Source organism: Telopea speciosissima, chromosome 11 (genome assembly GCF_018873765.1).
Source record: "Telopea speciosissima isolate NSW1024214 ecotype Mountain lineage chromosome 11, Tspe_v1, whole genome shotgun sequence".
NCBI lineage: Eukaryota > Viridiplantae > Streptophyta > Magnoliopsida > Proteales > Proteaceae > Telopea > Telopea speciosissima.
This window is the reverse complement of record NC_057926.1, coordinates 11466302-11538390: the sequence shown is the minus strand read 5'-3', so window position 1 is coordinate 11538390 and position 72089 is coordinate 11466302. Positions and strand designations below refer to the sequence as shown.

General features: G+C 41.6%; 3 protein-coding genes across 4 annotated transcripts; all 3 read left to right on the top strand.

Moving 5' to 3' along the window:
• Nucleotides 1-1365: 1365 nt before the first annotated feature.
• Nucleotides 1366-5399, top strand: LOC122645575 (protein POLAR LOCALIZATION DURING ASYMMETRIC DIVISION AND REDISTRIBUTION-like). Its single transcript, XM_043838880.1, has 3 exons — nucleotides 1366-1872; nucleotides 3462-3931; nucleotides 4863-5399. The coding sequence occupies exons 1-3, from the start codon at nucleotides 1446-1448 to the stop codon at nucleotides 5085-5087; spliced, it is 1122 nt and encodes a 373-aa protein (XP_043694815.1). The 5' UTR covers nucleotides 1366-1445; the 3' UTR covers nucleotides 5088-5399.
• A 14963-nt stretch (nucleotides 5400-20362) lies between these two features.
• Nucleotides 20363-23414, top strand: LOC122646785 (probable LRR receptor-like serine/threonine-protein kinase At2g24230). 2 transcript variants are annotated; one of them, XM_043840389.1, is made up of 2 exons: nucleotides 20363-21411; nucleotides 21496-23414. In XM_043840389.1, exons 1-2 carry the CDS (start codon nucleotides 20590-20592, stop codon nucleotides 23146-23148), a joined length of 2475 nt encoding a protein of 824 aa, XP_043696324.1. In that variant the 5' UTR covers nucleotides 20363-20589; the 3' UTR covers nucleotides 23149-23414. The 2 variants fall into 2 exon arrangements, with proteins under 2 accessions (XP_043696324.1, XP_043696323.1); XM_043840388.1 differs by having other exon boundaries at nucleotides 20363-23414.
• A 25486-nt stretch (nucleotides 23415-48900) lies between these two features.
• LOC122646453 (eukaryotic translation initiation factor 5A-2-like) lies at nucleotides 48901-59252 on the top strand. Its single transcript, XM_043840010.1, has 5 exons — nucleotides 48901-49149; nucleotides 58373-58495; nucleotides 58628-58684; nucleotides 58767-58841; nucleotides 58991-59252. The coding sequence occupies exons 1-5, from the start codon at nucleotides 49027-49029 to the stop codon at nucleotides 59093-59095; spliced, it is 483 nt and encodes a 160-aa protein (XP_043695945.1). The 5' UTR covers nucleotides 48901-49026; the 3' UTR covers nucleotides 59096-59252.
• The last annotated feature ends 12837 nt before the right edge of the window (nucleotides 59253-72089 follow it).

Below are 72089 nucleotides of genomic sequence, written 5' to 3'. Positions count from 1 at the left end.
TCTCACATTGGTGAACTACCTGGTGCTTTGACTCCTCATCAAACAGAAATCTACATCGCTGCTCGTCATGGCCTATCCTTCCACAGTAGTAACAAAATAGTGGCAGTCCTTCATATCTGAGTTCAACCAGTTGATCCACACCACTCCTTTTAATCTTCAAAGATTTCTTCAGAGGTTTTGTGATAGTCACCTTGATACGAGCACTGTAGTAGCAGATTCGTTGGCCTCCTCTAACACCATTTATGAAGTAGAGCTTTGTCACCTCGCCCACTTTCTCTGCCAGTTTTGAGACTAGACCATGATCATGCAACTCCTCTGGAAAGTCATGGAATTGCACCCACATACAAGTAGACGAGAAAGACCAGTCCTTTGTTGCTCTCCACCGGTCGAGCACGATAAGATTTCCAGCCACCGACCATAGCGTTTCGTTAAGGACGTTATGAAGGTCCATGGCATGCTCAAATTTAAAGAGGTAGGTATCAGCCCGGAGGGGAGACACAATCACTGGGGAAGAAGTATTCCAGGCACTAATGAGGGCCTCCGTCACAGACTATTTTCGATAGCGCCTCCCCGCGAGAATGTGTCCTGCTAGTGTGAGAGATTCACAGTGAATGATCCTATCTTCAAATTCATCGTCAACCGTGAATACATCATCTTCCTCGGAAGTATCATCCTCTGGGGTCGTTGCTCGCAAACTATTAGGGTCATTTTGTACCAGAGGGATAGCAGGAGGTCGTAGGGGTAACGGAGTTGAATCCATGGTATGGCGGAGCAAGGCAGAAGAACAGGGAGGAGGAGGAGCAAGGCACACCAGAGAACGGTGGAAAGAAGATTTAGCTTAGACTTCTGAGTCTGTTCAGTGTACTGGGGTTTTGGTGAGAGAGAGAGAGAGGAGGGAAAGTTGTATAGATATATCTAACTATGATAAAAAAGTTTAAATAGTTTATACAATCGCATGGGTAATTACAAAAGTTCCTTTTTAAGTTTGAAAATTTTTCGTTCCCTTCTCTTTGATTCCACTTGCAACCAAAACGGAGCCTTAAATATAAGTCTCGTCCCCCGTGATTTGTGTAAAATTGTAGGAGGATACAATAATATATCCTCTCGTTGGTGGAAGCACATAGGCAAATTTCCTTTTAAATACTTCTTGCGCGCACGAAATTCGATTTCTGAAGAATTTGCAGGAGCCAGAGCAATAACGTCTTCTCAATCTCGACTCGAACTTCTCATTGAAGAAGAACAGCTGGTTTTGTTGGCTCTCTCATCTGACATTATTAGAATTATAAATGCAATATGATAGAGAGGGATTTCCTGAAGCCTTCGGAAATGGGTCTGAGACGCCGGTTTCTTAATCTTTCCCTCCTTCGTGCCTCTGATTTTAAATATGGACCATCTGGCTCTCTTCTTTTGGGTCTATAAGATTGAAAAAGGAAGAAATCAAGAAAATGAAGATTGGGTCTTTGTCTCTTGTGAGGATTTTTCGCTTCCGCGGAGAACGGAAGCAGGAGATGCGAATCGCCGATTTCCTCGAGGATTGCGACAACGAAGACTACAACAAGATGGATGGGAAAAGACGACGAAAAGTGTGTTCTGGTGGTTCTTCGTGTTCTTCTCCGAGGTGGGTTTTGTCTCGTTGCCTCTCTTATCTCAAGCCGAGGTCAAGGGAGCCAAGCAACTGCAGAACCAGGGTAGTGTTGGCGAAGACAGAGGAGAGGAGAACAAACGAATCGGAAAGAAGAAGAAGAGAGAAGGAGAGCAAATCAACTGATGGGTCTTTCTTATTAGGGTGTCAGAGGGATGGAGCGAAAGACAAGTCATCATCTTCTCTGGTAGAAGATTCTACAAGAAATTCTGAAATTGTTAATTCATCAGGTAATGTTTTGATCCTTCATCTTTTATCTTCTATTTCGCCAATTGTTTGTGGAGCTTTCTATTCAAATATAGCTTTTGATTTGGTAGTTGTTCATTGTGATTCTGAATTTGTTCGGCTTATGATCTCGTTTGTTCTGCATTGTGCTTCTAGAAAGCACGTATTTGTCTCTTTCTTTCCTTTTCTTAGGGGGCTTGAGGTTATCGCAATTTTGTTGTTGGTTATGTTGTCTAAGATGAAACCAGCACCAAATCATCCAAAAGAGAAAAGGAAAAGGGGTGGCGTGGGGGTGGGGGGAGGAAAGAAAGATGAGCGGAAATGGATTAGTAAGGAGAGTTTCAGATTTGAGTTAAACCGATCAACTTGGACCCTATTAGTTGACTCGAGTCAAAATCATATAGACAATTTGCTATCCAAGGTGCTTATGAGATTTACAATCGTAAAAGTGTGATATTCTCATGGGTAATTAGATTGATTCAAGGAATTACATGTGCCACTTTAAGTGCATGATGAGACGCAGGGTTTCTTCTCTTTCCTTTGCATTGATAGGGAACCCAGAAAGATCATATTTAGATTTCTTGGCTTGTTCAGAAGGAGCTGTTGCAAAAAAATGGGCTGGATTTTGTGATTATTCTACCCAAGGGCTGGGGAAGTTTTTAGGCATGCAAGCAGAAAAAGAATAATGCTTGGAAGGTCATAACTGAATGAAGCTGTATTGGTGACTACATTAACTCAAAAATAGCTGCACAAACACTGCAGTAAATTAGATGCAGAGCTCCACCGGAGCAGTTGATAACGATTTCTGGATCTGCATTTGCTGATATGAAGTGTTATGCAGTAGTAATTTGAGACCAGTTTTTATGTTTCCAAGCAGGTCTAGGTCAAAATATAGAAGACCAACTAATGCCTGCTACATAGTGTCGAGCAGTTTGAAGGATCTTTTAACTTTTCAATTTTTGTTGCTTCAGAGAAGCATACCACTACGTATTTTTGGGTGCACATGTTCATCCTAATTAATGATTCTTGTCATGACATGCATGGGTTTTGATTGTGTTTATAATTTTTACTATGTTCAATCCTAAAACCAGTTGAATTATTTGATATTTTCATTGAATGAGTTGTTCTCAGTTAGACAAAAATTGAGTGAACTTCTGCGACTGCAAACCTGAACTCACCTTGCGTCATAACTTCACCACCAATTAAGTGTATGGGCAGTGATTATATAACAGTGGTGTAGACATTGCTTAATGTGTCTGTATGTATGTATACGGTCATTTTTCTTCTTTTAGAAGTAGATTAAACAACCCTTGAACAGTGTCACAAAGCAGGATGTCAACCTACTCAAGCTCAAGGTTTCAATATATTTGGTGGCTCAGGACTTATTTATCTTTATAACAGATTAACAGTGCCCTTCCCATCAGTATCTCATAATCATTCACCAACCAGATTTCTTCGAGATAGTAGTGTAATATGTGTGGAATTTTTTTTCTTTCATATATCATTTTTGCATGCAACATGGAACTGTAAAGTAGAAATTGATTCTGCATTTTTCAGCAGCCACATCTTAGCTTTTCCTATTTCTTTTCCTTGTTTGAATCTTCAGGAAGATATACGAAGGAACTGTCTTTCAACTTGGGTCTTGGTGTTGGTCTGGGTTTTCTTATTGCTGAAAGTAAAAATGAGTTCAAGAAGATGATGGAGCTACGGACACAAATGGAAATGCTTCTCAAAGAAATTAAAGGTGGAATGCAAAGGAAAGATCTATACTTTGTTGAATCTGAGGCAAAAAATGATCTCTCTTCTTCCTCAGGAGACTTCAATGAAGTTGGTAGGACAAACTACCATCTTGCCATTCAAAATCATCAATCATCCAACCATTTGGCAGAGACTGAAATCACAAGGGACTGCAATCAGTTACCAAAATGTGATACACACAGAAAAGAGGGATGCCCAGTGGCAATTAGTCAACTGGAAGCAGAACTTGAAGCAGAACTAGAACGTTTGCAGTTCAACTTGTATACTCAAGATTCACCAAGGAATCTGCAGCAGGAAAATGGGGAGGTATGCAGCATGCCGAGCGTTTATTTCATGAGCGTTTATTTCATTAGTTGTATGTACAAGTCATTGGTTAGCTCTTTGTTGTTGCTTTTCCATGCATGTATATTAATATCGTTTTCTTCTTTCTTTTATCACACAGCCTTTGTGTCCATTTCGAAATCAACTGGGAACATGATCACTGCAATCAATTTGATGTTTATCATTGACCTCTATTAGTTTGTAGTTGAGGGACCATGTGAACGTGGATGTGCTGCCCCTTCATGTGCACCATCTATTGCAGTAGTTTATTATAGTTTCCTTCTTACAGTTTTTGTCTATCTTGTTTCTGGATAACTGCACGTTTGATGCCAACCAGCAGTTAAGTGGTTTTCCAGTTTAACTATCTGAGTTCTGTCTGGAGTTGAGCTCAGGTGTTTGGTTTCTTGATTGATGGGTTTATTCCTTGTTTTAGAACTTTCTAAATTTTTCTAAGTTGTTTAGATATTTCACTTTTTCAAATACATCCTTTAGGCTTTATTGAACTGCCATGATTGGTAAGGCATTTACTTTAAAACTTATGAAAGTTAATGTTCCAAATGCAAATTTCGTACTGCAATGTTGCTGTTCAACTGCTATCCATAGTTTTCTAAATACTAGAAAATGACTTCCAAATCTGTGCCCATCATGGATTCATCTAAATGTAAAGGGGTGGATTCTTAAATATTTCAAAGTGAATGCTTGTTAAAGATGGAAGGAATGTTACCAGTTTTCTTTCTTGTGCAAAACTGCTTGTTATGATCTTCAAGGCTCTTGATTTTATATCATGCATGTTTCAGGCAGTCAAGTTCTTGGTGAAGGCTTGGGCTTAGCAGTCATTTTTTCCACTTACCCTTTCATTAGTAATTGACATCTCACTAATTAAATCTTCCAAACTGCTAAATGTTGATAAAAACAGATGGTAGTTGAGAACAATGCCCAGGCCAGAAGCTGTTTGGAAGAAGTGGATGACTCTTATGATTCAGATACCACTGAGCACAATGGAATTTGTCCATTGGAGCTTGAGAGGAGATTGCATGAGCTACTGGAAGCAAGACAGCAAGAGCGGATAGCAGAGCTTGAGTTTGCTTTGGATTGTTCCCAGCACAAACTCCTTGAGAAAGAAATGGAGATCTCTTGGTGAGAGGACACTACAAAACTCATTTCTCATCACGTTCCAGAAACATGCTTGTCAAGGTAAGATCTGCAAATCCCAAAATCATTGCACCTTGGGAAGTTCTAGGTTGCACCTTTATGTATTGAAATGAATGTTGGTCTCAATTGACTTTTTTATTCTTTTGCTTTTGACAACCTACATTGTGGATTATAATAGGCACAAATAAAGAATGGAAAATGAGAAGTACCCATACTGTGAAGTTGAGAATTAGGAATTGGCCTTAATTTGGAAATATTGTAGCTTGTTGACATACTAATATCAAATGATATATGTTGTCATGTACATGTCATTGTTTTTTTGCACTCTGCATCACTTGTTATCTTTTTTCAGTAATTCTATTTGTGAAAGCTGCATAATGTATCAGATAGTTGGGGTGTCTGAATAGAGAAAACTTTTGGATGTACCAACCCAGGAAATGCTAATTTGAGTGAGCCTTAAAACTTAATGCGATACTTCATGACTCCATCAAGAGTTGGACCAGAGCCTAGCTGATCTAGATATTATTAAACTGAAATTCATGGACTTTTTGCCTTTTCTTTCCCCTACAAGAACCAGATTTGATAATGGGCCCATCGCATCATCTAGCACAACATGTAGGCATCCAAGGGACAATGGAAGCCTTACAATTCTCTTCTAAATTTTTCATCGGGAGGCATCATGTTCCTTCAGTGACCTAGGAATCACTGCTTAAGCTGGTACTTCCCAATGGTAGTATGCTTAGAAGGAAGTCTTGTGTTGGTGTGAAAAATAAAAGGCTCCGCGCTTATTACTCTACTTGATAAACTCACTAATTATTTCTGTTTAAAGATTTGTATCCGATAATGGATGATGTTAGGTTATTGCATGGTTTCATATATCTTTATCAAGTCATGAAATTCATTTATCAGAAAAAAAAAAATCAAGCCAAGAAATTCTAGGACTTCATAAATAACACCTAACAAGGGAAAAGTTTCACTGTGCTGCCAATGTGGGCTATGCTAGCAGCTTCTCTCACTATTTCCCTAATCTCTCCTCCCCCCCCCCCCCCCTAATTGATGAACCACTTAGTGCACCCCAATTGGTGTGGTGGCCTATACCACCTAGCTCAGAGAACCCTTTCCCAACAAATAAATATTTTTAGTAATATATTGTGTCATTTCATGTGCAAACTGATCCTTTGCCCCCATGCTACAGGTTCCAGTGCTGAGGTGAGATCTACTACTTTGATTGGTTTAGTCCAATACACTAGGTTGTTTCATAGATAAAATTTACTGGCTTGAGTACTGATGTAATCCTCAGGTAACATTTTTTTCTCGTGAGCCATTACCATGCATGTAATGCACACCTCGGTACCTTTTGTGAACTGCAGTGGTAAGATTGGACTGGGTTTGATTTTGTAATGTATCAACGTCGCTATTTGATTTGTCTGCAAATGATTCTAGTTGTATCATAATCCCTTTGAATGATTCAGCAAAGATAAAGATTGTCAAATATCATCCCCCTGGCATGAATTACATAAAATTGTGTTGGTCAATATTGTTTATGTAATCCCTTAAGTGGTTAGAAATGGACAGATGCCCTGTACTTGAAAATTTTCTGTCATGAACGGTTTCCATGAAAGTAGGTAAAGATTTTCTGCATATTTAGTTGGCACAAGGTCCCGTTTGATTAGAATAGAGAGTAGTAAAATCAAAATTAAAAAAAAATAAAATTTTTTTGAGAACTGACATACTAAATATGAAAACTAAATTTTACTTAACTTACATTCAAAATATTGCTGATTTTTTTTTTATAAATTATATGGTATAATTTAGTTTTCATATTTATTATATTGTTGAGTTTGTTACATAATTATTCTTGGTAATAATTGCAAAACTTCTGTTTTTCTTAGTTCTAATTTTTTTTTTCACTTCATTTCACTTAGCCGGCAATATTTTTGTATAACTCTAATATTGTTAAAATTACAATAAGATTTTTCATTAAAAAAAAGGGAAATTTACGTCTACCACTCCTAAAATTTTTAAAATTACTTCTGTACCCCTGAGTACTAAATCTGTTAGTTTTGAAAGAAAATGACAATTTTACCCTTTCTCCTCCATCAAAGGTAAATTCCTCTCTCCTCATTCTCTCCATCAAAGGAAACAATTCCCAACAAAAAACAAAAAAAATTTAAAAATTGCAGACCCTTCTCCCTTGCTTTAACTAAACCCAATTGGAATCTGTTGCTAGATGTCAGGAAGCATCGTCGTTCTTAAGGGTTGAAGACACTGCAAGAATACAAGGCCAGAGGTGAAATGCACGAGGTATGCCCAAAATACCCTTCTTTCTTCTTCGGAACCCATCTGCCCACCTCCACCGTTCACTTTGGTCCACCATAACCACCCTTGCTGCCGAGACAAACAACTGGGACCTGATGAAGTGCCTTTCAGGTATCCATTTTCAACCTTTTCCAGCAAATCAGTCACAACTCCCTAGGGTTTTGACTGTTTGGATTTTAATTTCTTCATCCCAAAGATCGACTATTGTGCTTTGATCCACCTTATTCAACAACAAAACCAGTCTGAAGTCTTATTGCTTTCCCATTGTTTCCATTGAAATGATAAAAGATGGAGAAGAAAATCGGAGAGGAAAAAATGGAAAAAACCAAGGAAACGTAATCTTTTATTTTCTGGTTTTAAAACCTTTGAAATAGGGGAAAATTGACGAAGATGTACCGTGGATCCTATTGTATCTAATTTCACAACAATATGAAGAGAATCATAAAGGAAACCAAAGCACATTGCTCTGCAACGAAATTCTGCCAGAGAAAAATAAATATAACACGACTCAGACGATTCCATTCTAATTTGTCTTCTTCTGTTATAGAGAATCATAGATACATGTGGAGAGAGATCAGGCCATTCAAATTGTTCAAAAACCTGAGAGATAACGAGAAAAAAGATAAGAGGAGCAAGGACAATGATAGAGGATTGTTAGGAATTTTGCCACTGAATTTGTTGTTCACAAAAATTGCATCCAATTTAACGTAAGAAATTCAAAAGAAATTTTCAATGAATCAATTGAGTTCTTAGATTCAGCATCACAACCTGGGTTTGAAGTTGAATTACCTTTCGATATCCGTTGCACTTGAAGGGGGGAGGAAATCAAGTTGATCGTAGTCTGTGTGCTGACAGTGTTTACACTTACCTTTGCCGAGACGCAAACCTTCGTTTCAACCGGAGTTTGCAGGAAATACCTTGGAGATTTATGGGTTTGGCCTTAAAATCTACCCACAGTCCGAAGAAGAAGAAGAAGAAGAAGATTACCTTATGCTAGAAACAGGTCGCTGGAGCTGCAATGGTCGCCGGAGATGCAAGGGGATGTCAGTCGGAGCTGTAATGATCGCCGGAGGTGCAAGGGACTTGACGGTAATAGGGATGAGGTATGAGTGTACCCAGGGTTAGTTTGGGGATTAAAAAAATTACTACGGTAAGGCTATGTTTGTAAGAATATTATGGGTATTTAGATAATATTTGGGTGATGATATCATCACTTAACTGTTCCTATCTAACCGGTATGGTTAGGTTTGTAAGAATCTTTCAAAATACAGGGGAGGTTTATGAAATAGATGAAATATCTAACCGGTATGGCTAGGTTTGTAAGAATCTTTCAAAATACAGGAGATGTTTATGAAATAGATGAAATTCCAAAGATAGTAGATGTAATTGTTTGAAACTCCAGGGATAGTAACATAAATTTTCCTTAAAAAAAATATCATTAGACTTGGATTGGATGGAAATTATCTTCCCCAAAGCATTTCAATGGCTCCTAGTTATTATTATTATTAATTTTTTTTTTAATTGTCAATTCAGTAGCTGCAAGACCAGTTCCCCTTCTTTTTTATATGAATTTGTGTCTTTCATTTGACCTTTGATCACCCTGTTCTATTCTGTGATAATCATTGAAGTAAAATTATACAGGGATATATGTTTCTTTCAGAAGGGGTGTGCCTTGTGTATGAGAGACTTCGTTTTCTTGAATCACTAATGAAAATTTGGTTGTTTGGTCTTCTGTATTTATGTCTTCAGTCCCCTGACTTCTTAATAATCTTAGTCCCTGAGCGAAAATATGTACATAGGAACTCAGCATATCATCAATGAGAAATCAGTAGCCCTATTGTGGTACAACAAAAACAGCTCAACCATTTTGATAACTTTCTCACGATTTGATCAAATGATTGGTAAACGTATGATCAAATTGATGTTTTTTTCTCATCTAAATCTCTTATTGAGCAAGGTTTGCAGCTAAGAACTGATGTTTCTAGGTAAAATTGAAGATACATCATCCCTACAACTATGCTGACACAAAAATGTATTTACCACTTTTCCTTCACCCATTATGAAAGAGAGAATCCTCCTCCATTGTCATCAGTTCAGGCTGATTGGACTAAGGAGGGGTGTTTTTGATCCCGTATAATAGGGGGTGGGAGTAGTGGAGAAGGGAAAACTAGCTTGACAATTGAGACAGAGTTTTCTACGATTGGCTTGGCCGACCAGAGAGAGAGAGAGAGAGAGAGGTTTACGGTCAATACGCTGAGCCGTTGCTAGTACCTAGGGTTTTAATGAGCCGGGTTTTTTTAAAATCCCAGCCCAATCTCAAGGGGCTGGGATATCTCAGCCCAGGCCCAGTCCTACTGGGCTCAACCCAACCCAACCTGGACCTAATTGACATTGATTGGGTTGGGTCAGGCCGAGTTGGCCCTGATTGACTCTTTTGGATGGCTTTAATTATTTAAAAAAATGTAAAAAGCTAAATAAAATAGTGAATGGGTGGTGTGTCATTGATTAAAAAACAAAAAATGCGTAGAGTGGTGTATGTCATTGATTTAAAAACAAAGAATATGAGGATGAAGTAGTTTTCTGTCTGAGAGTGTGGCCTACACCAGCACTCTCATGTGTCTATCTCTCTCCCCCCTCAAAATAAGGGGGCAGAGGTGTCTTTTCAAATGAGGAGGAGAGAGATAGACTCAAGGGAGTGCCGGCATAGGCTACACTCTTGGACAAAGAACTTTCTCCAATATAATGGGAAGTAGTTTTTTATCCGGGAGTGTGGCCTACACTAGCACTCCCATGTGTCTCTCTCTCTCCTCAAAACAAGGGAGTTGAGGTGTCTTTTCAAATGAGGAGAGAGATAGAATCATGGGAGTGCTGGCATAATATATAATTCTAGCCAGAGAACTTTCTCCCATAATTTATATTTAGGGTTTTTTTACAAAAGCCCCCCTAAAAATGCCCATTTGTCCAAATGCCCTCCTACAACTTTTCTAATTGTAAACTCCCCCCTACTTTCAAAACAGTGTAGCACCTTGGTCCAATCCGTTAGCCTGGGACGTTAGAGGTTAGTTTCAGAGAATCTAATGACCAAAATGCCCTTATAATAAAACCAACCAAAACTAAAAAGTAAAGTGACCAAATTACCCTCATTTCCCCAAATCCTTTAGGGTTTGAAACTGAAAATCGAAACAACCCCTAAACGATAGGAGAAGCCATGGGGACCTTTATTCGATGTCAGAATCGGAGAGTCATGCAGTGCGCATCGTGCAATGCAGCAGTGGCCATGTGTGCACAGTGGGGCCCGTTGTGCACACATGGCCGGTGCTGAGCCACACGATGTGCACAGCCGCGCTCCAGTTACAACAGCAGATAAAAATTCGAAGCCATGGTCACATGGATTGAAGCTTAGAATCCAATCTTCTTCAACAATTAGGTTGTGTTTGGTTGAAAGTGTCAACGAGTCGGATTCTTAAATTGGATCAGCTTCTTAAGAATCTGGTTCATGTGGATTTGGATTTGGATAAAAAACCTGTTTGGTTACCCTGGGTCTGTCAGGTGGACTCCAGCTGAAAAACTGTTTGGTTGCCCTGGGTCTATCAGGTGGAATCCTTCGGAATCCTTCTGAATCCATATGTAAGACTGTTTGGTTATCCTGAGTCTGTCAGTTGGATTCTATTTGAATTTTGTCTGAAAAAATATTTTAACCTTGTTTTGTTATACAACATTTGCATACATTTAATATAACTTTATAAAAAATAAGATAATCAAAAAATTGGATTAAAATTCTCAAAAGAAAGTCTTTCCCAAATTTTCATGTGTCCATAAAAACTACAAAATTAGCACTAAGTTGTGTTATGTTACTTCAACAAAGCAAAACTCATAGTACGGGCATTTTCAAACAATAGAGATTTCTACATATGGTAAAAAATCCATATCCATTTAATTTAAGTACATACATATAAAATTTTTGTCAAATTTCAAAGATGCCATTAAATTTGGGTTCTTGAGTGGATTAGTGTCATAACTAACTATGCTATGAACAGTTGAATAAAAAGGGCCTTGGTGGATTTGAACCACCATCCTTGGAACATGCTCATGTTCCGAGTGCTCTACCAATTTGAGCTAAAGACCCATCAAGTGGAGCTTGGAATTTAATCAACAACAAATAGAACCACTAACTAAGAGGACATGACATTCCAAGACTGATAGTATATTGCTTTCTAGTCTAATGAGCTCTCAAGACTGATAGGAATGGATCACGAGGACAATGAATGTAAGATAAAGAACTACCATACCTGAGCTCCCCATCCAACACCAAATGAGGAAATTGTAGAGGGTGGAGACCATGACCCATCTTCCCTACGAGCAACTACAAGCCCTGTTCCAACGTTATAGGTAACCATCATGCCAACTTTCACAACAGTAAGTATTGCAAAGCCTTTTGCTTGCCTCAAAATTGAATTTGGAATTGACCTTTCAGGTTTGAGTACACCCACCTGCAAAAACGAAAGAACTAGAGTGAGACCGAGATAGATAAATGTGAGAGAGAGAGAGAGAGAGATGTTTCTTGTGAGAGAGTTGCAGTCTTCAATTGAGTTGCAGAGAGGGTTAAAGATGTTAGGGCTGCAAAAACGAAAGAACTAGAGTGAGACCGAGAGAGAGAGAGAGAGAGAGAGAGAGAGAGAGAGAGAGATTTTACCGATGAGAGAGTTGCAGTCTTTGATTGAGTTGCAGAGAGGGTTGAAGATGTTAGGGCTTCAAAAATGAAGGAACGAGAGTTCAAGCCGAGAGAGAGAGAGAGAGAGAGAGAGAGAGAGAGAGAGAGAGAGAGAGGTTACCTGTAAGAGAGAGTTGCAGATATGGTAACAAAGATGATCGTAAGAGTTGCAGTCTTTGATTTAGGTTGAGTGAAGTAGTCTCGATTTTTTGAGTCCACTAGAATCCAGGGTATATATACTAGGGTTCAGAATCCTGGATTCGTTTTAGAATTCGCCCTCAGGGGTGAATTCTTGTGGATTCCAAAATTACACTGTAAAATGGATTTTTTTTGTGGGTTCTTAAAATCCAACACGGAACCGGGTTCTGAGAAACCAAACACGACCTTAGGGTGCGTGTCCGGTTTGGCTAGAATCAACTATTCTAGTAAACCTGAGTTTAGTAGGGAAATATGTAAGGCACTACAGCAGTACAACCTCAAAAACAAATTTCAAATAATTCTAGTTCTGTGGATTCAGACCAAACTCTTGCGGATTCAAGAGAGTATTTCGGGTGGGTTCTGCTTAAAGAGTTCTTACGATATTAATCTTTGTGTTTGGTTAAAAGGAATCAATGGGTTGTGATCCCTTGCTGAATCTAAGATTGATAAAGTGGCAGCTTTAGTGTTTATTAATGGGGATATTGTAGAGATATAGAAATTGAAGTGGCTTTTGTAGCTTTGAACTTTGGAATACTGGTTTGTAACCTCTGATTAACTTCTCGTAATGACAACATCATCGTCATTCTCCCTTGAGGGATTCATGTGATACGTTAGGGAAAATAATGAGAGAGGAAGAAGATTTTTTTTTCTTGCTTTCAGAGAACCTACATGGTTGATTGAAACCAAATTAAGTATATAAAGGTACAAATAAGCTATAGCAGAGAAGGAAATCATCAAAGAAGAAAATAATGTCTTATATAGTCTTCCATAGAAGAATTCGAATTTTTGAATTTTAAGAATGAAGAAACCGCCAAGAATGAACATCCTCACCGTTCAAAGGCTGCCACCAATTGGAGAATCGTTAAACAAAAGCATAAAACTCTGAATTTGCTAATCCTGACTCCTGTTCACTGCTAATCATTAATTGATTTCAGTCCAGAACCCTAAATCGTTTAGGGTTTTTTTTTTAAAGTTTCAAACCTTTAACATTCGGGGAAGATGAGGGCAATTTGGTCATTTTAGTTTTTAATTTTGGTTGATTTTTATCATAAGGGCATTTTGATCATTAGATTCCCTGAAACTAACCTTTAACGTCCCAAACTAACGGATTGGATCAAAATGCTACACTATTTTGAAAGTAGGGGAGAGTTTATAATTAGAAAAGTTGTAGGGGGCATTTGGACAAATGGGCATTTTCAAGCTGGCATTTGTAAAAAACCCTTATATTTATAATTTACTTGTATACATATTACATTGGGTTGGGTTGCACCGGACAGGGTCGGCTCAGCCCAAGACATGTACACACTTCCATCAAATTAGTTGTGGGGACCGCAACAATGAGGTCTCCAAACCGTTAGATGACCGGCTTTCTCCAAATATTATAGCCATTGGAATCAGAACGAAATCTTGTACTCCTATTGGCGGAAAAAATTCAACACTCACACTTAAGGGCACACACTTGCAGTGACGATAGCGCGGGTGTGCCAGAGCCTTTACACAGGCTCAAACGGGGTATGAATAACCCAGTCTGACTTCTAACAAGGAGGTCGGTCTCCCTCTTGCCTAAGTTAGCTCTAAGATCTTTTATGTTAAGCCAAGAAAAGAAGTCAAAGTAGAAGCTCGCCGGAACAGATTGAAATGGAAAATAAACACAGAACAACTAATAAAGAATTAAAGATGCTAATGAACGGAAAAGGAAAATAGCATTCAATCATACCATGTACAAGTGGGGATCCCAAGCTACACGCTATACCTCTCCACGAATGACATAACCGTACATGCTTGAAATAAAAGTACAAAAGAAAAGAAAAGAAAAGAATAAAATGCAATCTGTAGGCTTTTAACTGTTTTTGAGTGTCCTTTCTGAGTGGAGTTGTTTGTCTTATATAGGAGAGATCTTTCTCCTAAGGTTTTTGTGCGCAGCACTCTCACGTCTCCCATTTTCCAGAGCCATCTCTCCTTGATCCCCTACCTGCCTGCCATGTGTCCCTAGGCAGTTGCCACTTTCCCATATCCACTAGTGTGGTGGTCCCCATGCAACCACAAGCGCTAAAGTTTCTCGTTGGTGCGCTGTGGATACCACCAATGATTGTTTGACTCGGTTGTGCCCTGGCTAGCCTCGATACTGGTCTTGCGGCCTAGTTCTCCATTCTGGTCTACCTTTGGCCTTCCTGGGCTAATTGCAGCCCAAACTCCTTGGCCCCTGCTTATTAATCCGGTCTGGCTCTTTACCGCTGATTTTAGGGAGTAAACAATGCCCCTCACAAATTCACTCCCCCTGGCCGTGGTATCTAATTAAAGACTTCCTATATATCAACTATTTGGGTCCGGACATTACTTATAAATCTATAGTGGACCAGGTTTGTTTTGAAATAGCTCTTAATCTGGCCAAATATGGTCAATCTAAAAACAATGTACATCTCTCTTTTGCCTAATATAACTTTTCTTTTTGTCACAAAAAAAATAAAAAATGCCCCTCACAACCCCTCTGGAAAAGCCATGTGACCTAAGTTCACTTAGGGGTTATGCCCTTGCTAACTCGACAGTTGGCTTTTCCAAAGCTGTCTCACTTGGCTGACAGGTCGGCCTTCTTCCCAAACACGATGCCGCCAAAGCGCCTCGCCCAAGGCGATTTCCATCCCCCTTTCCCTCTCTTTGAAATTTTTTGAAACTCGAAAAGGGCTTTGGGTTTCTTATGATATGATTGACGAGTGATGTACGGGCGTCAATTGCCTTTATTTAAATCCACGGATTCCCTTTCCTTTCCCTATTCATCTTCTTCTTGCACCTTCTTTTGCACAAACACCTCTTACTTCAACAAGGTCTTTCTCTGTTGCTACCATGGCTGAACCTCCTCAAGCTTCCGATACCGAGCATGATATCGAGGAGCTCCTCCGGAAGAAGCGAGCTTTGCTTCCTCCTTCAACCCAAGTTCAGGTACAGATCCCCTTCCTAAGTCCTCATTCCTTCAAAATAGGCCCTGCTTTCCCCTCTTTCCCTGCCTCTGTCCCCAACTTCCCAAGATAGGAGAAGGAGAAGATCCTTTTCGCTCGCGCTAGCCCCTAGAGCTCAAGGAGAAGGCTTATGGTCGCCTTCGACCTTCCTATTATCCCTATTGGAAGTTATGGGTTGATCATATGATTAGTTTTAAAGCCCCACTTCTGTCTAATTGTGGGATTTTACACGCCGTGGAACTTTCCAGCACCTCCATTCCCCGGGACCGTGCTCTTCTTCAAGCGGCTCTCCGCTTTTGGTCACAGTCCACAAACACATTCCACTTAAGTTGTGGCATGATGACCCCTACCCTTCTTGGTGTAGGGGATCTAACCAGCCTCAAGGCTGAGGGGGAAGATTTCAGTGGCACCTCCATGGGGCATACTGATGAGTATGAAGCTAAGATCGATCATGGTCTTGACCTTTCCAAAAGGTCCAGCTTCAGCTTCTACCTTAACCATTACAGGCGGCATTTTGGCCCAGTCTCAGCCCTCGAATTGCCTACATTTCTCCTTACTTGGATCTGCCGCTACTTAGCATGCATCCGATTCAATAAAATTTCCAAGGCCTATCTTCGTCTGGCCAATGCCCTGCTGACGGGCCATCCTGTTGACCTAGCTTCCTTTGCCTTGGTCGCCCTCTATCGGGGTTGTAATGAAATCGTCCAGTCTGATTTTCTCCATGGAGGTGGCCCCTTCTGGCTTCTTCAACTATGGCTCAGGGCTTACTTTCCAGATTTATACACTATCCCGGGCCCCTTACAAAGCCACACGGTGGCTGATTTCCTTTATGCCTCCTCTCCCCTCCATGACCAGAGGACGTTGAGCCAGTATCACAACATCTTCCGGTTTCTTGAATCCCACAGATACTGTGAATCATTCATCCCCTTCCATTATATAGAGGACATCCTCCACTGGCTTTCTCTAGCCATTGAGCACCCCATTTCTGCCCCCGCCTTGTGGGGGCGTTACCTAGTTTGTTGTGATCTTCACTTCGGTGTCATACTTGAGCCTTCAGGCAACAATATGTGCAGCATTGAGATGTACAATCCTTACTTCTGCGCTCGTCAGTTTGGCCTATGCCAACCCATACCTTGTCCTAACTATTATTCTACTGGAGATTGCAAGCTTGAACGCTCAGTCTTTTAGGATGCAATGCGCATCCAATTCACCTCACTCGTCAATAAGCACGTCCTGTCCGAGTTCCAGCTACAATGCTTCAAAACGAATCCCGCGGTCTCCGAAAAATTCTCAGCCTAGTGGGTGAACTACTTCTTCTCTTCCATCGTTGATTCAGACGAAGATCAGGCTTCCTCTACATCTTCCCCCAATAGAGCCACTAGAGACCGGCCTCCCTTCAGCGCACCAAGACAGGCCAAGAAAATCCAACCTCCCTGGAAATATAAAACAAGTCTTTAATAAGTTCCCAAGGCCATGGGGATGTGGTTGGAGATGGAAGAACCTCAGTGGTCGTACACTAGAGTTGTAGATATCTAATGTACTCTGTCTTTTGGTGTGTCCTTTCTTACTACATATATAGATGTCTTTTCATGATGTAATTATTTTGTGTTATTATACTATCTTTTTTGGTTGGATTAATTCATATACAATTACCTCCCCACATTCTCTCTTCCCCAAAACAATATGTATATATTTACTCAACTAAACTTTTCCAGGCCCAAGTTCATTTCATTATATGAAGGTATACACTAAAAACTTCTAAGGAGAATTTGATTTCCACATTGTCTTGGAATTTTAGTTAGAAGTTATTGATTTGATCTCCAAGAAGAAGCTAAAGAACATTTTGTTTTTTAATATTTTTTATGTATATAGGAGCTACTTTAGGTGCACACACAGGCATGATCAAGGTTGTCAAGCAACAAAACAACTTGTCATGGATGATATTCCCAGAGAAGCTTTTCTATTCAGCTTTGACTCAACAAACACAACAACAACAACAACCAAACAAGACCTTACTCATGGCTTCTCACCTCTCCCCTCCATCAAAGTTGAATACAATTAAGACGAAGCAACAACCCCTCTCCAATGACCCATGACAATCAATCCTCATTTGATGACTGTTTCTTATTGCCTGATCTAAAGCCATGGATTCATTTGGACCCACATCAGTTCGTCCACCTGGGTCTGATTATGGGGATTTTTTTGTATTTATTCATGTACTACCAGTTCTCACTATAGCTTTGACATGGGTATGGACTCTATTTTGGGTTCTGTTGATTTTGATGATGTATTGCTCAACTTTGATGATGAAGAGGTTTTGTTTGAGGTTTAGCCCTTTTTTTACCCTTTTAGCTTATGTTAAGGTTACTTAGGAAATCATGACAAAAGTTGAAACCCATGATTATCCCTTTTAGAGAAAGATTTTCTTGTAAAAATTACAGTAATCCATGAACTTGTATAGTTGTACTGTCACTGATTTCATTTTCAATGGAAATGACTTGGAAGCAACTTCATCAAGAGTAAATCAATGACATCATCTTCCGTGAATATATTAAACCCAATACAAATTTTGCGGACATGTGAGACTCATTCACTTCGAGAAACCCATCATCAAATCAATTACAATGACACAATCTACAACAATAACTGATGGTTTTTTTTATCTTCCAATGCGATGTGTATGATTGCTCAATCATCTATGGTACTGACAAATTTAATTCTCTTTGACTCCATGAAATGTGTTTGTCAAAGGCCTAAGAGAAGTGTGAGTAAGGTTGGGGGATGAGGATGACCAGGAATCCTTTGTTCAAATATTTTATAGATTCTAATAAAAGTTTTAGGGTTATATAATATATGGGAGAGGGTTCCCTAAAAGGTATTGAGACCCTATATTAGTGCAGGGGCAAATGGGAGTGCTCGTGGAAGCATCAACGAGGTGGATTTTCACCTTTCATAGGGGATAGGATGGTAATTTTGTGCCCCAATGTGTCTGGACGCAAGGGCTACGCTGCCTTTCAAAGTTCTTTTTCACATTATATATATTATACACATAGGCATACCAATTCTTTTTCCCATAATATATTATGCACATAGGCATACCAAACCTATTTATAATTATATAATAATTTGTACAAATAGCAACCAAACGATTATAATTTGTAGATCATAATTTATTGTCACAAATGATTTATCAAAAATAGATAATAAATACAAATACAAATCATACTAAAGAGATCCTTAATCTTCTAGTAAATCTCTTAAACATCATTGGAAAAGCAGACAGATTCGTCCTATGCTGATTCCATTGGGAACAAAAACCAATATGAAGAACCCACCACATTAGATCATCATCAAATGGCTCAGAATGCACCATCCATCATAAAGATGAAAGACCCACTTGATATAATCGAATTAGAGCACTGAATTTCATTTATGATTGTCAACCAGTAGATCGATCATTTTTGTTTTTCATTTTAGAGATTGATCTGTTCAACAACATCTTCTTTGTTTGAAGTATAAGTTTTGCTAGGAATTGGATGGGCATCATCATCTACACTTTAAGATGATGATTAGTTATGTCTACTGTTGATTCCTCATTACTCCACTCCTCCACCTCAGTCTTCAATCTCAATGAATTCATTAAAATCATGAAAGCTATTCACTTCCTTCTTGTTGGTCTGTATTGGCGTGCACAAATATTGTCTCCCCTTAAATCCATCACCATAATTATTCTCCAGCAAAGCACTAAACCAAGGATCTAAAATGAAAGAGTGTGATGGAATCAGTCATTGGAGATGCCGATCTGGATCGGATTGGAATTGGCCTGAATTGGTTCTAAGAACTCTAAAATTGGTCCTCAGATTCAAAAACAAGAAATTTTTAAGTTTTTTTTTTAAATTTTTAATGTGAATCGATTGTATCGGATCGGTGAGAATCAAAATTAATCATGATCGATTCTGATCCAAATAGACTGATTCACCAATCCGATTCCCGATTCGAAAAACCCTGGATGGAACTGGTGGCTGGAGCATATGGATGGACATTGGAACCAAACTAGCCCCTCCGCTCCCCTCTCAGATTGATTGTTGGACCCATATCATTCTCAATATTCTTCTGATTGATAATTGAGATGGTCCAATTGGAAGACTCACCATTAAAGGTAGATTTGATAGCTCAAGACCTTTTGTTACATGGAGTTGAAACTAGTAAGTTATTTCTTCAACATCACAGTTAAAAGAATACCAAACTTGCTCATTAGAGTCATTTTAAACCAAGGGAAATGGTGATAAAGAAAGCTTGGAATTGGAGGGTGTGAACTCAAAGTCAACAAGTACAACAACTACCCATTAAACCAGGAAGAAAGAAATTTGCCCTCTAGTAACTCACTCATAGGATAAAATTAGGTTGGCAGAAGTCCACCTTAGTTATTGTCTGAAACCACTGGCTGATTCATGATTTTCCCATGGTTTTCCAAGAAAAGAGAACGGAGTTGAAAATTTTGAAATCATATACTCAATTGATTGACTATAATACCATTTTCCATAGGTTGTTACTGCTCACTCATATTTTCGTAACATATCTTCTTTGTTGCAGGTTGAAGCACATGACCAGTAACTCACACCAAGAACTAAAAGAAATTAAATGGTCTGATTTTTATTTTCTGTAAAAGTTTCTTATCCCACTTTCCTTTGTGTCCCAACTACCTAACCCCCTTATATATGTGATGTCTTTAACTATGATTCTTAATTATTTCAAGTAAGCTTTGAGCCATACTATTCTATAAAAGTTCTTCCCATTTTTGCTCTTCTTTGCTTAGCCTCTCTCCGTCCTCCCTCTTTCCCTGCAACTCTCCTTATGGTGTTTGGTAGTTTAAAATACAGAAGTTAAAAAATTACTGAATAATTGTAAAAGCTTCTCATGTTACCCAATACAGAGACAAAACTGCATCAATCAGGCGTCTTTGTTGTTTTTCATGGACCTGCAAAATCTGACAAGGTAAGCTCACGTTCTGTCATCCAGACCCAATAAGCAAAAGCTTTCCATATCAGGAAACATTTTTTTCACTCCCTTAGTTGTAGGTTTTACTCTTCTTTTTCCCAATTTACAGATTTGCTTGAAGTCAATATTGGGTGTTTCTGGCTATAACATGGACTGCATGGAAGCTTCTGAGAATTGTTTGAATCCACTCAGATCGATGACAATTTATCTCAAACAAGTGGGTTTGAGACTCTGGTGTGGCTTTTGAGGTAGTTGGAGGTTCTGCTTCATTTTTTTTTCAGTTGCTGCTGAGTTGCAGGCTTTTTACCCAGATGGGTCTTGGTTTATTCGGTTCCATTCTGGTTTTTGCCCTCTTCTGCAGGCAAATTGTTTGTCAGAAACCCAATACAGATGGGTTCTACATCTACGATTTCTTGCAGAAAACGGGTGTAATATCTTCAGAAGCTAACAATATCTCTGCTTCTGTTTGTTCATGGCAATGGGTCTTCTGTGATTACCATCAAGAAAATGTCATTGGGTTAGTGGCCTCTGATTTGGGCATCTCTGGTTTCATCCCTGATAACACTATTGGAAAGCTCAGCAAGCTTGAATCTTTGGATCTGAGCAACAACAAAATCACTGGATTGTCTTCTGATTTCTGGGGTTTAGGGAGTAATCTGAAGACTCTTAACCTCTCGTATAACCAGATTTCTGGGTCCATTCCTAGTAATGTCGGCAACTTCGGGGCACTACAAAGCCTCGACCTTTCCTTCAACAGCTTCTCCGGCGAGCTGCCTGCATCTGTCAGCTCTCTATTGAGCCTTCAGGTTCTCAAAATTGATCGAAATCAGTTCATTGGTAGCATTCCTTCTGGGTTTCTGAACTGCCAATCGCTGGTCTCTATTGACCTTTCATTCAATCTGCTGAATGGAACTCTTCCATATGGTTTTGGTTCTGCTTTTCCAAAGCTCAAAACTTTGAACCTTGCTGGAAATGAGATTCATGGCAGGTCTGAGGATTTTGTTGGGCTCCAATCAATCACTTATCTTAATATTTCTGGGAACCTGTTTCAGGGTTCTGTGATGAATGTGTTTCACGAGCCACTAAAAGTTATCGACCTTAGTCAGAATCAATTTGAAGGACAAATCTCCCAGGTACACTCCAATTCCAGCTTCAACTGGTCTCGTTTGGTTTTTCTTGACATGTCTGCAAATAAATTCAGCGGAACCTTCTTCCAGGATTTGAATAAAGCCCAAAATCTCAGGCACCTTAATCTTGCATACAATAGGTTTTCCAACCAAGAATTCCCACAAATTGAAAAGTTACCTGCTCTAGAGTATCTTAATCTGTCCCAAACTGGTCTGACAGGGAGCATTCCCCCTGCAATCTCACAATTGGGTAGCTTACGTACCCTAGATCTTTCTGGAAACCATCTCACTGGTCGAATTACTTATCTTGACATCTACAATCTGCAAGTTCTTGATGTCTCACAGAACAATTTAACTGGGGAAATCCCATATTCTATACTGCTGAAACTACCCAAGATGCAAAATTTCAACTTCTCTTACAACAACTTTACCCTCTGCGCTTCGCAATTCTCTCCTGAGACCCTTGAGTCTGCATTCATTGGATCACTAAACAGCTGCCCCATTGCTGCAAACCCAAATCTCTTCAGAAGAAAAACCACCACACATAATGGACTTAAGCTTGCTCTAGCTATATCCCTTGCCCTTGTCTGTTTGCTGGTAGGGTTGCTCTGCCTAGCCTTCGGGTGTAGAAGGAAATCTAGAATGTGGGTAGTTAAGCAACAGTCATACAAAGAAGATCAGAACATCTCCGGTCCATTCTCGTTTCAGACTGATTCAACTACTTGGGTTGCTGATGTAAAGGTTGCGACATCAGTCCCCGTAGTAATTTTTGAGAAACCTTTGCTGAACTTCACCTTTGCAGACCTCTTATCCGCAACTTCAAATTTTGATAGGGGAACTCTGTTGGCAGAAGGGAGATTTGGGCCTGTTTATAGAGGACTCCTACCTGGAGGTATCCATGTAGCTGTAAAGGTTTTGGTACATGGATCCACCATGACTGACCAAGAAACTGCAAGGGAGTTCGAATACCTTGGTCAGATAAGACATCCAAATCTTGTTCCCTTGACAGGATATTGTTTAGCTGGAGATCAGAGGATCGCAATCTATGATTACATGGAGACTGGAAATTTACAGAATTTACTTCATGATCTACCGCTTGGGGTTCAAACAACAGAGGATTGGAGCACAGATACATGGGATGAAGATAATAATAATGCAATTCAAAATGTTGGTTCTGAAGGGATACAGACAACTTGGAGAATTAGGCACAAGATTGCACTAGGAACAGCACGAGCTCTGGCCTTCCTTCACCATGGTTGCTCCCCTCCAATAATCCACAGAGATGTTAAAGCTAGCAGTGTTTATCTTGATTCAAATTGGGAACCGAGGCTATCGGACTTCGGATTGGCTAAGATTTTTGGAAATGGTCTAGAGCATGAGATGGTTCTTGGTTCACAGAGGTATGCACCTCCAGAATTTTCTCAGCCAGAAGCAGGTTCTCCAACACCAAAATCAGATGTATATGGATTTGGAGTTGTTCTATTTGAATTGATTACAAGGAAACAACCTATAGGAGATGATTACCCTGATGGACAAGATTCAAATTTGGTTAGCTGGGTGAGAACACTGGTCAGAAAGAATCAAGGTTTAATTGCAATTGATCCAAAAATTCGAGGCATGGGGCCAGAAACCCAAATGGAAGAGGCTCTAAGAATTGGGTATTTGTGTACAGCTGACCTTCCATCAAAGAGGCCAAGTATGCATCAGATTGTAGGGCTCCTTAAAGACATTGAGCCTGTCTAGCATTGATGATGGAGAAACAAAAGAAAGCTGCTGGATGTATTTCTTTCCTTTTCATGTTTTCCTCTGCTCTTTTACAAGAGTTTCCTTATGCTTAGCATGGGAGGATATGTACAGTATCCCTGAGATTCTGCTTTGAACTTGGATTCCCCCCCCCCCCCCGTGTCTCCCCCTTTTTCTTTGCTTTTTCATGTTTTTGCCCACACATTGATGTTAGGATGAAAACTTAAAATTTCACAGTATACACAGAGTTTGATCCTTAAGATGTCGTTTGAGCTTATATTCTTACTTTGCTGGCTTTCTTTTCTTCTTTCCATGGATAGAAAGAAACACTAAATGCAACCATCGTTAGGATCTACATATAATGAATGAATATGAACCGTTTTGATGCGTCTTCCCAGCAGTGTGGAAATAAGATTTCAAGCCTTTGATAGAAGTTATGGTGCTCTCTCCCTCCCTCTTCCCCCCCCCCCCTTCCTTGTGTGTGAGGGTGTGTGATTTTGCTTATGCTTTTGCATATAAAGGGAATTATGTAGTGGTGGTGGTGGTGGTGATAAATAACCATAATATATATAATATGAACCACCACTGCATTTCTTCGCACACTTAGGCTGTGTCTGGTATGTATTCTTGGAATGCATTCTAGGTCGATTTCACATTCTTGGACGATAAAAACAACTATTTTTACAATCCGAGAATGTGAAATCGACCTAGAATGCATTCCAAGAATACATACCAGACACAGTCTAAGTGTGCGAAGAAATGCAGTGGTGGTCCATATTATATATACTACGGTTATTTAAATGTACAAAGTCTGCAGGGGTAGTTGCAGTCAAGCATTATAACAACCACCAATTTTCTCTTCCCTTCACATGTGCAGGTACTAAAAACTAAAATTTCTTTTGATGTTTGTTCAATCCTTTGACTTTAACAATCAAAATTGTTATCAAGCAACCTCATACCTATATCAAAATCCCAAGCATTAAGAAAAAATGATCACATGAAGCTGGTATGAATGGTATTTGTAGACCATAAAACCTTACAGTGTATGTCAATCCAAACAACTTATTGTTTCAATCTGGTTGCCATGCATGTTGGATGTCTTTGATTATAGAAATCGAAACAAAGGTAATTTCTATTAGTCATTCTCTTGGCACCAAAATAATGGATCTTTAGGATAATTATGATTAATAAGGAAAGAATGTAGGAATTCATCATTTGTTGTTCCTTTACCACTTTTCAGCGTTAAATTTTACATGTTGAAAAAATTCCTTATTTTTTTTTAGAAGGTAAAATATGTTGTAAAATGTCACCGTAAAATTTTCCAATATTTGTTTGTCATTTATTTTTCATAGTAAAACTATTTAAAACAACTATATAAAATGAAATTAAAACAAATTTGTGTTTCTACCCAAAAAAAAAAAAAATTATAACAATTTTGAATTATAAAAACCCATATTCTGTGCTTGTAGAATTCAGAATTGAAATCATGTTTGGGTGGCCACAAGTTTGAGAATTATAATATATAGATCAAACAATGGTTAGATTATTTGATGGTTGCTGAAGTCAAGTGGGTTGACCACTTCAATCTACTTATCACTTGATGAACCCAAATTCACACCAACCAATCGGAGATCGCCACGTGGCACGACCCAGAAGAGTGGGCCAAGACAGAGCCAGTGAAGCACCATCCACCAACACCCATGGGCGTGGCCACCCTTGGGGGCTTGGACCTCCCTGGGCGCCAACCCCCTTGGGGTGCGGACCCCTTCTCCGTACACGTCATCCCCGGGCACGGCTTCCCCGAACACGTCATCCCCGGGCATGGCTTCCCAAGACACGTCATTCCCCGGGCACAGTCTCCCTCGAACACGGCAGTCATCACCGCCATCAACAAGACACGGATTGCATCACCAAGGACTCTAGGCCACCGCCTATCGAGTCACGTAGTCTGAACGGACTCATTTACTAGGAACCTCATCTACCACGTAGATGAGGTCTATCCACCAAGGATGCCAAGTCTACCATGACACTACTTCTTATGGGAAGACAACTACCAAGTCTATCAAGGACACTACGTCTTACAGAAAGACGACTACCAAGTCTATCATGACACCACGTCTCCCGAGAAGACAACCTATCAAGGAGGAGCCCTGCTACTCAGGGACTCTATCACCTACGGCAAATACTCTACATCAACTAGGACTCTCCACACCGCCATACACTACTATAAAAGGCAAGGTACACAACCCCATCAGGGGTCATCTTAACTCATATTGAATACTACTATTCATCTGTTTGCTCAGAGAGATCTAATTTAGGCATCGGAGAGTCCTAGGCCGGAACCACACCGGTTCTCTTTTGTCACCCCAGGATCTTTTGTAGGTTACGGCACTCGAAGGACCGCTGAGCGATTTCTTGACGCAACAGATTGGGGTCGTCTGTGGGAACGACGCTAGCCATAGTATCTACTAGCTTGTTTCCATACCTGATCAACCATGGCACGCAGGAAAACCGCTCCCTCCACCAACAATGCCCTGAGAGAGGGGAACAGATCACCTCCTCCAGAGAGTTCACGTCGCAGGGTCAATGATCTTGTCTCTCATGAGGAGGAGATCCCAGAGAACCAACAAGTGGGGGTGGACAACCTTAACCCGGAAGCAGCCATTGAAGCCCCTGTGGAGCTAGTACCTGATCCTAATGCACCAGCCACTGTGGGTCAGATTAACGACCTGCAGCGTTAGATCCTCGATGACCAACGACTCTTCCGTGAATACCTCAAGCAGGAGGCGGTCACCCATCGCCGTAGGTAGGAGCAGAGGGGGAGCAAAGCCCTAGGAGATTACCTCCCAGGGGTGATAGGTCCAAGAGGCACACTAGGCAACCGGGAGAACTCTCCCAACATCCAAGGAGAATGGCAGACCTCCCAGCACAGTCGGACCGGGGGAGAACACCATCACACCGATCCATGGTAGCTAACCCTGAAGGGTCCATTCAGAGGTCGGTGTTTGATGGTCGATTAGAAGGAAGTCATGTTCAGAGCGAAGCCAGACTTACCGTGAAGGAAGCCCCTCGCGGTCAAAACAAGATTCGTCATGACGTGACCCTTCACCATCTCGCCAACAGTCGAGATGGGAGGGGACTTCTAGGAGAGGATGTGAACGAGCTCGTAGCGAACGACCAGTCAGACATGAAAGACAAACACAAGATGACGAGCTAGACAAGAGACTCCGAGAGTTTGACGAAAAGCTGGAAGGGTTGAAGAAGCAAACCAAGGGTGAGACACACTCTATCCCTGGACAACACCCCTTCTCAGAAGAGATCATGTTAGCCTCACTGCCATCCAGGTTCAGGTTACCTACCTTTGAACTCTACAGTGGTACCACCGACCTTAACGACCACATCAACTACTTCAATGGCATAATGGCACTATATAGTGGATCGGATGTGGTGTCCTGTCGAGCATTCCCTGCATCCCTCAAGAGTGCAGCGACCTCATGGTTTTCTAGACTACGACCACGGTTGATCGGATCATTTGCAGAGCTATGTGAACAGTTTGTGATCCGCTTCCAGAGCAACATCAAATAGAAGAAGACCACGGTCAATTTGCTGAACGTGATCCAAAACCCTGGGGAGTCCCTTAGGGAGTATGTTAGCAGGTTCACCAAGGAATCCTTGGAAGTCAGAGACTTGGATGACTAGACCCAGCATGCAGCCCTAGTAGGGGGCATCAGAGACATGAAACTAATCAAGGACTTGGCACATCAAGAGACCAAGACCATGAAAGAGCTCCTAGAACGATGTAATGAGTTCGCCAACATGGTCAAGATAGTACAATCACGGACAAAGGCAATTAAAGGCAAGACCCAAGACAACAAGAGGTCAGCACCAGATGACCGCAAGGAAAATAAAAGATCAAGGACTGAGCGACGATAGGAGAAGGGTGATCGCCCATCGGGAAGAAGTGATCTTTAATCAGAGAGAGGTGAGAGGGCAAGCAGCCCAGAGTTCACACCCCTCAATACCACCAGGTCACAGATCCTCATACAAATCCAAGACCGTGACCTAGTCAAATGGCCATGACCTATGTTGGCAGGACCTAAGAAGTGCAACCCTAACAAGTACTGCTTCTTCCACAAGGACTATGGGCGTAACACAGAGGAATGCTATCAACTCAAGAGAGAGATAAAAAACCTTGTGAGAGCAGGGAGTCTGAACAAGTACGTGAAGAGGAGATGTGATGGTCGTTCGGGCCAAGGAGATCGAGGATGTGACCGAGAAAGAGAACTAAGGAGGGAAGAAAGGAGAGCGGACCAAGATAGAGAAAGAGATCGCGTTGACGAGAGAAGAGATGCAGCAGAGCCAAATGGCACTAAGGGAGCCCCCATCCTCACCATACTTGGAGGACCAGGGCAAGAGTCTACCAGAAAGGCCAAAGCCCATGCCAGGTTCGTGGGAGTAGCAGAGAAGCCAAGCAAGATGGCAAAGATCGAGACGGTGATCTCCTTCTCGGATGACGACTTGGAAGGTGTGAGCTTTCCACATGAGGATGCCCTGGTAGTACATGTGGAGATAGCCAACCGACCCATGCATAGGGTACTGATAGATACAGGGGCATCCGTGGATGTACTCTCACTGGACGCCTACCATCAGTTCGGATTTGGAGACGATTAACTCAAGCCAGAGCCCACCTACCTCCATGGATTCTCGAGCGCCACCGTCTCCATCAGAGGCACTATAGAGCTACCCGTCACCTTCGAAGAACACCCTCGCCAGGTGACCATCATGGTGAACTTCATGGTGGTCAGGTCCGTGGTGTCATTCAATGGCCTCCTAGGGCGACCATCACTGACGGCCCTCAGAGGCATCGTATCTCCAATCCACTTGAAGATGAAGTTCCCCACCGACAATGGTGTGGGAGAAGTTCGAGGTGATCAGAAGAAGGCCAGAGAATACTATGCCACCTTTGTGAAGAAGAACAATGGCAACACACGAGGGATGGCACTATGCATAGAGAACCTGGTCAGTGACCAGAGAGACGAGCTGACAAAGAAGAGAGGAAGACCGGTGGAGCACCTCATCCCCTAGCCACTCAGCAAAGACGACCCTTCCAAGGTCGTACAGATGGGCTCACTATTGAGCAACAAGCAGAAAGAAGAATTGGGGTACCTCCTCCAGACTAACATGGATGTCTTCGCATGGTTGACTGCAGACATGCCCGGCATTCCAAGATCCATAGCAGAGCACAAACTGCATGTAGACCCAACCAGGAATCCCGTCCAGCAGAAGAGAAGAAATTTTGCCCTCGACCGACAGGCAGCCATTAAAGAAGAGGTCGAGAAGTTGAGCTGAGCAGGGTTCATCAGAGAAGAAAAGTTCCCTCCCTGGCTCGAAACGTGGTCATGGTACCCAAGCCTAACGGGAAGTGGAGGATGTGCGTCAACTACACTGACTTAAACAAGGCATGCCCCAAAGATGAGTACCCACTACCCAGGATCGATTTCCTGATCGACGCTACTGCAGGACATGAGATGCTAAGTTTCATGGATGCCTACTCCGGTTACAATCAGATCCTCATGCATGAGGATAATGAGTCTTACACCGCCTTCCGAACGGACAAAGAGAATTACTACAACCGTGTCATGCCATTCGGACTGAAGAATGCAGGGGCCACCTACTAGAGGATGGTCAACAAATGTTCGAGGAACAGATTGGGCGCAACATGGAGGTGTACGTGGATGGCATGCTCATGAAAAGAGTCCAAGCTCATCAACATCTCACCGACCTGGAAGAGGTATTCGTCGTACTGAGAAGGAACCAGATGAAACTCAACCCTACGAAGTGTGCTTTTAGGGTGACGTCCGAAAAATTCCTAGGGTTCATGGTCTCAGTACGGGGAATAGAAGCCAACCCATCCAAGATCAAGGCCATCCAAGAGATGGCACCACCTCGGACAGTCAGAGAAGTACAGAGGTTGAATGGAAGGATCGCCGCCCTATCAAGGTTCGTGTCACGGTCCGAAGACAAGTGTCTGCCATTCTTTAAGACGCTGAAGAACCTCCGAAGTCCTAAATACTTTGCATGGACGGAGGAGTGCCAGAAAGCGTTTGAAGAATTGAAGGTATACCTCCAGAACCCACCATTGCTTGGGTACCCAGAGCCCAATGAAGAATTACAGATCTACTTGGCAGCGACCCCCGTCGTAGTGAGCGCAGTGCTACTAAAAGAAGAGGGTAAAATACAGAGGCCCATCTACTATGTGAGTCATGTCTTAATTGATGCAGAAACCAGGTACACAAGAATAGAGAAGGTAACATACGCCCTGGTAATCACAGCAAGGAAACTCAGACCATACTTCTAAGCCCATACCATCACAATCCTCACCAACCTACCACTGAAGAAGGTGTTGCACAAGCCTGACGTCTCCAGACGGTTGATCGCCTGGGCCGTTGAGTTGAGTGAGCACGACATCAGGTTCCAACCCAAAATGGCCATCAAAGGCCAAGCCCTGGCGGACTTTGTAGCTGAGTGCACTCTGCCTGAGAACGGGATAGAAACACAAGAACCAGAGGAGCAGGATCGAGGATCGTGGGAGATGTTCGTGGATGATTCGAATAATGCCACAGGGAGCAAAGCTTTTTTCATGCTTACCAGCCCCGAAGGATTTCGAATACAATATGCTCTCCGGTTCGCCTTCCTAGCATCTAACAACGAACCAGAGTACGAAGCACTATTGGTTGGACTCCGAGTGGCCAAAGCCATCCAAGTCACACATCTATCCATCCAGAGTGACTCAGGAACGGAGAGTATGAGGCGAAGGATGAGCGTATGGCATCATATCTAGCGCATGCTCAGGAATTGATGGGCAGTTCATGAAGTTCGAGATGGTTCGAGTACCTAGGATCGAGAATGCTACTGCAGATGCATTGTTTAGGCTAGCCAATGATAAACTCAAGAACCTAGCCAGTGCAGTGTATGTGGAAATATTGCATAAACCAACATATCAGGAGAAGCTGGTCAATGAGATCGAGGAAGGGCCTAGCTGGATGGACCCTATACTCGACTACCTGCAGAACGACGTCTTACCAGAAGACAAGATCGAGGCAAGGAAGATAAGGATGAGAGCTACAAAGTACACCGTCCTGGACGGAGTACTGTACAAGAGGGGGGCCACAGCACCACTGCTTCGGTGCCTAGGACCCAAGGGAGCTCAATATGCCCTAGCAGAAGTACATGAGGGGATCTGTGGAAGCCACATGGGAGGATGACATCTAGCCTATAAAATCCTTCGACAAGGACTCTACTAGCCAAGAATGCAAGAAGAAGCCATCTAGTATGTCAAAGCCTGCGAGCAATGTCAGTTGTTCGCCCCAGTACTCCATCTACCTGCCATCAAACTAACATCGATCCTCAACCCTATTCCCTTTGCCGTATGGGGGGTACACATCTTGGGAGATTTCACAGCAGCATCAGGCAACCCGCAAGTACTTGGTGGTTGCCATCGACTACTTCACCAAATGGGTAGAGGTCAAACCATTGGCCAAGATCACAGAGAATGAAATGGAGAAGGTCGTCCGTGACGACATCATCTATAGGTTTGGCGTGCCAAAGATCATAGTCTCGGACAATGGGAAGCAATTCAACAACTCCAAGTTCAGCACCTTCTGTCAGAGCTACAACATTGACTATCGGCCTGTTTCGATAGCCTACCCACAGGCCAATGGTCAGGTGGAGGTCACCAACAGAACTCTGCTGGACAGAATAAAGAAAAGACTGGAAGGAGCCAAAGGGAAGTGGGTCGAAGAATTACTGAGTGTTATGTGGGCATACCACACCACAGTAAGGACACACACAAGAGAAAGCCCATTCCGCCTGGCATATGGAACAGAAGCATTGGCATTGGTAGAAGTCCTCGCCATGTCCCACAGAGTACTACACTTCAATGAAAGAACTTACACAGATTGTGAGCGAACGTAGCCTACCAACAACGAATAGCCAAGTACTACAATGCCAGGGTACGTGAACGGTTATTCCATCAGAGGGACCTAGTCCTAAGGAGGGCAAGTGCATCACAACCAAGGAAAGAAAGGAAGCTATCAGCAAATTGGGAAGGACCCTATATAGTTTCCAAGCAGATACGTCCAGGGACATACAGCTCAAAAACTCCGGGGGGGAAGAAGGTAGACCGTACCTGGAACTCACTACACCTGAAGAAGTATTATCAGTAGAAGTAACAACAGAGGAGTAGCAGCACTACCAACAGTAGCAGTAGATGGCATTACAGTTTCAAAGATAATTTGAAATTTTTTTCAGCAATACTCGGCTTCTTCTACTACTCAACCGTTATACCTAAGGCGTTATGCCACCACTGAGGTTTTATGCCTAAGACGTTATACCACTGAGGCTTTATGCCTAAGGCGTTATACCACCGACGAGGCTTTATGCCTAAGGCGTTATGCCACCACTGAGGCTTTATGCCTAAGGCGTTATGCCACCACCGAGGCTTTATGCCTAAAGCATTATGCCACCATGGAGGTTTTATGCCTAAGGCGTTATGCCACCACTGAGGCTTTATGCCCAAGGCGTTATGCCACCACTAAGGCTTTATGCCTAAGGCATTATGCCACCACCGAAGCGTTATGCCACCAAGGCGTTATGCCACCGAGGCTTTATGCCTAAGGTGTTATGCTACCAAGGTGTCATGCTTAAGGCGTTATGCCACCAAGGCAGTATACCACCAAGATCCGTGGACCACCGAGACAAGACATCCCTATGGACCGCCAACTATATGGGGTTGCATAGATACGAGAACCATCAAAGCAACAATGATCAAATGCATGTCATATCAACATCACCAGAAGAAAAAGTCAAGTACATACAAAAGACAAAAAGCAAGCATCACAATCCAAAAGTTCTCATCCACGAACTCAACATCCAAAAGGAACATCTATAAACTCATGGAGCATCTGATGGAGGGGTGACATCTGACCTAGTAGGGGACATCATATCGACCTCAGCGGGGCGAGCAACACTCTCCTCTGGCAAGACTGCACCCTCCTCTGTCACCACATCACCATCGTCAGGAGAGACACGAGCCACATCAGTAGTCACAGGTAAATGTGTAGTGACCTCCGGGAACCCCAAGAAGTCATAATCAGGGGTTTTCTCCAGAACGTGAACTGCCAAGTCCGAGGAAGTTAAGACGCTAGGGTCACAAACAGAGACAGCAGCTCTGGAGGCCCTACAACCCCTACTAGGGGTAGAGTCTCCAGAAACCTCCTCCTCCCCATCACCAGCAACAGGGGAAGGTAAAGAAGAAGAAGTATCCGCGGGGGAAGACGACCCCGAAGAAGACTCCTCAGCGGATCCAACCATGACCATAGTAGGATCAGAGTCGTCAGATGATGACATGGATAAATAATGAAGCAGACTAGCTACTTACTCAGAACAACGATCTCCCAAAGCCAAGCAACCAACGCGAAGAGAGGGATGCCAACCTGCATCCATCAGTACATATTCAATCAAAAAAAAGAAAAAAAAAAAGAAAAAAGAAGAGAGTAAGAAGAGGAGAAAGAAAAGAACATACCAGAGAAGGCGAACATCGATCGAGTTGGGCATGGACCGAACGGGTGTCAATGACTGCAGATTGAATGAGCGTCAATGACCGCGGATCAAATGAGCATCAATGACCGCGGACCGAACAATCGTCAATGACCGTGGATTGAACGAGCGTCAATGACCGTAGATCGAAGGAACGTCAATGATCGCGGATTAAATGAGCGTCAATGATCGCGGATTGAATGAGCGTCAATGACCGCGGACCGAATGATCGTCAATGACCGTGGATTGAACGAGCATCAATGACCACGAATCGAATGAGTGTCAATGACCGCGGACTGAACGAGTGTCAATGACCGCGGATCGAATGAGCAACAATGACTGCGGACCGAACGAGCGTCAATGACCACGGACTGAACGAGCGTCAATGACCGCGGATCGAATGAGCGTCAATGACCGCGGACCAAATGAGCATCACCAGATGTAGATCTGATCGAATAGGCGTCCAAGGGCGCGAATCAGGATCCAATGGGTGTCACTAGGCGTCAATCAAAGGGGCGTCAATGGGCACAGATCGAACGAGGGTGCCATCAATGGGCATCGACTCTCTCAAAAAAAAAAAAAAAGGAAGAGAAACTGAAGACAACACGTACCAGACATAGCCAAGGCGTGGTCAGGGGCACCGATTGGGTATGGGCGCAGATTGAGCGCAGACCACGGACCGGCACAGCCGCAGATTGAGTGCTATATATAGATGCGGACTCCAAGTGGGGCGCAGATCGACAAGAGGGGGGCCATTAAAGCAGGGGCGTGGATCGCCAAAAGGGGCGCCGATTGAAGTAGGGGCGTAGACCTCAAGCGGAGCGTGGATTGCCAAGAGGGGCACTGATCAAGCGATAGGCGCGGATCTAAACGATCGTCGATCAAACTAGGCGCGAACCTGATGCGAAGGTATTAAACAGCAGGCGTGGACTGAGGTGAGCTAGACACGCGAATATGAGCACAAGGCAAGGGCCAAGCACCGAGCCATGAATGCCATGAAGCAAACCAAGTCTAGAGGCAAGGCTAGAAGAGTCAAGCAAGTAAGTGGAAGACACTACTCCCTCTGGTGACCCAAGAACAAGCACATGGGGGGCAAAATGAATAGTGATAAAACTCAAAGCCAAGCAAAAGTAGAAGCAAAAAGCAAAAAGTGGAAAAGCAAGAGAGAGAAGAAGAGAAATAGAAAAGCAAAAAGGGAAAAGAAGAAAAAGGAGACAAAAAGATGGGGAAGGAGGGGTTCGAACCTATAACCTCTCCCTCACCAAGTTATTCATAAGCACACCTTCAGAGAAGAAATTATTCGCAGGGAACCCCCTAGTTGATACAAGGAGATGGAGGATACTCTCTTGAGCACTCCGTTCCAAGAGAATGGGGGGCAAATGATGAACCCAAATTCACACCAACCAATAGGACATCGCCACGTGGCATGACCCAGAAGAGTGGGCCAAGACAGAGTCAGTGAAGCACCATCCACCAACACCCATGGGCATGGCCACCCTTGGGCGCCAATCCCCTTGGGGCGTGGACCCCTTCTCCGAACACATCATCCCCGGGCACGGCTTCCCAGAACACGTCATCCCCGAGCACAGTCTCCCTCGAACACGGCAATCATCACCGCCATCAACAAGACACAGATCGCATTACCAAGGACTCTAGGCCACCGCCTATCGAGTCACGTAGTCTGAACAGACTCATTTACTAGGAACCTCATCTACCACGTAGATGAGGTCTATCCACCAAGGATGCCAAGTCTACCATGACACTACTTCTTATGGGAAGACAACTACCAAGTCTATCAAGGACACTACATCTTACAAGAAGACGACTACCAAGTCTATCATGACACCACGTCTCACGAAAAGATAACCTATCAAGGAGGAGCCCTGCTACTCAGGGACTCTATCACCTACGGCAAATACTCTACATCAACTGGGACTCTCCACACTGCCATACACTATGATAAAAGGCAAGGTACACGACCCCATCAGGGGACATCTTAACTCATATTGAATACTACTATTCATCTGTTTGCTCAAAGAGATCTAACTTAGGCATTGGAGAGTCCTAGACCGGAACCACATCGGTTCTCCTTTGTCACCCCAGGGTCTTTTGCAGGTTACGGCACTCGAAGGACCACTAAGCGATTTCTTGACGCAACATCACTAATCATCATAGCATTCTCAATTAACTTATTTGGTTACATCTTTGCTGTTTTATCCTTTGTTTGAAGGTTGTTGTTGAATGCAGATGATACAATTACTTAATTATTTAAGAGACTTACTTAGATGGTTAAGAGGATCAGAAATTATTTAAAAAAGAAAAAAGAAAAAAAGAAAACTAGCTATTCCATGAGAACATCTTTGAGTTCAAATTTTTCTAGAAGGGACCAAAAATATTAAAAAAATAAAATAATAGAAGCAAACGAGAAGCAGGATGAGTATAACTATCACTATAGAGCACTAGGGCAAGAGTTAACTGAGGGAGAGCGTGGCCCCAAAGCACGTACGGGGGCCAATGAGAGCGTGCATGGAAGCATCATGGGGTGAGATTTTTGCCTTTCATTGGTGGCAGGGCAGTCATTTCATCCCCACTGTGTCTGACATGGATGGTATACATACACTCCTCCACAGGAAACTTTTCTCCAAAGCACTAATAGCCATCAAAACTCACCAAGTTTCTTCTACTTCTCTTTTTATATTTTTTTCTCATGGAAGCAGGTTTGACGGTTAAGTTGCGATATTGCAACCATCAGGTTCCGAGTTCAAAACATGGAAACAACCTATCCATAAAACTGGGGTAAGGCTATGTACATTTTCCCCTCCCAGACCCTATCAAAAGGAAAGGGAAATGATAGCAATTGAAGCCTTTCTTAACATCCACCCATCAATCAATAATATGTAGAATAGAATTTAGATGTTTGAATACAGTAAATGACATTAGCACAAGTAAATATCAAAACAACTATGGGTCTCGTAAAAGGAAAATGCAGTAAAATTACCTTAGCCCATAAAAATAAACAAGTGTTTAGACATGCCCAATCAGAAAAAACCACAAAAAAAAAACCCTAAGAAAAAAATACTACAATGTTCGAGAGAAATGGACTAAAAAGCATTCAATGATTGACCAATATGAATTAGTTTCCTGAAAATGGAATAACGAAATTACCTAGTAAATAAATTAATTAATGTGTGTATATCAGTGCTCATGAAGGAGTTAAGCTTCCTGAATTTAATTTAATTTTAGTAAAGTCTATTGCTTCGAACGGGCTTGGGCAGATCTAATCAAATGAAAAACTTGTGCTTTGGCTTTGTTCTCTAATAAAATATAGGGAAAAAGTTCTCTGTCCGGGAGTGTGGCCTACGCTAGCACTCCCATGAGTCTATCTCTCTCTTCTTCATGTGAAAAGACACCTCTGCCCCCTTGTTTTAAGGAGGAGAGAGATAGAGACATGGGAGTGCTGGCGTAGGCCACACTCCCATACAGAAAACTGTTTCCCTAAAATATATTAGCAATTTCACCTACTGTAGGTAGAATGCATACAAAAGGAGGGACACCTTGAGGGTGTCCTCGGGGCATTGCTTCCTTGTTAGAGACTCAATTTGAAACATGATGGGGTGCAGGGGATGCACAATTTAAAAATAAAAAGGAGTCACCACCTAGGTTGCTATGGGTCTAGAATCCTGTATAGGTAGCCCAAATCCTGGTTAAAGGATAAGGCTACAGTTGATTCCATATGGTCTGGCCAGAATATGGGTATGAGGTCAGGTTACGGAGATGAGAAGGTTTTACGCACCCACTCCGCCCAAATTTGCCAATCTTTTTACTAGATGCTAAGATTCAAATATTCTCTCATAAAATATCCTATACCAACATGCAAGGTTAGCATTAATTAATGCGATCATGATACAAGTGTTACACCCATGCCCAATTGATCAAATTTGAACTATTATTATAATAGGTGCTGCCCTGACAGCTATCAACACCAGTGACATGTGGGCTGTAACAGTCAAGGAGTCAAGTATTATTGCTGATTACCCTCTGTGTATATGCTCTTGGTGTGAAGAAAGCAGAAGAATATATGCACATGAACTTCCAGATGATTAGTGGTAATTAACCTAATCATGTGGTGTTAATCTGCAAATGCATAATAAAGTAACATCATTTTACTGTACACAATCCCTACTAAACACTCTTAAGAGTAGGCAAGAGCATTAGAGAAAATCCTGCCTAAACAATGCAGATATGATCATCCGATCGATCATATCAGTCGATCAAATGATCATCCAGACATCATCATCTAGAAGTTTCTGAAACCCCCAGTAATGAATTGCTATTTGTGGGGCCCAGTGCCTCGGTTAAACTCTCAATCATGTATCCCATCATATTATGAAATTCACCTACATCTTCATATACCATATGAGGCCAAGGTGGTGGGCCCACATGATCCAACTGGAGAAATAATGAGATTTATGAAATAAGTAGCACAAGCGAAACAGGCCTTAGTAGCCTTTAAATATGAAATAGACTCTAAAAATCTCATTTCTCACATTCTTAGGAAGGAAAGAATGAAAAGGGAGAAGAGAAGAAGGAGTAAACGCGGAAAAGCTTGACGAATTGCATCCCATTTGCTGTCTTACCTTGATCTAAGGTAACCTATATGCACTCTACTCCATTTTCTTCCCAAATGCTAGTAAATTCAGACCTAGGGTTAGTGTGCTAGCTGGATTTCTGTATAAATACAGTGCTCATCTAAAACTAGGCCTAATGTTGGTATTACTCATGAGTATTGTACTCACCTAAACCCTTTTAACCTAAGGATTGCTAATTTCTAAGTTGCCATGCATTAATTTCTTTGAAAACCTAAGATTTTGGTCATAAATCAAAGAATTGATCATGCACCCTTTATGCATGTAACAATTAGGGTTTGGTTAGGGTAGATAAGGAGGTGGAATGGTTTTCCACTCTCCTAGGATCCAATTTGGTCATAGATAGGTGGTGGATTGAACCAAAACTAAAAACAATCTGGGATTACCACCAAATGATCATCATCAGTCATCCGGATTGACAAGAACATGATCATACGGTGGTCAGCTTATCACAGAACCTGAACATTTTGATTTGATCAACCAATACCTGGTTGATTCATTCGGTTGATCATCCGGTATGATCGTCCATTAGACCCAAAATGGGTCATTGCCAGACCTTTTTGGGGAATCTCTTGAACATCCAACACTTGAATTAACGCCTATTACACCTAAAAATTAGGTTAGAGACAATTTACTCGACAAAGCCTAACAGGGTGTGTCCAGGCATCATGTTACACCTGTGCCCAAAATTCGGATTTAAATTGAACCTAGTATGTAAGATTGGCAGCGGAGTAACAGGGCATGCTCCCGGAACCATTTTAGGAAGTCTAAAGGATGAATTTATCCATAATTTATTTGAATAATTTATACTTTTCAACATGTGTAATTGGGTCTTATAAACCATCTAGGCAAAGTTCTCTTGCGTGTATAAATACCCTCGAGAAGACCCCACTCTATTTGGAGTTCAAATCAGGCCAAAATGCCCCTACGAATGATGGTTGGGCAATCTGTGGAGGATGTAGCAGATCATCCGTACCAAAAGTAGCCCAACTTTGGTATTTTATTATTGGTTTACTTAGACCTGAGCCTAGGTCTCAACCCTAAGCTAACTTAGACTATTTGTGACCTAATGGACCTAACTAAACCCTAAGATGGATAACCTAAGACCTATTTGGGAACCAATGTGTTTTAAACACATTTCAAGCCATAAAACAACCCCCAAACAAACACAAACTTGAACCCTTAGCTAAACTAGACAAAGCCCTAGCCTCCTCCTCATTTCTCTCATTTCTAACACCTAAGAGAGGAGAGAAAATGTGGAGAACTGAAATAGAAGGAAGAAGGAGGAAGAAAAGAAGGAGGAAGAGAAGGAGAAGCCCTAACCCCATTGGAGCTACTCTTGAGCTTCATCCCTCACCTCAGCCAGCTAAGAACCTATCCTAAGACCTTGGATCTCATGAGAAGGAAGGATTGCAGCCCAATCTCAACCTAGAAGCCTTCCCACTTGCTATCCTAGCTAACCCCCATCGTAAGTAAGCTAATCTTTATGATTTCTAGGTAATTTTCACTAGGAATTTATTGGAATTCTATTCAAACCTTATTCAAATCATAGGGCTTCTTGTTCTATTGTATTTAGACCTTCTATTGGGTGTTAATAACACCAATTTCTGACCCCAAATGGTTGAATCCTAACCCCATGACCCACCATTAAACCCCATTGAAGAACCCCAAACTAGAGAGACCTTGATGTTAGAACCTAATCTATTTTATGAAATCTCTTATGAATTAAATCCAAATATTAAATATCATTTTAGGAGACTAATAATACCCCCTTATGGATTCTCTACAAGCCCCATGGCTTCAGGCCAAGCTTAGACCTGAGCTGAGCTGAAAATCAGCAAAACTAATCCTTGGCGGAGGATTCTGCGAATAATGGAACCATCCTCCGCGGACATAGTCTGCAGGGACTAAAATGTTGTTTTAGGGTTTGACTTGCCCACTGTTTCGACCATAACTCGGTTGATATATAAGAAAATGATGTGATTCAAAATGCGTTGTAAACTAGACTTAAAAGGATACATTTCCTATGAAGAATCCTTTGACCCAATCATAGGGGAAGGATCTCGAAAGTGGGTTCAAAGCTAGCTGTTGTGCATTGACAGCATTAGTGAAACTTAAATTACTCCAGTGACCTTAACTACTTCTAGGATATTTAAGTAGGGATTGTGAGGGAATTTAATAGGAGTTGTTTACAACTATTAACATCATCTAAACGTATTAAATTAGACAAACACAACTGTCAGGACAGATAATACGGGTACGCGTGAGAATCAGATTTTGGTTAGAATCACTGGTTTGAAGAACAAGGTGAGTGGAATAGATACTTGACTTTAATTTGGGACTGTTTCTCATTGATGAATGATATATGCCATCCATGCATTACTATGATAATATGACTTGATACTTTATTCTCTATGAATGTTTACTCAGATTGTTTCTTATCATGAATGTTAGTTTAAAGTTAGCAATGATAGGATGCTATCCTGTTGAAGGCTAGAGATTTAGGAGATATTATATGTTGAACTGCTGTGATGAAATCAAGAATGTGGATATTGGATATGTGTTGTGAGACAAAAATATGAGATACAATTTATGACGGTTATGTGATAAGATATGAATGTGAATAATGGTTATGTGTTGGATATACGATGTTTATGATGAATATGAGTGTTGGGATCCAAGCACCATGAGTGGGCGTCGGACTTGGGATAGCCATGAGTTGTACGAGTTTGTGACCAGTCGGCCATAATTTTGGTATCACATCCACCGTACCTTTATATGTGTACGTCTGAGCTAGAGAGGACGAGAGGATAGCCAGGTCGACCGGTATTTTGACACTATGGACTCGACCTCTGGCCTATACGTACGCATGCACCTTCATTCATTTAGAAACATATGGTTAGGATCATACCTCCCCAATGCTAGACCCCTTACCAATAGGGGGAAGGTGTTTAGATAACCGTGGGTGACTTCCGTCGAACTGGGATGTTATTCTCAATAGATCGGTGTCTGGCGATTCCAAGCCGTACAGGACTACGTACACGTATATTGCAGGCTTCCAACTGTAACTCGAGTAACATCGTTGGGTTCAGTGCCGTAAGTGGGCGCCAGACTTGGTACCACTGATGCTTCCTAAGGGATGTTGTAGTAGCACTTTACCTCATGGACTTAGGCATTTGATTGTTAGGTAGATGTATATTAAAACTTGAATTCATTTAGGTGCATGATTGTAAGCTAAATCTGATATACAAATTGTTCTTGTGGTATGGGACATTGTGGGATTCGTTTATCAGGTTTGGTTGTGTCCTTGTGAGATGTGCATTCATGATTATATGTGTATGCTTGCATGATCTAATTGCTCACTGGACTTGGTGGAAACTCATCCCTCGAGGGTCCTCTCTTTTTAAATATGGATACAGGTGATGCTATAGCGGCGGATGTGGATCCTCCCTACCCATGATTTGATAGACTTGATATTTGGGGTGTTCCCGGTGAGGAGGAGCACTGGCACAGTACACATGAGAGGTTGTGCCTATGGAGCGGTGTAGTGTGGCTTGAGGCCCTTTGGGATATTTGAGCATTTTGTTTAACTATTGGATTGTAATTAAATACTCTTTAATTCTCTTTACTGATTTAGACTTGTATACTTATATACTTAGTACTTTTGCTAAACAATGTTATGATGGAATAAGATTCAATCTACTTATATGATATCATCCTATTAGCTTCCATACTCTGATATTTATGTTTATGTCATTATGGTTCGCTGATACTCTGAGTAAGATTATATTGTTGGGTCAATGTTCTTGGCACTACAAAGTGTAGATCTTGGTGTTAGTGTGGAATACAAAGGGTATTCCAGTCACATGGCCCTTGATGTAGGAAGTGTGGTGTGATAACATGGTATCAGAGCGATTTTTGCTTTACCAGGTTCACTGACGGATTTGAGTCACCATGATTTAATTGATAATGAGTATCGCTTAATAAAATCCTTAGCAACACACAATAATAATAGAGACAAGTAGGGATGTGTGATAGATAGGAAGGTGCTATTTTTCATTGATAATAAAACCCTTACACTCAGATAATAATGAAAGAAAAAGTACATCTTTATTTTTCCCTTACTTCTTGTTGTCTTATAACTAGAAACCAACTAGATGATGAAAAATAGCATAACATAATAAGAAAATAAAATAGAAATCCTAAGTCTAATCTATTTGTTTCTTCTTTTCCTTGTCCTTCTCCATGATTCGAGACCTTGGTCCTCTTCGAATCCTTTCTATGATAAGATGACCCATGTCGTCCAATCTCTCCCCAATGTCAGCAAATTCTGAATCAACCATCAAATACAGGATAACAGAGTTCTCATCTGTCTGAGTCTTCAAGACCTTGTAGTATTCTTCTATTATCTATTCCATGGCAGAGAAGCGTTGCATCATATAACCTCATTTGGATGAACCCGACTGAGGATCCTCTCAAGGTGGTGGAGCAGGTAAGTCTGATTATAGCAGTGAATTCCCAAGTGCATGCAAAGTAGAAGCATCGACCACCTATGAGGTAGAAGGAGCAGTCCTCTGTAGGGCACTTCGAGCAGGTGAGGTAGTAGCAGTAGTGGTAGTAGAAGTAACAATAGGTGGGACAGCAGCTATACCATCACCCCCACCATCTCTCGCATTCCCATGGTCATCACCATCATCTAAATCCTCATCCCCTCCATGATCACCATCATGGCCACCGTCATCTCTAGATTGTTCCCTTGCCTCCTCCTCAACCCCACTGGCTACTTGTACTTTGTCAGGTAGCAACATTAGACAATCCTCTCGCCCAGTCATTATATTTTCTTAGTGTTGTCTTGTCGAAAAGGGTGTCACGTGTTCCTCTCCATTCATCATCCTATGGCACTTGGAAGTGAAGCAGCAACTTGGTGATCAGTTTGGCCTAGGGCAGATTTCTCCCCCTCAGGGTGATCCACCCGATGGGAGCCAACGATCACAGCATGACTTACAACATAGAAATGGGAACCCAGAACTCTGATGAAGGTCCCAAAAAGGAGTAAACATGCTTGGCCTCCATTGAATGCCTCCTCCATGCCACACACAGAAGGGAACAAAATGAAGGCAAAACGCACTCAGACCACGAGAGCGCATGGAACTTCGTCTCAACTCCTCTAGCCACCAGACATGAAGGTTCACAGAAGCAAGAACCAAAGGGTGAAACAAGAGTAGCCATAGTTGAAATACCAAGCAAACCAAACCAAGGAGTGCCCCAAAGGGTCGTCGCCGAATGGGAGCAAGTGCGCCTAGACCACAAGCCCGCACGAAACCTCGATTTAACCCACCTGAGCATAAGACACAAAGGCAAACAAATAGTAGCCCAAAGGATCCTCTAAAGAGAGCTCGTAGTGGAGATAACCAAACAGAAATGAGCCGAGGGACATCTTGAGGAGGCCACCTGTCAAATGGGAATCACCATACTAAGACCACAAGCTCCTTTGAAGACTGAATGGGTCCTAGTGATGAATTCCCACCCCGCTAAGAGAAGAGGATTTGGAAGCTCACAAGGAGAGAACTGGATTTAGGTTCTTTAGTGCACTGCTTGTACAAACTCCCTACCCATCGAATCCTGAAGAGGTAAGGGGATAAAGAAGAGAACCACCTCAAGATTCCCATCTCTTTATAGTAATATGCAAGCGCCAAGCATCAACACAAGCATATTGCACAGAGAGGTAGCCCCCAGTCTAGGGACAACAAGCAACACTGCGTGTCGTTTGAAGAGCATGACTGTGGAGGAATTGTTGTTTGAATATCAAGACTGAAAACAAAAAAGAGATTGTTTCATAAACACCCCCATCCAAAGAAATAGCACCTACAATAACCATAGAAGCAGCGGCAGTGATAACACCAAAGCAACAGAAGCACGCCAAAGGAAAAGCAGGAACAGAGCCAACGAGGAAAATCCATGATTCTACAGGAAAAGAAAAACATGCTAAGAGAAAGAAGAAGAAGCCCCTATTAATGCTGAGGCCAACGGTGATCGAGGAACGATCCAAGGGTCGAGATTGAAGAGTATGGAGGAAACTATGGAAGGTCTACTTCGTTCGTGCAGTTCCAAGACACCTGAAAAGACGTTGGAAAGATGCAATGATCTAGTTCATACGTCACCAACATAGGGAACGAAAAGGTGACATTTGAACTTCGCCATTAACATGACGAACAAGGCATTACACAACATAAAGACTAATGACAATAAATTCAAAAGAATAAGCATTGAACGTTCCATTTGGAAGAGGAATTAAATATTCCATTAAATCAGAAAAGTCTAAGATAAGGGGAGAAGAACATTAACAAAATCAAAATCCGGGCAGTGACGATGACTCAGATCGTACAGATGCTTGACGCCCTTAAGGAACTACCGGTGATCGTGATACCGAAGATTCATGGAATTTTTATATTACGCGACCATATGCTCCTCAATTGCCTTCTTCTCTTTTATAACCTAAACTCGGATGGTCTCAATGATCTCTTCGGCCTTCTCCAACCGTGCGGTAAGGTCATCCGCGAAAGCACGTGCTTTGAGGAGATCCTTTCTCAGCAGATCAATCCCCTCTTTTAAGAACCCCACTGATTCGATTCCCATATGGATCCTAGCATTGGCCAGCGTAGAATGAGCTTGCACGAGTTCGTGCTCTAACCCCTTGATCACCTTCTTGGTACTCAAAAGCTCCTCCTTCAACTTATCAGTATGTTCTTTTAAGCTCTCAGCATGCTGTACTTTCGCACGGGTATTGGAGTCCTCCAAAAGCGATTGGGTATGCTCAAGATCTTGCTCTAACCTTATGACTTGGTCCTCTAGAGAGGCATTAAGGTTGGCCAAAGGGTCATAACGTGTTTGTAGAGCTTCCAATTGAAACTCTAACTGTGCCATCCACACGATAGGATCTGTGGACATGGTGAAAATGTTTATTAACTGTGCAAACGCCCTCAGAAGAATCTGTGGCAACAAGACAAAACCTATCACAGGGGAACAGAAAGAAAAGTCTAGAAAAAATAACTTCATTAAACCAAAGCATCTTTACAAGAGTACAGGGCGCCTCAAAAAAAAAAAAAGAAAAAGAAGGAAGAAAGAAAAAAGAAAGAAGAAAATACACTATTCCTCAGGGAATAATCTCTCAGTTCATCGTACGGCCTTGCTGACTCATTAAGCTTTCCTGTGAAACCTCAGAACCGTCCGGTGCAACCTCTTGTAAATCATCTATCTCTCCATCCACGACTACGACATTAGGAGTGACTCCACTCCAGCCTTAATGTACATCTCCATGGTAGCATCAGCACAGACGTCCCTAAAATCCTGGGAGTTCTTAAACTCCTCTACCACCTGATCGACAACATTAGACTTTGCCTCATTGGCAGCCTTCGACAGCCCCTCAAGGCGCTCTGCATGCTCTTTCGCCAGCTCCATCTGCATCTCCTTAGTCTTAGAGCACTCCAATGCCAGGTCAAACTCCAGGCCCTTTACACGAGACTCCAGCCCTTCAGTACGAGACACCTCTGTCGCTAGCTGCTCGACAACAACCCCAACCTATGTCGTCAATCTCTCCCTCTCGGTCTCAGAAGTGACTAGGTGAAGCTGGCCGACATTCCTCTTGCCATCTAATTTTTTGAAGGATCCCTTCAGATCCTCCAACTCCTGTAAAAGAACAGAATACTGGGAGTCGAAATCATCCAGCACGTCACAGGCTTGAGCAAGGGTAGATGTGAGCTGCGGATAGGAGATAAAAAAAAATAACAACAAAATGGAAAAGTTGAAGGAAGGAACGCGAAGGAAGACTAACCCGAGTGGAATAAATCCTCCCGAGCTTGGCGATGACCTGGATGGCCTTCCTCTTCAGATCCCGCCGGTCGGCCGGAAGGACGCAACCCTTAATCCGCTCGATTGTCATGCCACCACCATGATCAAAAACACTATCTTCAACAGTAAGTTCCCAATCAAGGATGGCAGGAGCAGCCACCTCGGTCACCTTGAGAGACTGATCGTCGCCTAGATGAACATCATCACCAAAAGTTCCCTCATTGGTAGGAACTACCAAGGAATCACCAACTCTTGGAGAAACACCATCAGACGGCAAACCCACAGAATTGCTGCCTAAGGAAGAAACCCCGGCCTCAATGTCAACCTGATCTTCAGCTAGGCTAACCAAGACCGTGCGGGATGGAGAGGCCGACCGGTCAACTAAAGAGCGAACATTCTTTTGCGAGGCCACCTCGTCCGCTTTCCTATTCTTGGACTGCTCCTCCTTAGGCGCGACTGGAGGTTGGTCTTAGACGGGTCAACTAAGACCCTCTACAGGGACGAACAATGGCGTATGGCAAGCACGATGTCTAGCCATGGTAGCATGGATCTTATCACCCTTGAAATTCACTGTAAAAAATAATAAAATCCAATCAGCAAAAATGACAGAGCCGTTTGACAAATCTATACACCAAACACTTACCAAGACTAAGGTCGAGGTGATGTAAAAAATCCTCGGTCAGATCCTTAACATCATAGGGTTGGGCTGCCTTCATCAGGCGGAGGGTCTCAGAATCTTCCTCAGTAAGAAAAACCCTCGCGTTCACCCACCTGACATTGGGCTGACGCCAAAGGTTCCCGACAGGAAGACCCTCTATGCCAGAAGCAAAGAAGAAGTGATTCTTCAAACCTTTAACCGAAGATTCCCACCCTTTTATAAATGTGATGTTGGTACGCTGTGTGAGGCTATACCAACCCCTTAACTGATTTGATTGAAGGTAAGAGACATGACAGAAGACGAAAATCGACAATAGATGATTAAGGTTTATGGAAAAAGACATAAACCCTAGGATACTCTTCTAAGTGTTGCGGCAAGTTGGGCAGGAGCTACCTGAAAGTGATCAAACAGCTCACCCATGAACCCCCAAATGGCTTCACACATGGGAAACCTAAAGCCGCCGGATAAGACATCCATCGTAAGACAAACTTCACCCACGGATGGGGTACAGGAAAATTCCTCAATTCCAAAAATCCTAAGGGTGGCCTCAGCAGGAACGTGATACTTCTCTCGGAGATCCGCCAAAGCCCCCGCCTCAAGACGACTGATGTAATCTTGAGATGCCCAATTAATAGTGAAGGCAGGACCAATCCCCCTGACAGTCCTAGGCATGCCTAACTCCGTCATGCCCCACACGGTGGCGTTTGCCGTAGGGGGAATATATCCCTAATATTAGGGATATTAGCCTCAGGATCTCGGGGAGGAATCATACCCCCATCGGGATACAACTCTCGGTTAACAGAAGCCAATGCAGTGGTAGAGGAAGCAAGGTTCACATTAAGAATCCGGTGGGAAGAAGAAGAGGAAGAAGAGGAAGAAGAAGAACCAGAGTGAGAAGGAGAAGCCATTTACAGGAAATTCAGAAATAAAAGAAAAAGAAGAAACTCTTACTGATTGAAAGTTCATGGAAGAAGAAGAACAATGCAAGAAGCCTAAGCTCAGAGCATGAGAAACTTGAGAAATGCCAAAACACAGGGATTTACAAAACAAAAAACAAAAGAGAAAGAAGACAAGGAAAGTCAAGAAAGCCTTACTGAGTGCAGAAGGAAACAAACAAGGCGAAAGAGTGAAGAAGCGAAGCACCACAGAAAAGAAGCAAAGCATCACAGGAATCGTCCAAAGAAGAAGAAAATGTTGCAGCAACTGAAAAAGAAGAAGAGATCAAAAAGGGAAAGAGGTTTTGAGCGAAAGAAGGAAACCAAGAAGAAATAAGCCTGGATCATTAAATGCACCACAAAAGTCGCGCCTACAAAATGAATCGACGCATGCTTGAAATGACAGAATTCAAAAATCTGAAAAGGAAACCCTTCACCTCCTCACATCAAGCAACGTGCCCAGTGACGTGGAACACCTTGATAGGCCTAGCCAAGCACATCAAAACCCTTAGAGACGGCTTTGGCGGCAATCGAAGCGACAGACACCATAACTTTGTGACACATGGACTGACAAACCAGAGCCTAGCCCAAACCCTAGGCACGACGGTCACGTCATAGACAGAGGAAAAATCTAGCAAAGACATCCCTCCGCACAGTCAAAGACACCCGTAGACACCAATCGATCGGATAAGAACGAGAATGCCAGAAACCGCACGACACAATACTTCTTACCCCAACAAACCTTGATAGGTCTGTTGGAGTGGGGGCCTCGTGTTATACCTAAATATAACCATCCAATAAAGACACCCCTCGTCGACAAGAGACTATGGCCCAAGATCCGAAGGGCCATCTCCACGGACAAGACCAAAAGAGAACCAGTCAGACATGCTCCCAAAAGCCATGTGGACACAAAGTAAATCTACCTTGTGTCCACCTATTCCTGTATGGAAACTACTAAAAAAGAAGTAGAAAAGGAGAAACAGGGAATTACGCCCCTAAAGAGATCTTCTCCTAGATATTCTCCTAAAGAATAGAAACTGCCATATCAGGACTCTCTCAAGAACTGCCTAGCTCTTGGCTAACACTATAAATACCTAGGTATAACCTCCTCTCAAGTACATCTTCACTATTCTTAATTGTTGCTCAGAGAGATCTAACTTAGGCATCGGAGAGTCCCCAACTAGTGAAAACCAGCTCTCTGGTGACCATCTTGTTCCTCTTGTGCAGGTCCGAGCTCAGGAGGATCCTTGGTGGAGATTTCTCGACGCAACAATCTGGTTAATTTACTATCCGATTGTAAAATGCAATTAGTTTAATATTTTTGTAAAAAAAAAATGATATATTACTATAATACCCTTATTATAAACACTTTTATAAGGATGTTTTGGTAATCAGAGTCTGTTATCAGTAATCGGAGTCGAAAATCGGTAATCGAAGTCAGAAATCTATAAATTGATATATGTCCGATTCATTTACTAATCGTATAGTTTATCAGATCGGATAATATTCGGATATCCGATAGACTCTCGAATTTGAATATGATATTAGTTTTTAAAAATCCATTGTATATCGAATCATATATGGATATATCATTTGGTAAACGGTTTCAGATTCAGATAGTAGTAAATCTGGGCCGAATTCGATCCGTTTATATCCCTATATTTAACATGGAAAAGGGTTCTCTGAGTAAGTGGGATAGGGGAGCACACCAATGGGTTGCGGCAAAATGGTATCGACTGTAGGAGGACAGGCAAGGCCATTCATGTGAGAAGGAGAGAGATAAACAAAGAGATGTTAGCATACCCTACCCCTGCGGCTCAGCGAAACTTTTCCCATAGAAAATATGCTACAATAGAAAAACAAAGATGCCAAGATGCCATACCTGAAGCATCTAGAGCCCCTTCGGTGGAAGATATCCGATCCATTGATCCAAGGGTTACGGAGAGCGGTGCTTGGTGCGTGTGTGCGTGCGTGTGTGCGTGTCTGAGAGAGACTGAGAAGATAGGAAAGGGGCCACAGGATTGAAAAGGAACCGGATTATAAAGACATATATTATATTATAATATATAATATATAAGATGGGAAATGTCAGGTTCTTTTGTTCTCCTTCTTTTCTTCGTTTAGCTTAGAATAGCAGAAGAGGAAGGAGTGGTCGCTGGCTGTGCGTGTGAGAGAAGGAAAGAGAGAGTGAACGATGTCGGACGAGGAGCATCACTTCGAGTCTAAGGCCGACGCTGGCGCGTCCAAGACCTACCCTCAGCAGGCTGGTACCATCCGCAAGAACGGTTACATTGTCATTAAGGCCAGGCCCTGCAAGGTATCAATCGTCAATCCATCCCCGTCTGAATCTTTTCTGTCTCTATTTGCTTATGCTCTGAATTGTTTTCTTGAAGTGGATGGTGATTTAGGGTTTCATCTGTTTGTGGAAAGATCTCTGTTGTTTCTTTGGTCCTTCACTATTCTAATAGCTAAAGGCGAATCTGATGTGGTTCCTTTCGAATTATGGGTTTTGTTGCTGTATTGGTTCTTGTTTCATTAACAATTTCGCCCGATATTTACCCATGTTATCTCTTCTCCTTTCTTCCATCTTCAAGTTTGCATTTTTCGCCCGTTTCACTTAAATTTTCTATCTGGATTCTGTACTTGTTCGTCTTCGTAATGGTAGTCTCGATCCCTTCATTATTTGATGCTGTTTTTTATATGAGTTCTAAGCTCCCGCAGGCCTCCTATTTCGTGTAATGTTAAGAGGAATATGTTTTGTTGTACTAGGTAACCGAATTGCAGGTTCCGTTTGTGTGGTGTTTCTCTGATTTACATTGGGTGATCTCTTTTTGCTCGTTACGTCTATCTTGAGTTTATGCTAACCATGACGATCACAGGGATTTTGGTTTCCTCGCTTAAATTCTATTGTATATTGGACCTCTTTCTGGGGTCGATTGTTAATTGATGTCATAGGTGGAATTCTTTTTGCACCAAATTTATCTCTTGTGCTATAATTTTTTTTTCTAGATATACCTTTTATTGCCCTTTTCTCTTTACATATTAAAAATATTCCTTTTTACAAAGGACTTGGCCGAAGATCTTTTGTTATGTACCCCTTTTACTGATAATAAATGGTCCATTTAGTATTAGCACCTATCTATTTTGTATTTGATATGGGTTCCAAGCTTCCACCAGCCTCCTATTTAGTGTAATGTTAGAGGAATATGTTTTGTTGTACTAGGTAACCGAATTGCAGGTTCCGTTTGTATGGTGAGATTTACATTGGGTGATCTCTCTTTCTGGTTACGTCTATCTTGAGTTTATGATAACCATCATGATCACAGGGATTTTAGTTTCCTTGCTTCAATTCTTTTGTATACTGGACCTCTTTCTGGGGTTGATTGTTAAATGATGTCATAGGTGGAAATCTTTTTCCACCAAATTCATCTCTTTTGGTATAATTTTTTTTCTTCTAGAAATACCTTTTATTGCCCATTTTTCTTTACATATTGAAAATATTCTTTTTTACAAAGGACTTGGCCGAAGATCTTTTGTTATGTACGCTTTTTACTGATAATAAATGGTCCATTTAGTATTAGCACCTATCTATTTTGCATTTTTTGCCATATATTAGAGAACTTTCGTTTCATTATTTTGAGAGATTTAATCATTGTAGAATCTAGATCAGCTAGCTCATCCTAGGTCTGGATGCCCAAATTGCTCACTTACCTTGCTAAGACAGGTTGCAATTTAAGGATTTTCCATTGTATGTCTTGCTATATATTATCCTTGTTCTTAATGGATCTCTCATTTATTAGCTGGCTACAGGGTTATAAGTGCTTAGCAGCTGCAGTAAGAATGTTTGGCTGGGTGTTAATGAGAAATACTAACTAGGATTGGGTGGAAAAAAAAATTAGGGTAATGCAGTTCAGGATTCTCTTTCCCTAACCCTTTTCCTGTGAGTCTGTGACGTCGATTCCAACTGAAAGTCAACCCACCCCTTTCGATTCTACAGGCAGCCCCATCCTCTTATTCTTCCCCATGCCCGTGACTTCGTTTGACAGAGTTCAGTCAAAAAAAAACAAGAAGCAAAACCCTATGTTGTCCCTGTTTTCTTTTCCCATTTTCTTTCCCCAACCCACTACCCCCCACTGAAACCTAACCCCACTGAAATCCCAGTGACAAGCTCCCACAACCCTTTCTTTATTTTTCCCCTTCCTCAATCGAACCCCTCTCTTGCCCAGGATTCTGCCAGCACCCCAAAAAAAAAGTGACGAAGAGAAGAGAAAGAGAACAGAGAGCGAGAGCCAGAGCACAGAAACAAGGAAAAAGAAAAAAAAAGAGCAAACAACAAATTGCATACCTGGGTCCAGGGCTTCGCGAACACCAAGTCGAACTCCCCAACCGCTGTCCAAGTCGAAGACAACGTCCATCCACCATAGTGACGAGGCCTAGTCCGACTCGAACTCCATATCCGCGAGTCTTCCGTTGGTAGAAGATGAGTCCTTTTTTTTGTTTGATTGGCTTAATACTCCTTTTCCCCTTTCTTTTGTTATCTTCCAATTCTACCCCACTCCTACCCCTTTTAAAACGTGACTGCTTTTCTAGTTTTTTTTCCCATATTGCCCCTTCACCCCACTTACTCATTTATTACTCCCAAATCGCCTCCTGCTTACTCATTTATTCCAATTAGTTCTTATTTCTTTTTTTTTTTCCAGAGTTGCCCCTCCCTTCTATTCTTATGCTACTTTGTCTCTCTTTTTATTACTTTCCAAGTTTGCCCCTCCCCACCCATCGTTACACCGCACTTTCTTTTCTTCTCTTTAGTTTGCAATCCAGTAAATTACAATTCTACCTTGGTATCATAAACCCAATACATCATGGAGGTTGATCGATATGATTTAATCCTTTCGATTAGTGTGACTGCAGACTGAACTTTTTAATTTGAAGACAGGTTTTCGGTAACTTGCTGAGAGTAATAACACCTTCTATGATAAGATATCATGCATGATACAATCGTCAGAAGGCAGATCAGATGTGGAAGAAAAGGTAGCAACGATCAAACTGACATATGCGGTCTGATCGGGGTTGAAGTTGAAGAATTAATCGACGGTCCAATTTCAATTGTGAAACTCCACGATCAGGTTCCCATCGAAGAGATGTCGTTTGCTAACGACCATCAAAAGATCGTGTTGGTTGATCATGAGATGCGTTGGATCATCGCCCCATCAAAGCTGATGTTTGAGGATACCGATCGAGTGGTACTGATTCTCTCATTTTACAAAACTCGTGGACGAGTTTTTCTCAACAGCGGGGGAATTGATGCAGGTGCACTCCCATGGATCTACCCGAATTCGTTTGAGAACCCAAACCAAGATGAACAGGGTCCCAACCTTGTTCTAGTTCAGTAGGATATTTAGGATTTATTTTATTTGGGACAAATATATAATCTTTTATTTGGGTAGCTATTAGACATGTAGGGAAATTTCCAATTTGAGTTTTATTGAGTTTCTATTTTAGTTAGTCTAGTTTTAGGAAGTAATTAGGAATCTTTGTTTTCTGGATTTTATAAATAGATGTGTAACCAACGATTGAAGCAGATTGAAAAGATGATTTGAAAACCGAGATTGGTTGTGCCTGTGTGGCTGGTGGTGCTTGTGCACTCTTCTCCCCCCCCCCCCCCCTCTTCTTCTTATGCGATTTCTTCTCTACCCCCTGCAACTCTAATTCTTTCCAGTATTCCCTTCTCTCCTGCACCGGCCGTCCACCATTGCGAAGATGAGATTGGCTTATGCTCCTGTGTTAATAACTGTATGCACTTTCATAGATTTCTTATCATGCAATAAAGTACCTTTCGGAGAGATTTCTGTACTGGTCCATTGGAGAATGGAGTAAGGCTAACTAAGTCGGTTTCAGCCTCGTCATCAAGACCATAATCGGTATCATCATTTGGTTCAAACGGATGAGGCTCATAAACCTCTACATCATCCTTATCCCTACCAACGTCTCAACCATTGTCACAAGACGAGTCTTGTTGGGACACATTGCCGAAGTGACCATTCTTGCCACAATTGCAACACACAATGCTTTCCAACCACTCGTCACCCTTGGGAAACTCTGGTTTCTTTTCTTCACTTTTACGAGGTTCAATTATCCTTTCTTCAATCTTGAGAGTAGAGTTGTAGGCTGAAGAAAGCTCAATTATTTCCTTCAAATGACTGTACTTTTGTTTGGCTGTCTTGGCATATGCAGTTGCCACATCGACTGATCTAAAATCACCATTTGTAAGTTCAAACCAGATCTCTATATTTAGTCCATTGATGTACCTCAATTCTCGCTGTTGATATGTCTCCTGGAGTCTGCATTTGGAGAATAATTTGTGGCACTCCATGGTGTAGGTGTCCACAACTTTACTACCTTGATGGAAGTTAACCATCTTGTGGAAGAGCGCCTTCTCAAACTTGAGAGGAAAAATTTCTCCTTCAATATCTGCTTCTTATCCACCTAATTAGTGACAGTTCCAAGTTGGCTCATGAACCTAGATTGTAGCACGTCATCCCACCACGAAATGCATTCCCTATGAATTTGATGATGATAAGCTCTCACTTCTTGTCATATGAGAAGGACTTGTAGGAGAAAATCTTCTCAACTTTAGTTAACAGTCAAGAAAATCCTCGGGTCCCTTCTCACTGTCAAACTCTTGAACCCCGACCTTGATGCCATAATCCCTGTCTGAATAACTGGTTCATGTTGTTGTCTTGGAGGCCTATCCACAATCCATAAAGTACCTAACTAGGGAACTGGTGTAGATGGCCATGCATCATTTTGCCTATCAAATCTCCTCACGGAGGCAAGAATCTCAGCGAAAGTCTTGTGAGTTTATTCCTGCCCTGCTAAAGTCTCTGCCATGAACTTGTGAGTGTCTTCGATGAACGTTTCAAGTTTAGCTTCATTTCTCTGCTAGTTTTCTTGTAATTCCTTGTACAACTTATGGAGCTCAAGGTGGGTGATGTGAGAGGGTCATGTCACAGTTAGATTCAGCTCGGAGACCAATTGATGCAATCCCAGGTCTCAAAACCCTACTTTGGGATCGGTATGGGCTCACAAGAATAATAAATAACTCAATTTAAGAGTTCAGTGGTAAAACTGTAAATGAATGGTAGCATAGTTGTCAAGGCACTGGCTAGTCATCCAGGGTCTTCCTGGGTCCAAGGCGACAACATGTTTTGTTGACACTTCACAAGTTTATGTTGATTTATGTTTATTGCTTGTTTTTTGATGAATATGCTATATTATATAATATTCTTTGTTTATTATATGTTGATTTCCTAATATTAGGTCATTACTAGCATAATTATATACAATTATCATTGCTATATTACATATAGCATTTACTACACGCCTAGGCAACGCTTAGGCAGGCGCCTTGTCTTCTAGGCGCCCCTCCAACGCCTTGGGTCACCTTGACAACTATGAATTGAAGTATGGGCCTTGAATGTGAAGAATACAGAATCTGCACCTAATGGGAAATAAATTTTGAAGAGGAGGGCTGTTGTGGAAATTTGAACAAATATGGGAATAAACAGAATTGACTTATGGAAGCAAAGGGCTGTTAACAAATATCAAAGAATCTGGCCTTCCTTGTAATTTTAAAGAATATACCTTATTCAATTTAAGATAGAGTATGAACCAGCGGAGACCAATGCTGGTTTCGAGTGAGAGAACTCACTCAACTTAACTCTGTTCAACCTGAAATTTCATGCACTAATTTGTGACACCTAGGGCTCTTAGAAACACCCAATAGCAGATACAATAATCAGGTGGTGTGTTAATAGTAAATGGCTGAAACACATCTGGGTGGTTGTAAACCAGATCTGATTATGGTTTCGATTCCAATTTCTCATAGTGGGGAAAGTATTGGGGGCCAAGGTTCTAGGGTTTTGATCATCCTTAAGTGTTGATTCAAACCCCTGACTTTGAGGCTGAGGAGCGAAAATCAGAGAGAGATTGAGTTCTCTCTTGTTGAACCACCAGTAACGCCTGAACAGAATATTTGAAATAAAGAAGAAGAAGAAAAATCAATATTTGAAGATAGAAGGGTAGGATGCTCTGATATGAGTAGTGTGTTCAGGAGCGGGAGAGGAGAAGAGGATCCAGCAATTGAACCATAGTTGTCAAAGTGCTAGGCAATCCAAAGCATTTGAGGGCCAGCAAAGCACTTAGGCGACAAAGCGCCCACCTAGGCACTTTAGTATTTTTTTAATATATCCTCGTAAAATTTGTCGTCATCTCAATCTTTAAATGTCCAGAAAGACTTTGGAAGCCTTACTTATACGTTAATTTTTTTACTCCTGTTCTTTTTTGTTATAATAAAATTGAATTTTAATATATTAATATATTAAAAAAAGATAAACAAATATCTTATTAAAGAAAGGGGGATTGAAGGAATTCTTGATAGATGCTGCGACAAATATTAATTAAAGAAGGGGGGGGGGGGTTGAGGAAAATAATATATAAAATAAGACAAACAAATATCATATTAAAGAGGGGGAGCTGAGGGCATTCTCGATGTCGATGGATTCTAGAAGTGGGGAATGGAGGGCCAGGGGGAATAACGGAGTAAAAACCACTCGTCCTCCCAGAAATGTGCTCTATGCACAATGTCGAAAGAATTGCGACTCTGTGGCTGCCTATTCTCGACAAGGCTGCGACATCGTTGAAGGGAGTGGCTGCGGCGCTGGAACTCAAACAAGTATGCTTCCTCTTTCTTTTTTTGTACTTTTAAGGTAGCGATGATTGCGTGGTGATGTCCGCTGTAACTTCTTTTCTTCGGCGGCAATTGTTGTGGCTACTGCTGCTACTACTTCTTCAATCCTCTTATTCTTCTACCTCCCCTTCCTTCCATCTTCATCTTTTTCTACTTATTGCTGTGCTGTATTGCTGTTATGGCGTTGGTGGTGGCAGCGGCAGTGTTTCTGTTGTTGTTTCCTTCTTATCGGGAGTGGGGGAGTCGAATCGCAGGGGTGAGCATGTGCTGCTGACACCAAAGTGCCTTGGGCAATTAGGTGACAGCTTGCCTTGGCCCGGATTTTCTGCCAGGACGCCTAAGCAGCTCCTAGGGAACACTTCGACAACTATGAGCTGAACTATCTTTCAACTCTCTTTCACTGGAGTATGTGGATACATTTAAAGAGAGACAACCATTCCTAATTGTACTCTATTTTGGAGGTTGAGTTTGAATGAAACTCAACACTCCATGACTCAATCCAATGAGTGCTAACAGAAAAAAATAATAATAATAAGGGAGAGGGTTCCAGCGTGGCCCCTGCTCCAGCGTGGGGGCCAATGGGAGTATGCACAGAAGCATCAACAAGGATGGGATTTCTGCCTTTCATGGGGGGGGGGGGGGGGCAGGGCAGTCATTTTGTACCCCTGTGTCTGGGTGCAGGAGCCACGCTGCCTTTCAGGGTTCTTTTTCTTTATAATAATAGTAATAATTAGTAAATGACAAAAATAATCCCCAAACAAGTAAATAAACCCCTAAAAACCCTTTTTGAGGTCGATCCAGTCCTGCAACTGCATCACTATTAAGTATCTTAATCTAACTCAAACACCTAACGTAATTACTAATCCTGTATATTAACTTCACCCCCACTTTATGTGGTTCTAAATTAGGTTTATTTCAATTAAGCCCAACAAAATGAAAGGCCCCACCTATAACATAACTACCTAACGTTTGTTTTGAGCCCATTGGACTGGCACCAACACCTTGTGGGCCTCCCAAGCTTATGTCTAAGACTCCATACGTGATTATAGTCTGATGCAACTGCATCACAGGGTCAACTGGTTGTGAAAGTTTCCTTTTGTGGATCAATTGTATGCACTGAAGAATTTCAACTCACCCATTACATAGGACAAATAATTATTAGCTTTAATCCAAGACCATAATTTGTTGGATGTTGCGACCTTCATTGTATTCTGCATAACATGTTACAGGCATAATTTCGTCTCATGTAACTATGCTTTTCTTTATAGCTTGTGCTCAACAACTTGCACAAAATTTTCCTTCACATTGTGAGTTCATCTTATGCCTTTGATGCGTGATCTTTAAATCATATTCTTTGCTTTATTAGTATTATGATAGAACGAATGTCTTAATTTTATGTTCACTTATGCTGAATTTGTTTCCCCCCTGGGCTACTTCTGGTATGTAATTTTCTTTTTCTTTTTCTTTTTCTTTATTGTTATATTCTTGGAAAGTTATATTATTCTTAGATGAGCTGGTTCGAGTTAAGTAGGCAGATCTTTGGGTTGGCTCTTGAGATCATCCTTCTTATGAATAAATAAATGGAAAATATATTCTTTCAAAACCACCTGTATGTGTTTCTAAATGATCACTCTAAGATACAAGATTCCTAGTGGGGCCTAGGAGCTATATGAGCTCCAAATTATATATATATATAATATTATTTATTTATATACAATAATTATCTTGTATGGTTTCAATAGTGTTTGCTTCTCTATTGAGTTGATTGCAAATCACAAGTCTTGCCACACAATTTTTTCAATTCTGTTACATAAATTGGTGAATTTAAGTATTGCATGTGGTTTCATTTCGATCCTTTGTGAAACCGAAATATTTCATGAAGTTCCACGAAATTTTGGAGAAACTTGGAACAATGGTTAGGGGTGGGTTTGGCAAGTGATTCTTTTGGAAGGAAAAAGAGTGATTTAAACTCCATAAAGTATAAGCCCAGAGAAATTAGAAGCTCATAAACACTTGCTATTTGTTACCCTCTAATAAGCAAAACTAGAGCAGTGGCCGCCAAACAAACGACAACAGTTCAAGTGAATAAAGCTAACCAATCTAATGCAAAACTTATTAATGATCAAGTGAAGAGTAACCTCAAAAGAGCACTAAAAAATGACAAACTCCTCTTTGCAAGAATTGTGAATGTCAAAGAAACTGCCATCCAGAGGCCTTTTTCTAAAAAAATAAATAAATGGCTGCAGGTCTTAGTTCATTCTGCTACAGTGACCTCCTTGTGGCTTCTTCGCCCATAACACACTATTGCAGATGCAAATATTCTCTTTGAGTATAAGTTGAGTGCAGCTTACTGTGTATGAATCCAAAGACTCTGGATGTAACTTGTTTTTTAACCTTAATGTGTAGGCATTATGTAGAGAAAAAAAATCTACTCTTAATCTCAAAAAGTGTGGTCTTTGCTACCTCATTTGTAGGCCTGTACATCATTTTCAAACTGTAACTTCTAATGGTAGTTTGTGAGATGCCATATACACTACTGCATAAGGCATTCTGACATATTCCTATTGTTGTCATTATTGTTTTTTATGTTCTTTATTAAAAGACTATCATATGTGTCCACTTGGTCTTGTAGGCTTTAGGACGTGTTTTTTCCAGCTGCATCTTTTATAATATAGGAAATGGAAAAATATGAACCGTCTTCCATTTGCTGCCTTTGTAATTGTTGGATAATCAGCTGCACACAATTTCTGATTTCTGATCTATTCTGAGGGATTTTTTTTTTATCATGCAGGTTGTTGAGGTTTCCACCTCCAAAACTGGCAAGCATGGTCATGCCAAGTGTCACTTTGTGGGGATTGATATCTTCAATGGAAAGAAACTCGAAGATATTGTGCCTTCATCCCACAACTGTGATGTAAAAGCTTCCTTATAATTTTTATAGTCCCCCAACCCCCAGCGCGGTCGGGGTGGGGGTTTATTTTGGTGACTAGCTTTCGTGGGTACTGGTGTAGAAGTTGATTAGCTGGGTAATGGTTTTCTCTTGCAGGTTCCCCATGTTAATCGCACAGACTATCAGCTGATTGATATCTCTGAAGATGGTTTTGTAAGTTGCTCTGTGAGTTTTGTGGTCTGATTTTGGGTTGTCGGTTTGTTTGGCAATCCAATTGATTTGGTGTTTGCTGTAGGTGAGCCTTTTGACCGAAAATGGTAATACCAAGGATGATCTGAGGCTTCCAACTGATGACAGTCTGCTCACCCAGGTGTGTAACATTTCCCATCATCTGTTGGTGTCTCTCAGCTTGTGGTGTTTTTTTATTCTGATAGAAACTCAGTATGTATTTTCATAATAGGCTACTAGAGGTTGGGTTGTTCCTATGAGTTGAATTTCTTTATTTTGGTGGTTGTGTAGATCAAAGATGGCTTTGGTGAAGGAAAGGATCTTGTGGTTACGGTCATGACAGCAATGGGGGAAGAGCAGATCTGCGCCCTCAAAGACATTGGCCCCAAAAATTAGTTACTTCATAAAAGTATAAAGCCATAGGCTAGAGAAACTGTTTTTTCTATATCTTTCACCAGTGAGGAGTTTTGTGCGCTGTGTGGTGCAACTCATAAACAACTAAGATGATCTGGGATATATGTAGTTTATAAAGACTTGTTTTCAGCTTGGTATCAAACCTATATGGTTATTCACATACTTCATATTTTACCTTTCTTTATTAGGCAATAGGCACCATTGCTATCGTTTATATTCTCCTTATTTCTATTTGAAGCAGTTTGGGTTATAACTTACCGGAGTTAAGCTATCGAAGAGTTTTCTTTCCATCTCGTTTGCCCTAATGAGGTAACGTTTCATGAACCCTTTATCTCCTTCTGTCTTGCCCTCTCCCATCGCTGCCGATTGAGTATTGCTGGCATTAGATGGGTTAAATTGTTAAGTGGCCATTGCAGCGGCTGGCTCATCATTGTTTGGATTTGCTGTGCTGACTGAAACCTTTATTTTGGAAAATTTGGTTTCTAGAACAAAACCTTTTCTCTAAGTTTTTTCTCCGCTGTTTGTGCATGTAATACTTCTCTCATTCTTTGCTCCGTCCACCATGATCCTTGGCATCGTCGATAGCAATTTCGACGGTGATGATGATGAACCCACCCCCCTTTCTCGGATCATAATTGTCCCACTGTCCACCTTGCTTCACCATCCTTGAAGCTACCTGTTCTACCTTATCCAACCTCAGTTCTTTGATTCGTCGTGATTTTTAGCCACTGTATCGAGGGGCTTTCAAACAAGGGAGGTTTTTCCATTTTCCTTGTTTCTATATTTGTAGGTGTTGGCAATCTGGGTGCTGGTGGCACCGAGATTATCAATGGTTCCGCTGCTCCAACCGTCGTTCAACTTTCACCATGCCTTTTTTGTCGTCGGACGAAGCTCCACTTGCCGATCTAGTGGATCCTTGCATTCTGTTCGAAAGCAGGTTGTGGCAGTGTATCGGCATGCATGGATAGTTTGGCATTGGTCTGCTCGGCACATATGGGGCTCCTTCTTTTGGCATATTTGTGCTTTCGTTTAATTTTAGCTGTATTTACAACTTTTTCTTTAGGGAAGTGGTTGTACACCATCCCCTAGCCTGGAAAACCCAGTCAATGGCATGTGAGACTAAATTAATTTCTACTCCTTGATTTTAAATATCGTATATCGATACCTTGTGTTTATCATGCTTTTTATCTATCTTATGTCTTTTATTTTCTTTTGTTTAACGTTGGGCGAGCATGAATTATTTTTTGATGATGATGATTTAATTTTCATTCACATTTGGAACAAAACTACAAAATATATACGTACAAACAATAAAAATAGGTCGTCGTCCGTCCCCACCTGACTTCACTACACCATTTAAGTAACCAACCCACTTCCACCACACCTCCTTCACACAAAAGCCAAAAACTTCTTTTCTATAAAAAAAAATAAAAATCTCTATTTGAAGCAGGATTGCTGCATGCCAAGAGACAGATGGAGAGATCTGATGGGGCTGGTCTAGTCTAGCCCGTTCTCCTGGTTCTCTCTCTCTCTCACTCTATAGCTACCTAGCTGTAAAAGAATCTCCAAGCATTTTTATTTTTAGTCAGATCATCGTTGAGAGTCTTAGAGGGAAATTTTTGATACGACATGAATCTTCGTTGGGGAAGAAGGAGAATCCCGATATGTCAGAGCACACGTCTAGAGGTAGGTGTATCCCACTCATGGGTAGGTGATATTTAACTGTATCAGAAACTGAAATCCCTAACTCTGCTTAGCTACAAGATTTTATAGTTAGACGAGTGTAGCGTGCTTTACTCAGTTTAGGAAAATGTCTCGTGGAACCCGGATCATCTACGTGTCTTAGGCCAATAGGACAACCGCCTAAAAGACCCCCAAAATTTTGAACTTAGAATCGGATTGGTCTCCATTGATCTGATTCTGATTCAATTCTAATTTGAATCAGCCAGACTGGAGGAAAGGAGGATATATCTCTTCATATATTAGATGTTTGGGGTTTCGATCTATGTCAAGAAGCTTGTAGATTTGGGCTAAACAGTGAGTTTTCTTCACTCTTTTTCTTTTCCTTAGTTTTTTGATGACCAAAATAATGACTAGAAAGTCAGAATTTAGGAAAGGAAAAAATATCATTACGCCGATAGTGCAGATATGATTTTCCATGTAACATCCTAATCATGTGGACCATGCATTGAAACTCTCTGCCTGATCATGTGGGCTCCCTGTTTGATAAACCGTTCTCACGTTGTGATTGGTGTGGTGTGGTGTGGTGTGGGGGATTCAATATATAGTACCGGCGTGGGAAACCCGCTTCCTATAATTTATTTTTGAGGCAAGAGATCATTGTTTGGTCAAGTGATTTCTATAATACGATGGTTAATTAGAACACAGAGGCATCAATATGGATGAGATTTATTTATTTCACAGGATACAATACAATACTTTTGCACACAAGTTGTGTCTGGGCAAGCATTCTTTTTCACTTTTTTTTTTTATTTTTAAACCTATCATTTTTCTTTATATATATATATATATAAGGGGAAAGTATAGGGACATCCCTCAACTTTTGCTTGTCTTCATGTATACACCATCATCTATTGCAAGCATGTAAATTAGTCCCATCAAACTAACTGCCATTTAGTTTCAAACGTCAATGCTCACCCAACCATTTGTTTAGGACTAGATTGCCCAAATTAAAGGTTTGAAGATGAAAATACCCTTTAAGGGTAAATACAACTGCCTTTTCAATTCTGAAAAAAGTTTCAATCATCAAGATAGACTGTTAATTGATTGTTAATCTGAACCCTGAAGGCTGCATTGATTCTGAATGTTTTGGGTTGTTTCTAGTTTCCTAGTTAGAGTAAGAATGCCCAATAACTTGAGATCCAGCCGTCAGATCTGGATCATGTTTTGCAGACCTATTCTCCCTCCTGAATAGACTCTTCGAACATAGTTTCAGATTCATCCAATATATCTTGAATAAGTTATTGACATTCCTCTAAATCTGGTTGTTCCTTTTCCCTTTGGCTCTCAAAATTTTCATATCGAACAAATTTAAGGCTTGAAAATTAAGAGGTGAATAGTAGAAGTCAAAAAAACCTTCTTTTTTCAGTAAAACAGAGAAGGGTTTTATTTACAAAAAATAAAGAAGGGTTTTTTAGTTGCAGCAAATGTGACGAAGTGAGTGGGGGAGTGATTTTCTTTGCCAACAAATAAGGAAGGATTTTTAGTTGCAAAAGATGTGACAAAGTGAGTGGGGGAGGTGTTTTATTTACACAAAAATAGGGAAGGTTTTTTAGTTGCAGAAGATATGACGAGGTGCGTATGAGAGAGAGAGAGAGAGAGAGAGAGAGAGAGAGAGAGAGAGAGAGCTTATCTGAGGAGTAGAAGTAGCGATCGAAGATGCACGATGGAGGGTCAAGGAGACGACGATCAGAGATGAAGGGTGGGGGTCGAGGAGATAGCAACGGTGAAGAGGTTCGCGAGAGAATTTGGGGAAATGGGGTAACTAAGGGTGGGAGGATTTAGAATAGTTTGGTCTTTTTATTTTTAATGTATTAAGGTATAGATGGTATTTTAGTAACTTTATGTTTTCGGTTAGTTAGGTATCAGTGAGTTAACTCGGTGGTCTGACTCAGAAAGTTTTAAAGATGAGGGGGTGTACATGAAAACCGGACATAGATGAGGGGGTGTCCCTATATTGTCCCCTATATATAGTTATTTCAATTGAAGTTCCAATAAGAAAGATACTTATTAGAATTAGGTCCCAGGCCTCATGTCAATTCTGAAATAACCTCTTTTTTAGTTTTTGATGGGAAAAGAAAGTAAAATCCCTGCTCTAGGGTCGGATCATAACTCCATTTTTTTTAACACTTGTGTGCCAAATAAGTCCTACAAGAAATTATTCCATTTCCATGATGCTTGGACTTATCATTCTGAATTTCTTCCTTGTTGTCATACCTCTTGGAAAAATCTTGGCCATGACCCTCTGGAATCCAAACTTGCAAGAATGGCAAGAATCCTCAACCACTGAAACCATCACACTTTTGGTAGAATTGACAACATTAAAAATGGGTTATTGAATAGTTTGTTAATATTGGAAAATTGCAATGCCTCCTCTTCTAAGGATTTGTGTACAACTTCTGTACAAATTGATTGGATCCAAAGAGCAGATGAAGCCTTCTGGCTTAAAAAATTCAGACATTTGTATATAAAGGATGGAGACCAGAATACCAAATTCTATCATACAGTCTCCAAAATAAATCTTAGGAAAAGAGGGCTTCCTTTCATCATTAATAGCAATAGTGACACGCTGGACAACCCAATGGATATTGCTAATGAATTTATTCCTCATTTACAAGGAATTTTTCATTCCTCCAATCCATTAGATCCATCCTTTGTAACATCTCTTTTTGATAATGTTATTACTGAAAGAGACCAAAGCCTATATTTGCGGATTGCCTTATTGGAGGAAATAAAACATGTAGTGAAGCTTGTTTTTATATGTGCTTCCCCTTAAAATCTGGTCTTTGGGGTCTTTGGGCCCAGGCTAGCACTCTATATCCTGCCTAACTAAGTTGCTTTGACTAATCTATTCTCTCCCAGCTTTGTTTGGTGCCATCTCTTCCCATCTTCGACTTGGGTTTTTCCTTCTATTGTCAAATCATCCACTACTCTTTTTACTCAACCAGTGATTCTCTCTCCCACATACAAGAGTATTAGTGGACCATCAGGGGGAATTATTTTCCTGGAACGGCAGAGGACTTCATCCTCACTTCTGAGGAGGAAGCGCAGTGATCTTCTAAGCCCTATATGTTGGGCGAAGCCTTTGGCTCTGCTGTTCTGAGTATGTTACTCGAACTTGACGGATTGCAGGTGTTTTCGTGTGATTTCACTCGAATCTGGTCTAGAAAAGGTTTGCACTATTGCAAACGAATGTTTGCATTATTTCAGCTTTTTAAGATTCGATTCACCGTCATCGTCTCTTTCTCTCCTTCCCCATGGATAAATTTGGACGGGCTTTAATTTTATGGATTGGTCACCCTTGTGCTCACATTTCTGAGCTTCAATTTTACTGCATTTAAAGGCAAGACTTTCTTTCCCTCCGCCCTGTGCGTGTCTAATCCGCTGCATTATGCATGCTGTCCATCTCATTTTCTCCTATTAATTGATCTTGAGGTCCCTATTTTCTTTCTTCAAGTCATTCCCCTCCCTTCTGGTTTTCAGTGCTCCCAAAACCCACCTTACATATTGCCACCTACCTGACCTCCCATTTTCTCTTTTTTCTTCGCGAGATGGATAGGTACCCCACTCTTGAACTTCCTTCTCCCCAACCACCCGATGATCAGATTTCTAAACGGCCAAGCCAAGACCGTTCTGAATACCTCCCACACCAGTCGCCACTACAACATCAAACGGAGTCTAATGCCGAAGAAGATGACGACTTGCTCTCCATTGGGGATGATCTAGAAGATTCCCTATCTCATCATTGGGACCACTGCCTGGTTGGTCAAGTCTTGCCTGGCAGACCGTATAGACGACAGGCAGTTACTGAATCCTTACTGAGTACTTGGAACCTGCGCTTTCCTGCTGAAGTCACCCCTCAAGGCGGTAACAGATACTTCTTCCATTTCCAACACCCCCCATGGACATTTCCAATGTCTTAAAGGAAGGATCTTGGTCGGTGGGTGGGAACTTAATCATTTTGGAGAGCCGGAGAGCAGAGGAAGACTGGGTTTTTTCGCTATGAGGATTTCAGGAAAACAGATTCATGGTGTTCCAACGGATTTAAAGACCAGAGTGTTAATCAAATATGAAAGACTGCCAACTTTCTGTTACTATTGTGGTATGTTGGACCATGAGGTTAAACGCTGTGTAGCCTTGTTTGATGCAGCAGAAACCTCACATTGTCGTTTACATGGATGCTCTGTTGCGTCAAGCTGCCCACAATTTCCAACCTATCGGTTTGGCCAACACTTTAGAGGTGTTGCTCCAGATCCCAGACAATTGGAGAATATGCCAACGAAGGTAATTCAACATGACATTATGGGAAACCCAATATCATCCACAGAACCTGAGATTACTGGAACCCTGGGGCATAGCCGTTATTATAATGACGGAGTTTCTGGAAGAGATGACGGCTGCTGGTTCTCGCCGGAGGAATGCAGTTACAGGGAGTCCACGTGACAAGTACACCACGAATCCAGGTAGCTCCAACTCAGATCAGGAAATACCCACTACACCATTATCCTCTTAACCTACCTCAAGGCTCTCCCCATAACCATAACCATAACCGTCAGAATCCCCCCCCCCCTCCCTCTCCCCAACTGGTACCAACCACGTATGTTCCCATATGGATCTTCCCCACCACCTCCAGGATATCCCTCTCCTAAACCACCCAGATGTTTCCAATCTTCTCTTAGCTATTCTCCCACATCTATCGGCTGTTTCCTTATCCCAACAACAACCTGGCACCCCACACGAGATCTCTATTTCAAACCAACTATCTAACCTTATCCCAACAACAGCCTGGCACCCTCCACAGCTTCTCACCGCACCTGGTAGCCTCAATAACCACCTTCCACTTCACCCCCCACCCATCACTCAGACTCTTACGTCTCAAGCTCCCTCCCATTCCCATTCGGGCACAGCTACCCGCTCCATACCCATGGAAACCAATACTTTGACCCATTCTCATCCCCAACCCCATTACCTGGATCATGCTGCCCCAAGCGAGAAACAGAAGCAACCAAGATTGGACAGCAATTCTGATAATCATGTAGACTCGGCCATTGACGATGTGCTTATTGATGAGCATTTTTTAGGACCTACACCCGTGGATGCTGGGGAGGACCAGCTCCACGGGAGATCATGAAGATATTTTCCTGGAATTGTCGAGGCTTGGGGAGGGCCCCGACAATTTGCTCGCTGTTACATCTCTCCCATTCAGAGAGGCCTGACATAATATTCCTGATTGAAACAAAGTGTAATCAGAATAAAATTGAGAGTGTCCGGAGACGTTTGAATATGCCCTCATCATTCTCGGTGGACTCTCATGGCTATGCTGGTGGCTTAGCTTTATTTTGGCAACAATATGTGGATGTTAGCATCCTTCAATCCAATAAAAATTTGATTGATTGTAAGGTAACACTGGAAGATGGGACTTCCTTCTTTATGACATCGGTTTATGGTGATCCTGTTAAGGCTAGGCGGAAGATTGTGTGGGACCAAATAACTCAATTAGGTGTTGGGCGACATTCAGATTGGATTTGCTATGGGGACTTCAACTCCTTCCTTTCCTGGCATGAAAAGGATTGTGGCAACAGCTCGGGCTCAAAGGATGTTAAACAATTTCGTGATATGGTGAATGAGTGTGACTTGTTAGACCTTGGAACAAAAGGACCACAATTTACCTGGAGCAACAAGAGGAAAGGTTCCTATAATATAAGAGTCAAGCTTGACCGAGCCTTATCAAACCTCGCCTGGAGGAGTACTTTCCCTGATGCAGCAATCCTTGTCTGTTCAGCTTTGAACTCAGATCACAATCCAATTGTGATTGATTCAGCAGGAGATAAATTTAGAGGAAGACGATCGTTTCGATTTGAGTCCATGTGGTTTAGGCACCCGGACTGCAAACAAACGGCAAGAAAAGCATGGTCCCCTGAAGTTGTGAATGATGCTGATCCGGTGTTGTTTCAGAAGATGCACCATTGTGAACCCGTTTTCAAACGTTGGAATAAGGAAGTGTTTGGCCATGTACAATCTAAGATCAAGCTGCTACAACAAGACTTGGCTATTCTGCAAGGGAAACCAGCTTCGGCTGGCACTCAAGAGCAGGAGAATGCGATCTCTGAATTACTGAATGAAGAATTAGAGAAGGAGGAAGAGATGTGGAGGCAGAAATCGAGGATTTCCTGACTGCAACAGGGAGACCGGAATCCCAGGTTTTTTCATATGTCTACATTACAAAGACGCAGCCATAATAGGATTCTTCGTCTCAAGACTCCAGGGGGAGGTTGGACTCAATCTGAGTCTCAAGTGTATAGAGAGTTTGAATCCTACTATAATCACATATACCTCTCTGATGGTGTTGATCAAGAGGCGTTGCAGTTTACCCTGGACTCAATCCAGCCTCAAATTACAGAGGAAATTAATGGAAGGTTATGTGCTGCTCCAAATTTAGATGAGGTTAAGGACGCTCTATTTTCAATGGCACCCCTAAAATCCCTGGCCCTGATGGGCTCCCGCCTGCTTTCTTCCAACATTATTGGGAATTCACCCATGGAGATCTCTATACTTTTGTGTGTAATTTTTTCAGTGATGGTTCCCTTCCTTTACTCTGTAATGATACTTAGCTTTGTCTTGTTCCAAAAACTGCCAATCCTGAAAGTGTTGATAATTACAGGCCAATATCATTATGTGCAGTGGCAGTGAAGGTTATCACAAAAATCTTGGCCAACCGTCTGAAAGAGGTGTTGCAGTTTATTATCTCTCCTGCCCAATCTGCATTTATTCCAGGGAGATCAATCTCAGACAATGTATATACAGCCCACGAACTCTTCAATTACATCAATCACAAGAAGAAAGGAAAGCAAAAACTATTGGCACTGAAGCTAGACATGAAGAAGGAGTACGATAGAATCGAGTGGGAATTTTTGGACAGACTTCTTCAGCAATTCGGTTTCTCCAACCAGTGGGTAACGATGGTGATGTCGTGCCTAAGGACAGTAACTTATAAATTGGTGATTAATGGGGCAGTTCGTGGTACTGTAAGGCCATCCAGGGGAATTCGCCAAGGTGACCCATTATCTCCAGCTTTGTTTATTATTGCTTCACAAGCTTTGAGTAGTATTATTTCTAACTCTAAAAGAGCAGGTCTTCTCAAAGGCATTCGGGTTCGAAATCGAACAACCCCGATTTCTCACCTTCTATTTGCAGATGACTGTCTTCTCTTTTCGGAGATGAAGATAAATGAAGTATTTCATTTAAAACAGTGCCTGGATATATACTGCAAAGCAAGTGGTCAGGCGGTGAACTTGAAAAAATCCACTTTGTCCTTCAGTCCAAATGTGCCATCAACCTTTCGGCGTTGGTTTTCACGCATTTTAAAGGTGTCTTACTCTAAAGGACCAAGTAAATATCTAGGTCTACCCACGGAGTTTGGAGCTTCAAAGTCCCAATTATTTAAAGACATCTTAGATAAAGCTGGAAGGCGTTTTAATGGGTGGAAGCATCGATTACTCTCATATGCGGGGAAGGAAGTTATGATGAAATCCGTGGCTTTTTCTCTTTCAAACTATGCCTGCTCCCACTTTAAACTTCCAGCTTCCCATCACAATCACTTGAAGAGAGCAGCCACGAACTTCTTTTGGGGGGATGGCACAGACAAGAAAAAGGTGCATTGGATCTCATGGTCCAGGTTGTGCCAATCAAAGGAGAGGGGCGGATTAGGCTTTTGCGACCCAACTTTACACAATAAAGCATTGCTCTCAAAAGTAGCATGGAAGCTGTGGAGGGAGCCTAACTCAATGTGGGCAAGATTCATGAAGGTGATATACTATCCTCACTGTGACTTTTTGGATGCATCTTTGGGATCCAACCCATCATGGGCGTGGAGGAGTATCATGGAAGGCCGATCAGTTCTCAAATCAGGCTTGGTGTGGAAAATAGGCACATGTGAGAAAATAAATATATGGCAAGATAACTGGATCCCTGGTTCCCCTACCCTTAAGGTTCAATTCCAACCACATGAGGTTTGTTCGATTAACAAGGTGAATGAGATTATTGATCAAGACAATAGATGCTGGAGGAAAGAAATTATTGATCAGTATTTCCATCCTACTGATAGGGAGTTGATTTATCAAATCCCTCTTAGTTTATTCCCTAATGATGATCAGCAGTTGTGGAGCGGTTCTAAGCATGGGTTATTCTCAGTTAAGAGTGCCTACCACCATTTATGCAACCTTGCTTCTATGGAGGAGACAAATAGTGCAACTTCATCACATCAGCAGCGGTGAAATGAGGTCCCTACTCAGGTATGGAAGGCAATATGGAAATGTAAGACTCTGCCAAAGATTAAAAAACTTTTATGGAGACCATGTGCTGGGGGATTAGCATCAGGGGTGGCATTGAACTAGCGACATATAAAGGTGGAGCCAACCTGCTGAAGGTGTGGAGCAGCTCAGGAATCGAACGATCATATCTTCTTACACTGCCCCTTTGCAAGGGCTGTATGGTTTGGCTCAACTTTATCCTACAAAATTTCGGCCAGTGCTGATGCGAAGTTTTATCAATTAATCCAACAGTGGACTGCACTTTCAGGAAATGGGAAGACAATAGCAAGGGAGAGTGCTTCATTATGCTCCTTCATTAGCTGGTACTTTTGGTGTGCCAGGAACGACCAAGTTTTTTCAAGGAGGAGTTGGACACCGGGGGAGGTCATCAATGCTGCACAGAAGGGGTGTTGGGAGTTCCTTGCTGCAGACATACCAATTTGTAATGGTAATTCCACAGTTGGGACAACAGCTCCTCCAGTCTGGGATCCGCCGATGGATGGATCCTTTAAACTCAATTGTGATGCTTCTCTCTGTAGTTGTGGAAAGCGTAGTGGTGTGGGATTTGGATCACAATCGGATTGTGCACATTGCTGTATCTAATCCTATTTCCTTCACTAATATTCATCTTAGAGAGGTAGTTGCAATTCGTGAAGGATTACTGGAGGGTATTTCCGAGGGTGCCTACAAGTTGGTGGTGGAGAGTGATAACAAGGAGGTAATCTCGTGGTTGCAGCGTCCTTACAAGGACCCATTCTTAGCGGTTAGGCCAGTGATTGAAGATATTTGACATTTAACTTCCTATTTAGATGATTGTATCTTTCAGTTTATTCCAAGGGCTGCCAACCTTGTTGCAGATTCCCTTGCCAGGAGGGCTCTGTCTATTGCAGATAGGACAGTATGGCCCAATTCCGATCCTGGTCTATCTGATTCAGTTGATCCAGATGACAGGCGTGTAATCTGTGGTAATCAATAGATTCTCTTTCTACAAAAAAAAAAAGCTTGTTTCTACCAAAAATTTTGGGACTTGATTGCTTCTGATGTTCTTACCTTTGTTCAACATTTCTTTCAGGGACACCCCCTCCCCTCTAGAATTAATCACACACTCTTGTGTCTCATTCCTAGAAAAGAGGATGCAATGAATGTGACTAATTTCGGACCAATCAGTCTTTGTAGTGTGTCTTATAAAATAATTGCAAAACTGTTAGCTGGAAGACTAAAACCTCTTCTCTCATCCTTTATCTCTCTATTCCAAGCAACTTTTATCTCTGACAGGCAAATCTCAGACAACATTGTTTTTACCCAAGAAATCTTCCATTACTTGTCCCATAAAAAGGGTAAATCCGGTGTAGTGGCAATAAAATTGGATATGTCTAAGGCTTATGATAGAGTTGAATGGAAACTTCTTGAAGGCATTTTCAAGTTTCTTAGGTTTGTGACTTCATGGGGAAATCTAATCCATAATTTGATTTCAACTTCTTCATTTTCCATTAAGATTAAGGGCAGTCCCTTTGGGCTTTCCCATGGATCCCGAGGTTTTCGCCAAGGTTGTCCTTTAAGACCTTACCTGTTCCTTATCATAATGGAAGTTTTATCCCGGTTATAAATGTCTATAGAGATATGAGAATGTTTAAAGGCATAAAAATAGATGACACTTTTATTTTCTGCAAAGCTACTGAGACTGATCCGCATAACATTAAAGCAGTTCTTGACCTCTTTGCAGATCTCTCTGGTCAAGAAATTAATTTTGGAAAAAGTGGATTATTTTTTAGTAGAAATATCCCACAGACTGAAAGAAATAGACTTGGATCTATCCTAGGCATCCAAAATGCCCTAGCACCTCTTATTTGGGTACAAACCTTCTACCCTTGAGATTTAAAGTTAAAGAATAGGGAAGCCTAGTGAAAAGAATTAAGTCTAGGTTATCTATTTGGAAAGCTAATCATCTCTCTTTTGCAGGTCCAAAAATTATCATCCAATCTGTCCATAATTCTATACCTGCTTACCTTATGTCCTCTTTCCTTTTTCCATTAAAGATTTGTAGGAGCATTGACTCAATTTGCCTGAATTTTTGGAATGGTGGAGGAAAATCCCATTGATCTCATGGGATAAAATTTGTTCCCCCCCTTCTGCGGGAGGTCTTGGGTTAAGAAAGGCGGAAATCCATAATAAATCCCTAATATTGAAATTAGGATAGAGACTTCTCAACCAACCAGAAGACATGTGGGCCACTTTATAAAAATCAAAGTATTTTAACAACTCTTCCATCTTCCATCCAAAGATAAGGAGAATTAAAGGATCTTGGTCCTGGAACTGCATCACCCAAATGGTTTTTTGTAAAATAGGTAATGGTCACAACTCCTTTTGGCATTATCCTTGAGTTGCTACAATTTCTGAACATAATTTATCTAGTATAGCTCCCACCAATGTAATTGATGTGTCTGTCTACAATGCCTTTTATAATTTTGGCTCTCTACACACTTTTGTTACAAATGAATTGCCAATTTGCTTTGCTTCAGCTTGTGGTAATATTCAATTTGTCAATCATACAGATGCTTGGTTATGCACTCTTACTAAGTCACCTGTTTTTTCTACTAAAAAAGTTACACATGCTCTTCTACACTCTACTCCTTCACACACTCAATAGTGGAGGTTTTTCTGGAAAATTCCAATTCACCCTAAGTTCAAAATCTTCTTTTGGCATGTGCTGAATAAAGGGTTACCTGTCAAAGCAATCCTCTCAAACTGGATTCATATCGACCCAACTTGTGTCTTTTGTGGGATACATGTGGAATCTATTTGGCATGTTTTTGTCTCTTGTGAATGGACAAAACACTTATGGGCTGCGGGACCTTTAGGGCTTAGAACTGAACACATATGCTTTCCATCTTTATTTCACTTTTGTGAGTCCTACACTCTAAGCAATC

Excerpts from the sequence above, each read along its gene's own strand:
- LOC122646453 (XM_043840010.1), top strand. The coding sequence starts at position 49,027 with ATGTCGGACGAGGAGCATCACTTCGAGTCTAAGGCCGACGCTGGCGCG. Across the intron at positions 58,685-58,766 it reads ATATCTCTGAAGATGGTTTT|GTGAGCCTTTTGACCGAAAA; the intron begins GTAAGTTGCTCT and ends TGTTTGCTGTAG. Across the intron at positions 58,842-58,990 it reads ATGACAGTCTGCTCACCCAG|ATCAAAGATGGCTTTGGTGA; the intron begins GTGTGTAACATT and ends GTGGTTGTGTAG.
- LOC122646785 (XM_043840388.1), top strand. The coding sequence starts at position 20,590 with ATGGGTCTTGGTTTATTCGGTTCCATTCTGGTTTTTGCCCTCTTCTGC.
- LOC122645575 (XM_043838880.1), top strand. The coding sequence starts at position 1,446 with ATGAAGATTGGGTCTTTGTCTCTTGTGAGGATTTTTCGCTTCCGCGGA. Across the intron at positions 1,873-3,461 it reads TGAAATTGTTAATTCATCAG|TTGAATCTTCAGGAAGATAT; the intron begins GTAATGTTTTGA and ends TCTTTTCCTTGT. Across the intron at positions 3,932-4,862 it reads TGCAGCAGGAAAATGGGGAG|ATGGTAGTTGAGAACAATGC; the intron begins GTATGCAGCATG and ends TGATAAAAACAG.